Source organism: Aythya fuligula, chromosome Z (genome assembly GCF_009819795.1).
Source record: "Aythya fuligula isolate bAytFul2 chromosome Z, bAytFul2.pri, whole genome shotgun sequence".
Classification (NCBI taxonomy): Eukaryota; Metazoa; Chordata; class Aves; order Anseriformes; family Anatidae; genus Aythya; species Aythya fuligula.
Genome location: NC_045593.1, coordinates 8,761,183 through 8,832,485, shown reverse-complemented (window position 1 = coordinate 8,832,485; position 71,303 = coordinate 8,761,183). Strand labels below are relative to the sequence as shown.

The 71,303-nt window shown below is 46.2% G+C and overlaps 2 protein-coding genes across 3 annotated transcripts in view; one reads left to right on the top strand and one right to left on the bottom strand.

Annotated features, from left to right (window-relative positions):
* The window catches only part of UBAP2 (ubiquitin associated protein 2), a 130,749-nt gene extending 121,971 nt beyond the window's left edge, over window positions 1-8,778 (top strand). For both annotated transcript variants that reach the window (XM_032205330.1, XM_032205329.1), the window contains exons 22-28: window positions 2,475-2,553; window positions 4,035-4,249; window positions 5,016-5,115; window positions 5,199-5,306; window positions 6,774-6,841; window positions 7,871-8,062; window positions 8,637-8,778. In XM_032205330.1, the coding sequence (XP_032061221.1) occupies window positions 2,475-2,553; window positions 4,035-4,249; window positions 5,016-5,115; window positions 5,199-5,306; window positions 6,774-6,841; window positions 7,871-8,062; window positions 8,637-8,732 (858 nt within the window). In that variant the 3' untranslated portion in view covers window positions 8,733-8,778. The remainder of the gene's footprint in view (window positions 1-2,474; window positions 2,554-4,034; window positions 4,250-5,015; window positions 5,116-5,198; window positions 5,307-6,773; window positions 6,842-7,870; window positions 8,063-8,636) is intronic.
* A 3,972-nt stretch (window positions 8,779-12,750) lies between these two features.
* Window positions 12,751-63,684, bottom strand: UBE2R2 (ubiquitin conjugating enzyme E2 R2). The gene is made up of 5 exons (XM_032206256.1): window positions 63,502-63,684; window positions 24,049-24,135; window positions 19,586-19,683; window positions 14,740-14,874; window positions 12,751-13,465 (listed from the first exon to the last, which is right to left on the bottom strand). The coding sequence occupies exons 1-5, from the start codon at window positions 63,676-63,678 to the stop codon at window positions 13,246-13,248; spliced, it is 717 nt and encodes a 238-aa protein (XP_032062147.1). The 5' UTR covers window positions 63,679-63,684; the 3' UTR covers window positions 12,751-13,245.
* Between the last annotated feature and the right edge of the window lie 7,619 nt (window positions 63,685-71,303).

Sequence of the window (71,303 nt, the reverse complement as noted above, 5' to 3'; positions counted from 1 at the left end):
GTTTGAATCTATTCCTGATACTTCCATTTTGATTTTGAGCATGTTGTTTCATGCGCATTCTGTAGTGCAGGAAATACTTACGTTTGAAGAACAGAGCATCTTTTCTGATTTTTTTTTTGGGGTGGGCATGAATTTCAAATGTAACTAGATTTTACTCCCATTTTTCTATGACTTCTGTGTGTGTCTGCATGCATGGGTGGAATAGGCATTTGTGGCCCTGACAGGATGACTGCTGCGCTTCCCTCCATCAATGAGGCAGTGGGAATAAGTGCAACCCTTAGACCGTCTTCTTGTGTGAATTTGATTATACTTTGTGCAATTTTTATAGGGAAAAATGCTAGCATGTCTGTTATTTGTGGCATTTTCCTTGGCAGGAGAAGGAAGTGCTATTGATCTGCTAAGACTTTCAACAGCTTTCAACAGGGAAGTGATTGTGTTTTGTTAAGAGACTCCTGCTGGAGTTGATAAGACAAAATTACTTGAGAAGGAAAGGATCACACACAGAATTTCTAGGTTGGAAGAGACCTCAAGATCATCAAGTCCAACCTCTGACCTAACACTAACAGTCCCCACTAAACCATATCCCTAAGCTCTACATCTAAACATCTTTTAAAGACCTGCAGGGATGGTGACTCCACCACTTCCCTGGGCAGCCTGTTCCAATGCCTCACAACCCTTTCAGTGAAGAAGTTCTTCCTAACATCCAACCTAAAACTCCCCTGGCGCAACTTAAGCCCATTCCCCCTCGTCCTGTCACCAGGCACGTGGGAGAACAGACCAACCCCCACCTCACTACAGCCTCCTTTGAGGTACCTATAGAGAGCGATAAGGTTGCCCCTGAGCCTCCTCTTCTCCAGGCTGAACAAACCCAGCTCCCTCAGCCGCTCCTCGTAGGACTTGTTCTCCAGGCCCCTCACCAGCTTCGTCGCCCTTCTCTGGACTCGCTCGAGCACCTCCATGTCCTTCTTGTAGCAAGGGGCCCAAAACTGAACACAGTACTCGAGGTGCGGCCTCACCAGAGCTGAGTCCAGGGGGACGATCACTTCCCTAGCCCTGCTGGTCACACTGTTTCTTATGCAAGCCAGGAAGCTGTTGGCCTTCTTGGCCAGCTGAGCACACTGCTGGCTCATATTCAGCTGACTATCAACCATCACTCCCAGGTCCTTCTCTGCCTGGCAGCTTTCCATGATGAAATGATGGAGATGGATGATGAAATACGGCATGGTTTCGAGTTACACAAAGTCCCCACAATCTTAAGTCTTTGCCAGGTTATTTCATGTTGGGTGATGGAGTATGATGTGTAAAAAACAGGGCAGTGAGATGCAGAATTGCAGCAAGGTGGAAGGTGCAATTAAATCAGAGAAAGCATTTGAGGTGTCAGGGAATTTGCAGAGATGAGTGTGGAGGAGGAGGATACTTTTCAAGTGTTGGAGCATGTATGGAAATGGAGAAAGGAGTGGTGAAGGCATTAACTAGCTCTGGATAGTGAGGAGTAAGTGAACATCAAGAGGAAAACTGCTTGGTGGAATACCAGCCCCACAGGTGGAGCTCACCCAGAGAGGGAAGGGCAACTTCTTCACCCCAACAGAAAATGAAATGTTGCTTTGTTTTTGCTGGTGTGTTCTGTTACCTCAGAGTGCAAGGCTGCCAGGGTAAGGACCATCTTTCTGTAGAAGACCTAGAAGAACATAGTCTAAGGTAGTGTTCTCCACCTCTTTTGATCATGTACCCCTCTCACTTTGGGAAGGGTGTGAGGGGTTGATCACCCAGCCCCTTCATTTTTTTATTTAATGTTATTAATGGTACCAAAAAAAAATCTTCATACACCCCACTGGATTGTCTTGGGCACCACACTTTGCAGTCAACTGATCTATATGGTCTTCTGTGACATAGTTTAAATAATCTTCTCTGTCATCAGGTAGCAACTCTTTTGCCCCAGTTTTCTTTCAAGTTTGTTCCCTTTTTCTAGGTAATGCTTTTTATTTTAGAGAACAGGGCATGGTACAAGACCTTTAGACTACATCCACGTTATTTTCATGGCCCTGTCCTGACTCCAAGTCTCTGGCACCCTGCAGGGTCTGTTGTTCTTCCAGGTGCAGTCTTGCTGGAAGATGACAGCTCTAAGCTGAGGGTTGGGTGAGAAGAGCTTTTAGTCATTTCCTTTGAGCAGAGGTGGATGCTCAGTGGGAACTGACCTTCTTCTACACCCTTAGATGTATCAGCAGGCGAAGCAGAAGCTGCCATTCCAACATAAAGTGATTGCAGACGATATTAAGTGTCCATAAAGTAGGTTTAGTTTGAAATTGAGGATCCTGGTAAATCTTGAGCTCTGTTGGAAGCTTGGGCAGAAGCTGACCTTAGTAGCTTCCGTTGTTCCTTGCTTTTAAAATTCTTGTTTTTATAAATCAGGTATAAGAGCTGTTCAGCTCTGTTATGGTTACAACTGTTAATAAATGATGTCATCTCTGTTTAAGGATTACTACGGAATTACATTCCCTGCTCCTGCAACCTTGACAGGCAGAGATGGGAGCCTTGCTAACAACCCGTACTCAGGTGAGTGCTATTTAAAGACAAGGACGGTAAGTGAGATGTGTTGGTTTCTAAAGGCAGGTCATCCTGCTGTTACTGATAGAGAGAGCAGTCTTTTTTCCCTTCTGTAGGCAATTTAAATCCACCAATCTGAAAATAAGTAAATAAAAACAAGCTTCTCCCTATCAACTTTGACATGAATTTTTATTCATGGTTTTGATTGGGAATATGACCTCTTCTGGGATTAAGCTGGATAGTCTTTGAGAACAAGTGCAAAATTGTTAAAAATGTAAATCTTAGTGTCATGTAGTGCTTTTCCCAAGCACATACAGGTGCTTAGAAGATAGCTGATAGTTTAATTGGTCTTTTCCTTGAAATTCACCTGGCTGGCTTTCCTTTTTGGCACTGGAATAAACCCTTTTAAGACCCTTTTAGAGCCCCTTCAGCAGCAACCCATGTTTTGTTATTGCTATTTTAGCACTTGTATATTCCCACCAGGAGCTGCCTCTAGCAGGTTTTCCCCTGCCCTCCTCAGGTCTAATGGACTTCGCTCCTAAAAAGCACGTGGTCTAAGAAACTCTTCCTCATTCTTGTTCTTCAGTTATCAATGTGCAAAGACGACAGTAATGCCATCCAACATATTCAACAAAAGCTTTTCTTCCACTGCCATCTGATTACAGCTTAAAACTGTAGCCATAAATTATGATCCCTATAATGCAGTTACCAAATGTTGTCACTCCTCTTGGCAACCGACAAAGAGGAGTACTGGTCAGGAATGAGATAGATGTGATGTGTTACCTCCTTTAAAATAAAAAAATTAAAAAACAAACAAACCAACACATATGAACAAGCTGCTCTGTAGGCTGCCAGAAAAATGCAAGTGTTTTGGAGTTTTCTGCTTCATAGTCACTTCTCTTGGGAGGCTGATTTTGGGTTAATAACCAATTTCCCTTCCTACTTCTTCAATAAGGTGGTCCACGATGCAAGCCTTGCTTTCCTGGCCTTCAGCTACTGTCTCCAGAACTTTGGTGGTGTGAGGAACCGGACATCTAACTAGTCATGCTTCACAAATAAACAGACATTGACAAAAATATGCCCATCACTGCCTGTAAATCTTAACTTGCTCTCAGCCCATGAAGCTTGGCTAATCAGTTTAACCTCCAGGAGAGTCACATTTTAACCCAACAACCATTTGCACTTTGGCTAATTACCATAGTTCTGCTTTTAGCATATTTTATTGCAATGGTTTGATAGTAATCAATCTGCTTGGTGTGCATGAGATGGGTAAGTATCGGCATCTCCATTCTGTCAATGGATTAGCCGTGGCACAGAGCTCTGTGCCATGAGCAATATCCCTGTGGCCCTCAGGAATAGAGACCAGGAGAGTTGTCATGAAAACCCGCAGCCTTCCAAGTGCAGGGTGTGCTCTTTGTTAGTTCGTGTGTACTCAGAGGATCCTTGTGGAGAAGCTTGGATCCCTTCCTGATCAGTCTTTTCCTTCCCAGGTGACGTAACAAAATTTGGCCGTGGGGATTCCGCCTCCCCTGCTCCTGCTACCACGCTCGCCCAGCCGCAGCAGAACCAGACACAGACTCACCACACGACTCAGCAGCCCTTCCTCAACCCGACCCTGCCGCCGGGATACAGCTACACCGGGCTCCCTTACTACGCCGGGGTGCCAGGTGTACCCAGCGCATTCCAGTACGGGCCAACCATGTTTGTAAGTGTGACAGCTTCAACTGTAACCCTTGCTTCGTGCTCCTCTGATTTTGCTCTCTCCACAAAACCTGGCCTACGTCTTCCCCATCCTGCAGAGGATCTCATTGTGCAAGCCTGAGAAAATACCTCTGCTGTCCCTTCCACAAGAGGGAAATGTGAAAGGCCAGAACTCATGGGCACAGGTTACTGTAAATGGGCTGCAGCTCATGGATTTGTAGTGTTCCTGAAAGCCCTTAGGAGCTTCTGCAGAGTCAAAGGGAGACCCAAAGCTGAGTTGGCAAGGTGACCCCAAGAAGCTGTAGAGCAGCACTGGTAGTCTCAGCAGAAGGTTATTTGGGAACGGGTGATGCTCCTGGCCAGAAGGGTAGATAAGTCTGTTTTAGGGCACTGTAGGGACTACGTTTTATGAAACAGCCTCAGGCAGGAGCTGGTTTTGTTTGATTCTGGGGTTGCACTGGGGTTGCTTGCTTTTGGTTTAAGGCAAAGAACTTGCTTTTTGCAGTCAGTATGAAAGAAAAAGGCAGCCTGAGATGTGATTGCATTGCAGTGGGAAAAAAGGCCACATGAAAGGGCAGCTCTAGCAGGAAACCTGTGGCTTGCACAGAGCTGTGAGTGCCACCTCCCCTGCGATCCCAGTGCTCCCAGCTCCCAGTTATTTCCCGTGTGAGCTGGAGGTGCCTTCCCCACTAGATGGCAGAGGGACCTTGCTTTTTGTGCGCTGCTCCCTGGTTAACAGGGGCTTTTGTTATCCATCCTCCTTTGTCCAGGTACCTCCGGCATCTGCTAAGCAGCACGGAGTCAATCTGAACACTGCGTCCACTCCTTTCCAGCAGGCGAGTGGCTATGGGCAGCACGGCTATGGAGCAGGTATGCTCGTCACTGTGCTTTTCACTGGAGTGTCTGCAGAGCTGCTTGCACACTGTAACACCTTGTCTTGTACACACCGGCAGGCTATGATGACTTAACGCAGGGAACGGCAGCTGGAGATTACAGCAAAGGAGGCTACAGTGGGTCATCTCAAGCACAAAACAAATCTGCTGGCACTGGACCTGGGAAAGGTAACACATGAGACTTGAGGTTTACTCCTGAGAGGGATTCAGCAGGGCAAACTCCCAGCATTGCCAGTGCTGTGCAGTCAACACAGCAGCCAGCTGTAAACAGGGTCAAGATCCAAGCTGTTTCTCCATCTCCCGTATACAAAATGCTTTTTTTAATGGCCCAAGTGTTCCCTCTAAACCTAACGGCTGAACATCGCGTAAGGGTTTGTGTGGCTGATGTGCAGTTTTGTCCTCGATTACACGTGGGAGAAGTAGTGAGCTGTTTTCCCTGCCAGAGTTGGCTTGGGTGAAGAGTAAGTGGGTCTTGAAGCAGTGGGACGCTACTGCCGAAATGGTCCTCTGCCAAACGCTGACTGGATTTTGAGTGGTAGGCCCCTGAGATAGCCGTGCATTCAGAGCAAGCAGGGCAGTTCATGTGTCTCAGGGCTGTTGTTGCAGCTGCTGTCGCCACGCTCTGTAACTCGTGTTGGTTTGTGCCTGGAAATGTTTCCTCTGTGACTGTGAAGGCTAGGGAATGTACATGGCTCGTGTGAAAGCTTTATTCTGCACATGCTGGTTAGACCTGAGAAATGTATACTGAACTGCTTAGCACTAACTAGCTCATCCTTGGGCTTAAGCAAATACCAAGCATTTGTTGTGTGTTTGAAACGCCCCCAGGACAAGTCAGGATGTCAGTCTTCAACCAGGAGCTTATCATGCTCTCCTCTGTGGCCTGGAAAAAGGAGACATCTCCTGGGAAGGATAAAATCAACTAGGAAGGGTACAGCCTTAGAGCAGTGCAAACCCAGTGAGTCCAGGCACCTGATTCAGTGGCCAAAGGAACCACTGCTTTTAACCTGATCCAAGTGTTCAGATCCAGTCCTTGTAAGCCTACAAATGAGTGGCTAATTGAGAGTGCCTTTGCTGGTAAGTGGCTGTTTCTGGGCCTTTTGTGGCACCAGCTGATCCAGGTGGAAGCCAGCCTGAGCCAGTGATACTAATTCTGCAGGGGCGGAGGAGCAGTGCAGGCCTCACCCTGCTGCATGATGCGAAAGGACAAGGGCACAAGCATGTAGCAGCTGCTGAGGCTCATTGCTCAGCACACTACTGGAAAGCTCTTGAATGCTGTGATAGAGCCAAATGCATCCCTAATCCTGGGGGAAAGCTGGCTTTCTGCAAGCCTAAAGCGTTCAGCGCAGCCAGCTGCTGCCCAATGAGGTGCATTTGAATCCCAGCCATAATCTGTGCACAGTGGACACGAGTGATTTATCCCAGTGGGCTGGTTGCCTGCTCTGCAGCAGGAGCAGGGAGCTGAGCCCTTCCTCCTGCTCCTGGCTGGAGTGCTGTGGGTCTGAGAGCACCGAGCAGGAGGGCACATGGGGCAGTGGCTGCAGGTGCCTCCACTGAGGCACCAGGAGCAAAGCAAGCGCAGGGTTCGAGCTGGTTGCTGCTTGGCTTTCTCATTGTCAGTACTTTTTTGTTTTCCAGGTGTTTCTGTGACCTCAAGTAACACAGGTGTGCCTGATATCAGTGGCTCAGTCTATAACAAGACTCAGGTGAGGAACGCTGGACCCTCCTCCCTGGTGGCTCCCTGCTTATGGGTGGCTTGGTGGGACTCTGCCAGAGCCCTGGCAGCTGGGGACAGTTCCCAGGCAGCTTGGTCTCGGGATCGGCAGGCTTTGGCATTTCTTATGCTGGCTCTGCTTGCTGGAGAGGACTCTCGCCCTCTGTCCTGCTGCCTCTGCCATGTCCACGCCTGGCCAAAGCTGCTGGCACAGACACAGAGCTCCCTGCACTGTCACACGCTGCCTCAAGCGTGCTGTGGGTGCAAGTAAAACAGGATAGCACAGTCAAAATTGCCACCAAAGCAGACGAGTGAAGAGGATGTTAGCTTTTCTCAGAGACGTCAGCCAGCAGTGCCCACCCCTGTACCTGAGGGTCTCTCCCGTGGGTGCCAGCACCACTCTGCTCCACCTCTGGCTCTTGCCCTGCGTACAGGTTCCCAGGGAGGGCAGGAAGCACTTGATGAGCTGTGCAGTGGGGTGACAGCCTGCTCCTTTCCCCATCCTTGTATCCTCCCTCTGTCAGGGCAGTCAGACCCAGCGTGTGTCAAGCTGTGCCCCGTACCCAGGAGTAGGACACCAGCCCTTGAATATGTGCGTAATATTAGGGGCAGAGCTTTGGTTGAGGGGAACAAAACCTTAGTGCAGCTTCTTCCTGCATTTTTGTTGGGGTGCCTAGAGTAGGTCAAACAATTCAGCCTGAACCCCTGAGAGGTCTGATGGACTGATTTCAGGCAGCTGCTGCCACCCTATGTCCCACTAAGCAAAAAGAGGTCAGAGGAAGAAAAAAGGAACACAGTAGCCACAGAAATTAAATTAAAAAGTCTCAGGCATTAGTGCAGAAATGAGGGTGAGGAGTTGAACTCAATCTGAAGTGCCCCCAGGTATTTGGTCTGACTTGGCTTGCTCACGGGGCTGATGAGAGGTGCAGGGATCTGTGTTCAGGCCACTCTTGTTCTTGTTTGGTCACCGTGGGGCTGCTCCTGCTGGCCTCTGACACTGTCCCCGTTGCCTCTCGTGCAGACGTTTGACAAGCAGGGATTCCACGCTGGCACACCGCCTCCTTTCAGCCTGCCCTCTGCTCTTGGATCTACTGGGCCCCTGAACCCTGGTGCTGCCCCGGGTTATGCTCCAGCCCCTTTTCTCCACATCCTGCCTGCACATCAGCAGCCTCATTCCCAGATGCTGCATCACCATCTTCAGCAAGATGGGCAGGTGAGTCGGCCCCTGCCGAAACGTTCCCTGGAAAAGCAGCGTTCTGCTTTGGAGTCCAGAAATAGGCAATGACTGCTGCCTCTGAACGCTTGACATCCTTGGCTGCTGCAGTCTCCGTTCACCTTGAGAATGCTCCTCCACTTCCCACGGCCCTGCTGTTCTCCTCGCGGCCTCCTGCCTTTGAGGTTTTACAGTGCAGAGACACTGATGCTGAGGGAGAGGAAACATTTTTGGGGGGGGCAGCAGGTGTTGTTGCTTCCCAGCTCTGTCACCTCCTTGTGTTCCCACTCCAGCCCTCAGCTATCAGCCTCTGCAGTGAGGGGGTGACAGCATCGGGGTGGTGGCACCTGGCTGGGACCTTGAGGGCTGGGTGGGATGAATGGTGTGTGCCTGCGCTCCTGCTTTGTGTTGTGGCTGTTGGGGTGCAAGCCGTGGAGATGTTGGGGCTCGGAGTTGTTGGGGCACAGCAGAAATGGATCCACTGTGCTGTGTCTGTGGGCTCCCCTCCAGATGATGTACCCCTGGGGGCACGCATGCACTGCTGACTGCTGTCTCTTCCTGTTCTGATTTCTAGGGTGGATCTGGTCAGCGCAACCAGCCCAGCACCATGCAGCAAAAGTCTCAGGCTACCAAAACCGCCTATGGCACTTCTCCATACTGGACAAACTAAATCCGAAACCGGGGAGGGGGGAGAGAATGAAAGGAGAGGAGAGGAAAAAAAAAAAAAAAAGAAAGAAAGAAAAACAGAAAAGCCGAAGCCCATTCCTGGAATTATTAGGAGAAGTAACTGCTCAGCCAAACGTCTGTGCGGGGAGAACTGCAGCCAGCCAGCCATCCTCTGTGTGACTCGCCCGCTTCCTCTTTGAGTTGCTGTTGTATGTAATATATTTATGTATGTATTTGTAAATGTAATAGAGCCTAAATGTGGTTTTCTGCATCTTGCAGCCTGTTTTATTTTCTTTGTAGGAAAACTAATTATTCATTTCCCATCTGTACCCGGGCATCCTTCCTTTTTTAAGCTCTATGGGCTTTATAACTCTGTCAAAGACAAACTGCGTCATTTTTTTTCGGAGCTAGAACCCATTTACTTAACGCAGTTCTGAATTCAGGCAAAGAAGGAGGCCTAGCCCCCCCCAAAAAAGAATCAAGATGTCCTGATGATTTGATTTCTGCCCCCACCCCCAGTATAGCTGTTACTTTAAAGGAAAAAAAAAATGAAAAAATAATGTTTTGTGGGCCTTCCCCTTTCTTTCATCTCCCCCTCTTCCTCCTGCTGTGGAAGATGAACTCATGGGCAGTTTGGTCAGTGTGGCCCTGAGCTGCAGCCTCACCTTTTTATTTTCCAATTTTTAAATAAATAATAAATAAAAAAACAGACAGGGTTTTTTTGTTTTGGTTTTGTTTCTCAAGGAAGAGACTGTGGATGGCTCAGTGTGTCCTGGAACCTCTTTTTGCATCATTAGAGGCAAAAAAAACAACAACTGTGTAGCGGTTTAAATAAAAATATAAGCTGTGTCTCGTACCTCTTTTTGCCCTGAGCCACCCTGCCCAGGATCGCCAGAGCTGACGGATGGAAACTTCACCTGTCCCTCCCCCCCCCTTTTTTTAAAACCAAGACCAGGGCGGCAACTCCTGGTTCTTCTCGTCCTCCACCAGTGCGGTGAATGTTTTAGGAGTTTCATTTCTTTTTAGCCCTTCCTCCACGTAATAAAGGTCTGAGCATATCACTGGTGTTTGTCTGCATTTTCAAAGGCTCCAGGAGCAGTTCTGCTTTTACGGCCTGTCCTTTTCCCCCTGCAGCGAAGGAAGCAAAGCTTACAGCGGGAGGCACTGAATAATGCAGCAAGGGTGGGTGAGAGAGGGATCTGCGGCATGGGGTGGGTCAGGAGGGGGCACAGCTTTGCCCCGTGCTTTGCCCGTGAGGCAGAGCTGCTGCCGTGTGCGAGCACTGCAAGGTCAGGGCTGAGGGCTCCCGAGGGACAGCTCCTGCCCCCTGCTTGTCCTTCAGCGCCTGGTACGGTTCCTGGCAGCGGCGTAGGCAGTGACTGCGAAGCTGTATTTGGCCACGGAGTGTTTTTGCACTGCTGCCCTGGTGATGGTTGAAGACAAACAAGGAAAAAAAAAAAAAACACTTTTTCCTATGATAACCACTTTTCCTTCCTTAGAGCCACACTTCTGCCAGCTGCCAGGCCCTGCAGCACCCTGTTGTATTGGAAGCAGTCAGTTTGCACACCCAGCCCTTCACGTACTGCTAGCAGCGTGCCAAGAACGGCACGGGAAGCCTTCTGCCTGCCCTGGGCTTTACAACAGCGGCCTCCCCCTTGCCGCCTGCTGCTGCAAATGCTACTGGGGACTGTGGCCTTGCTCTCAGCCTGGGCTCATCCCCACCACCTTCCACAGCCTTGCCTCCTTCACATCATTACTGCATGGGTGGCACTGGTTTTTCTGTCCCTACAGCCCTCCATGACACTTGAGACCATCACAGAACAGCTCAGGAGCTGTTATTCATAACTCCAAACAACCCAGGCAAATAAAACAGCTCCATTACCAGGGACATAACAGTACAGGGATATTTTCATTTCACATTTTTTTTTATTAGTAGACAGATGTGCAGAAAAGACAAAATATAACTACTGAAGGGGAAGACAACACAAAAAAAAATGCATCAGTTAATTCTTTCTGGTAAATTATACTGAAGAAAAAAGGAAAACATCTGGGATATTAGCTAAGAAAACTACTAAGAAATCTAGTGTACCCTGCTGGTTTCAGAATGGTTGAAAACTGCATTTGAAGGAGGCTGTAGTTGCAAATGTAAACGCTAATATTGGCTGAGAGAGTGGCGAGGGGGTTAAGAAAAACCAGAATACACAGATCAGGTAAACATTTTTTTTCCTCAATCTCTTAAATAGTTTCAAAAACCTCAAACTTCAGTTTGTATCTCAGAAAAAGGAAACCAGCAAGTCAACAAGCAATGACACTGCAAGGAGCAGTGGGGAAGAGAAATTAGTCTGGTTAATGTAGGAGCTCTCAAAATAGGTCGCCTTTTTTTTTTTTTTTTTTTTTTTTTATTTTTTCTTTTTTGTCTTTAGAAAAGGGTAACAGAAGAGTCATGATAACGCATCTTACAACACCAAGCTTGAAAATACAAGTCACTGGAGAGTATACAGTGAAAACGGTCAAAAGTACACGGGAGATCCTGAAAGATGCAGTATCCTCATTTCAAACCAGGTCATCAGCAGGGCCCTGGCCACACCGCTCCCTGTCCCGCACCGCCGGCTGCCTTCCCTGCAAGACGCAAGCAGCCGGGGCCGGGGGCAGCCCCCAGACCACCACGGCGCTGTCAGTGGGATGGGGAGGACGAGCAGCGGCCTCACTAAAGTATCCCCCAGCACGGGGCAGGAGAGGTCCCACTGCCCCAGTAACACGCAAGCAGGACACCCAGGGAGCACTAAGGGATGAGGAGCCACCACTGGGGCTGCCTTTTGTCCCCCCAGCGGGGAGGGACGTGGAGCAGAGCCCACCCTGGAGGCACCCAGGTGCTGGTGGCTAGCCTCCCCTCCCTGCTCGCTCTCAGCCTGCTCTGGGGCCACATCCCCAAATCCCACAGCCCCCAGGCCTCCGTTTCCTCCCTCCTCCCCCCTCCAGCTGGTGCCGTACCATGAAAACCCCTGAGATACACGAAGTGGGGGCACTATTAAGTGCCCAAGCCAGCAGCTCTCATCAGGGTGACTTCCTCTGTACCGCCGGGAGGGGAGGGCCTCACCCCACAGGGCCAGCAGCTCCTGGCAGCCCCAGGGCTCAGCGGGCGAAGGCAGGGCTGGCTGCTGCTCGAAATCCCATCCTAAAGGTGAATTCAGGCCACTGCACCACAGCCAAACAAGAAGAGCACATTGCAAAGGGGTCAGGGAGCTGAGGAAGAGAGTTCTGCAGAAGAGAGCATGCAGGATGCCCCTGCCCGCGAGGGAGGGCTGCGAGCTCTGCCAAGAGCAACCAAGAACATGCAGGTGCACCGGCTGAAGCATGCTGCTGAGAAGCCTGGCAAACCCTGGAGGATTTTTGCTGCACTTCTGGGGCTCCCAGGGAGGCAGGGGGGAGAGCCGTGCATCCCCAATTCCCCTCTGCCCACTGCCACAACCACAGCAGCCTCTGCAGGCACCAGGACAGCTTACCCACACCTGACCTACACAAGCACGAGAAAAAAAGCTCAGGCTAGCACTGGACTGGGGACACAGGAAGCACAGGCTGCTCGCAAGCACTGGGGCAGGAGGCTATCAGTCTTTCCCCACACCAAAGACAAGTTTGGGATGAGCGCTGGCCGCAGCAGCTGGCCACAGGGGCAGCAGGACAGACGTCCGCCCTCCCTCTGGAGAGGGGCAGCTGTCAGCAGCACAGCTAACCTGGACTGCTTCAACCCCAACTTAGCCTGAAAAAAAAAAATAAATAGCAACCCAGGGCTCAGTTGCACAGACGTGAAGTGTTACGTGTTTATTTTAGGGTTCATATCACAAGCCTTTTTCAGAGACAAAGCTGATTGTGCCCGCTGGGGCTCCAGGGGCCAGCTATTTCCTAACTTGAGCAGGCTGAAAAGGAATACTGTACCTTTCAGTAACATCCCATCAAGCTCAACACACAGTAGCTTTACACTCTCCGCCCCACACCTTAAAAAGGAAAAGCCACCACCACAAGGCTAAACGAATGTACACACGCTATTATTGTAAATGGAGCAGCTAAACCTTGGCAATTTGCTTTGTGTGGATTTTTTTTTCTTCCCAGTAAATGCAGCACTTGAGCTCCCAAAAACCCAGCTTCCAATGGGTTTGTTCCAGCTTTAAATACATTAAACATCTCAATGCAAGACTGTATTGAATTCAAGAACCTAAACGCGAGCAAACCTGTTTCGCTGTGAGCGTTTCGTAGAGAAGTGAAAAGGGGAGTTTCTTTTTTAAAAAGAAATCATAATACAGTGATGAAAGGGTTAAGAATGCAAGAATTCAGACATTCTGTGGAGGGTCTCTAAGAGGTCCATAAAAAAGGAGCAAACAGATCCATACAACAGGAGACAGCAGGAGACAAAAGTTTTTTGATCCCCCCCCCACACTTTTTTTGCTGGACTGCTGCTAGGTTACCGCTGCTCCCTTCTGGCCTGAGTCGGCAGGGCAGTACAGGGGCATAGAGGGAGCAGGTCACGACTCCTCATTGCCAGAATCATCGTCATCGTAACAGTCGGCGTCCTCCTCCTCCTCGTCTTCGTCGTCAATGTCGTCATCGTACAAGTCGTCATAAAGCAAATCCGAACTGTTGTCATTGGAAGGCACTTTAGTTTTGATGCAGTACTCTGCCAGCGTAGTGGGGACCTTCACGCCATCCTTCTCTGCCTCGGCTTTGGTAGCCAAAACCTGTTTCCTGCGGGAGGACGACAGAGCAGTGTGACCGGGGCTCTCAGCCTCCCAAACCCTGCTCTCCCGGCAGCCTGGAGAGCTGTTTCAGCCACCGCCCACGTCTGGCTGAAGCACCACAAAGCAGCACCAGCAACAGATTTAGTTCCCGTAGCCCCAGGTTTGGGAGTACTCCAAGGTTGTTTGTGGCATCCACGCTGCCAGCGACATACGAAGTCGGTTATTGCACCAGGCCCTGCCAGGGCTCAGAGCAGGGTTTGTTATGTGAACCGCACAGGGGCTGTTCAGGGATTTCCCACAGCTACCTACCACCACCAAAGACCAGCCCGGCATGCCCCAGGCTGGCATTGCCCTGAGCATCTGGCACTGCTCAGTGCCCCCAGGGGAGCAGGCAGAGCTGTAACCCCGCTGCTGCCTGGGGCCGAAGGGACATGAGCACTCTGCAGCACCCCAGGGTGGGCTGCGAGCTGCCTCCTGCTCTGCTTTGGAGTAAGGCCAGCTCTGCTGAAGCCAGCCGAGCTGCCAGGGACAAAGATAACCTCCAGCAAGGCTCTTTGCCCAGCTCAGGTCAGCAACCACCCTGCTCAGCTCCACCCATGGCTCTGCTCCACGTGCCCAGCCAGCCGAGTCAATGCAGATGTAGTTGTTGTGGTTTTTTTTTGACAAGCGAGTGTGACGGCAGCCACTCTGAGGTGGAAGCTGCTCATTTGTGGTTCCAAGGCACCCTGGCTCAAGTTCATATCGTCTTCCAACAGCAACTGATGAACCATGAGATTCTGAGCAAGGGACCATCAAGACTGAGCAGTGCTCCCAGGTAATCAGACCCCAAGCTTTGCAAACACTTGCCAAATCCTGCTGATATTCCTTCAGATTGGAGGGACAAGATTATGATTCATGAGTGCATTAAGCACGGAATTAGTAGGATGCAGTCAGTTTGAATCACATCCCAAGCAATGCAAGCAGTGCTCAAAGGCAAGTGGGGACTTCAAGTGGGATTTACTAGCTGCCAATAGGTTTTGCAGAGCATCGTGCCAGATTAGTCTGAGAAAAGAACAATTCAAAGACATATCAGCCTGGCCCTTCTGCTCCAGAAGTCTGCACCAATTCTGTGCTGAAAAATCTAGAGACCAGAAACCTGGACTTGGAATAAATCTGTAGGATTCATTTCTAAAGAAGCAACCAGAGTGAGAGGCTGGTTTCAGCAAGTTCTGCAAGCAGTCTGTTTTGCAGGATTTGGAGAAAGAAGGCTGGTAGCACAGCCTCACACAGAACAGAACTTACCTTATGATTTCAGCATACTCCTTGTCTTTTCCTTTACTGTCCCTCCATTTCCTGAACATGACTGATGCATCCACATTGGCAGGAGAGAATGTGTTGGGCTCATTAAGCAGAGAGATTACACTCAGTAAGATAGTCCTGAAAAAGGTAACCACAACAGCATGGTTAGGGCTAAAGCATTCATGGGTCCTGGATGCTGACAGCTTTTTTTTTTTTTTTCTTTTTTTAATTAAGGCAAGGCATCAGAAAAGCATCAGAATGCATTGTTTAAAGTCAAAACCTAAGCTAAGCACAACCGACCAACATCTGGAGTGAAAGCAGGTATTTATGAACTTCAGTCCATGACTGGCAGTGTAGGGAAGTACAAACCTCAGGGACCTAACTACAGACAGCAACGTGCTCCAGAAAATCTAGAGGGGAGAAACTCTTTAGTACAAAGAAAGATATTCAGGTGGTCCCAGCACCTCCCCAGGCTGGGCTGTGGGACATTTCTGGCTTGGAAGTGGTTTTGCACCGATTCAGCACAGCGCAGAGATTGCTCCAGCTGCCTTGCCCAGGGGTTCCCACAGACTGACCTGCAGAGGCCTTTCCTTTGCTGCCTGACACGTGAGCTTGTGTTCTAGCTAGAAGAGAGAACAAGTGTGGGGAGGGAACACAGAGCCAGCAGCACTCTGGCACCTGGCCCACCACTGCTGCTCACGTCCCTGTGGCGGCGGTGGCTGGCAGAGCTCAGCTCAGACCGACTCAGCTCATCCACGCCTCCTGGGGATGGTGCAGGGTTGGAAACACGCCTGGTGAGACTGCTCCCCAGCAGAAAGCCGGCCTCTCTGCCTGTCCCGCTGGGGAGCAAAGGGGACTGCAGCGACCCAAGCCCTCTGATACCCAACAAGTGCAGAGGTTGGAGCCGTGGCCAGGTGTCACCTCTGCTCAGCTACCACAACAGCTGCACCCTCCTGGGGTGCAAAATGCTGGCAAAAGCTTTCAATGGAATTGGAAGGAAAGACCAGAGGCGAGTGATAGGTCCTGGAATACAGCTGTACACAGCCACTGCCCTGCAGAACTGATTAAAGGAGCCTACAGCCCCCTCTGCACTCACATTGATTTAGAGGTGCACTCAGAGCGGTGTGTGCTGAGCACATCTAACTGATCGCTTAACTGGGATACAGTGCCAGGAAATGCTCGGTCATTTGGATGCTTCGCTTCTTGAAAGGTTTTGAAATGAAATGCTTACGTCTGGCCAGCCTGCTCAGCACGGCTATCAGGAGAGCCTCCCACGATTTGCTTTCCAAAGGACATAATTCAGTAGGAAGAGAATGACAGCTCTGGAAAAAACTGCCTGGCCAGACTGGAATGATGGGCAGGAGAGTGCCCATCTTCCACTTCATCTCAAGGATTTATTCAAAGGCCTTTGATTCTTCCCAGCCAGGCTGCGAAGCCAAAAAGTTAGCTCCAGCAGCGCTGCAGCGATTTTGCTTAGAGCGAGCAAAACCTGGGGAAGGCCCAGGACAGGAATTAGTAGCCGGATTTAGCATCTGCTCTACCCATCTTCAAACAAAGTGAGAAAAGGAAGATTTCTGCTGGAGCCCGGGACACTGTAAAGTCAGTAAAAAGCCACTTAAGCACACCACCAAGGCCAGCGGCCACGAGCAGTGAGGCTGCGCTGATCATCCCCAGCTAGGGTGTTACATCAGCTCCGGGAGTTTTGGTACCTCTGGAACTGCAAACTGCTTTGATTCAAACCCTGCTCTTGTGGGTACACAAGGTGCACTAACAAGAAGGGATCCCAGCGCACGGGACCCAATGCCACCGGCAAGTGACTCATGGGGACTGAAAGCACCCTCAGCACCAGATGCAAACTGCACCATCCTGGGTACAGACTGACCTTCTGCAGTGTTCCTGGGGATCTGTTTCTCAACCAGGCCACACTATATTCAAGCTGTTTGCATGAAGAGCAGGGATTTAAGCCTGCCTTGTGCTTTTGTGCATCCTTTCCTGCTCATTCTGGGAACAGCTACCTTGTCAGCCACTCCCTAGCAGCTGCCACACTACTTCTTTCAGTGTTTACAGTGCCATTGTCTTCACAAAGCAAGACCTTCCAGATCCCTTTATCATCAGAGGAGATAAGCCAACAGGGCTGATTCCTTGAGCTTCTGCTAGGTGCCTTTTTCTCTTCATGAATCAACAGAAGGTTCAGAAACAGGTGAATTGCATCTAAACCCAAGCAGACATCACACAGACTGGTTGGGAGCTCCAGCCAGTGCATCCTGTTACATACCTTATACTGAAAAGATATTTTTTTTTATTGCAGCTGCTATCCACATTATAGCTTCTCAAAGCCATTGTTAGAGGTAGGTGGAGATTTGTCCTAGCACATTTTTATTCTCCAATATCAAGGAAAAGGTTTACCATCAGTATAGCTGAAGTCAAATGTTAGATCTGAACAGTTTCTGTCAGCCAACTCAATACACTGCTGGCAGCTGCAAGAGCCAACAAAAGTCAGCATCCTCAGGAAGGAAAGCAGCAGTGAGGCCAGGCATCACCTCTCCTCACAAGGTATGGATGTAGCAGCACCTCAAACACTGTGCTGAGTGCACCTGCTGAATATTGCACACCTCAAAGGAGCCAGGGGAGATACGGAGAACAACAGCCAAAATGATCAAAGATCCTCAGCTCCTCAGACCTGCCACCAGTTCCTCAGCTTTATGGCCCTGGGGACACAAGGATAAGCAGCATTCTCTGCCACATGGAGCACAGACCATTCCTCCACATCTTGCTGGATATTTGCCATACTTACTTGTGGCTGACTCATTGTGCTCCGAGTGACAGGAAAGTCCATGTTAAAAAAAATAAAAACAAGGATGCTTGACACCTTTAGAGGTGGAAGCACAGGTGCTCTCCAAGCTGAATGATATCCCACCCTGCAGACACTTCAGCCATGGTCAGCTGCAGTGAATTGCCAACACTCAGCAGGAGTTACAAAATTCAGCAGCTGAAGAGGTTACACATGCAGCTCGTTACAACCATGCTCCCCTCATGCACCGTCAGTCCCGCTGCCTCCAATCTGACAAACTCTGGAGCCTTGCAAAGCCAGATGGGACCCCAGCAGGAAGCATTTCTGTGAGACACTTAGCCCGATGGGTGGTGCTGGCAGTGGGCTAACATTTAAGGACAAGCTTTGTAGCCACTTGCCAATGCATCCGAGGAATGTTTTCTCCCCAGATGTCACCCCTAAGCCCAAAACATTCCAGGAGAGTAAGCACCAAAAACTGCATCGTGGTAAGGAAAAGCAGCAACCATAGTTGGCAAGATGAATTTCACATCAAGCTTTCAGTGCTGTGTACAATGAAACGGTCAGAATGTGAATGTGATCTAAGTAATTAATGCCCTAAGCTGCTTCTAAACTCTGTTTAACTTGCTTGACATGTAGTCCTAACAACTGGAGGAGATATATTGTTTTTTCATACATTTGATATGGTTAATAACCATGTGAGCAAAGGGACAACTCAACACAGTTCAGCAGTACATAGTTTAAAATACTATTTAAGTTCATTAAAAAATTAAAAGCCAGTCTGGACTAGAACTTCAGAGAGCTTCATGCTCACTTCTGCTTGGGACAGATGGATTGGATAACATTTAGCTTAAGCTTTTAAGGTAAGACTCTCAACTCTCACCTTAACGTCACACAACTTTTATAACTTCACACAACTCAGACCATTTCTCTTGAGCCTTTTTAACCTTGAAGTAGCATGCTCCAGGAGGGAGCTTCAGTTATAATTTGCTGACTGCTACAAATCCTAGTTTGCTGCCACGTTAGTTCTAGTTCAGCACTTTGCAGTGTGTTACAATCCCATTCCAAGGGTCAAGAATCCAATAAACACCCCTTGCTAGATCTTTGCTTTGACAAAGGCTTTTTGCAAATTAATTTCATGAAGCCAAGTTAGATAAAAGCAGAGTGAAACCATCAGACTATCCTCTTCATATCTCTACATTCCCTCATAGGGATTGAGAACCCTGGCTGGATCCACCCTGGATCTACCAGTGGAAAAGAGATTTAAACTAAGGAACCAATATCTAATAAATCATTCTGAAAAAAAACACATAATTTTTATATGATGTGCTAAAAATATAAGGTCAGTTATTTTAACTTTGTTTGCATAATGAATCACATTAAGTAGTTAGAACAGAAGTACCTGAGTTCAAGGTCCCTTCCCTATGTCACTCATGCCGCACAGGTCAGTGGTCAGTGATTTGCTATTTGATGTTTGTTTTGTGAGTTCTTTATTGGCAGCGTCTTGAAATTAGAATGAAATCCAGCTGATGTTTCAAAAAAGGACATATCAGCCTTGAATGTCTCTACTGCTTAATGATCATTTGGTTTTGGCAGCAAAAGAACTACGTAGCTAAGTGCTAGACACCACACTACAGGGCAGGAGATAGGGACAAGTATTAGAAGGTAAACTGCAGGTAGCACTATGCATAACATTACTCCTATGGGACCTGAATACTCAGAGATGTCCTTTTCCAATAGTTGGTATCTTTGAAGAGTTTGGATAACCAAAGTGTGGGGTAACATGGCTTAGGAAAGATTAAAACATCTGAGATTGCTTTAAAAACATGAAAACCTGTGAACATGGCAGAAGGCTCTACATCATTAACCCACTATCAGGACACACAGCACACCCCAGTATCTTCAGACAGCTTGGTGAGTTCAGTTCCTGCCTGATTCAAGCTCTAAAACCCCCTAAGGTCTTTAATTCCCTTCCAAACCTTTTCCCAACACAGGCTTTAGTCTAGGAAAGATGACAGACCTCTGAGGTCAGCTTTGTACACCAGTGTTTCACACTGTTACCTGACGTTTTGGGTAGGATTCCACCTCTCAGATGGCAGCTCTCCACTTTGCGGGTCATCTACAGGCGGGTGAAGAATTGAAATACATACATCTCCATTCTGAAAGACAGAAAGCAGAGTTGAGAACAGCCCGGCTCAAGGTAAAGGTCTGAAAACTCAATTCCATCTCTGGCTATGTTTGAGCAGCTTTGCCTTGTTGATATGAACACCCGTAAGTGCCAGTAAAAGCGAACAAGAACTGGAAACAGTTCTCAGTCCTTCCTAGCTCTACCATATTAATATGTTCAAAAGGTTCCCTTAGTCTGCAAATTGATATAAAACAATCTCAGGCCAAGATATTTCAGAGAATGTATCAAAGCAACCAACAATAGTAGTAAAGTCACATAAAACTAAATCAGTCTCTAGGCAGCACATACGGCCATTGTGACAGAGATGAGCTTTAGTCACACAAGACCTAAAGTAGGGTTAATTCTTTTCTTCCCCAGTGTTAACTGAGTTAGCTACAAGAATCTCTAAATTCAGGGATTTAGCACTCTATCCTAGCTCAGGTATCAAAACAATGCTTCTCCTGGGATGTGCAGAGGTTGAACAGATGGTGCAAGGCAGGCTGAGGCTGCTCCCTGAAGACGTAGCTGTTTGAAATATCAGGTGAAAGAAGCAGGAGATGCTCCCTGAAGGTTTCACAGGAAGTCCCTTCCAGCATGCAAGGGAAAGAATATTTTGGCAGCATATGGAAGCCATACAGCTACATAATCCTCAAGCTGTGTTTTACTCACCAGCGTTATAGCCTGAATATAGATCCAAAGTTTCATAATACCTACCACTTCTAAACACTAAGAGAATTGCTTTTACAGGTTTCTATCAGCAACAATACCCTGACACGATTACCCCAGAGGGGTACTGTAGCAATGTTCACCACAGCTGATGTCCTCCAGCAAAGCAGACCCGAGGGGCTTGTGGGGTCCCAGTGCCACCACGCAGGATGGAGTGAATGACAAGGCTGTCACTTGTCACCTTGATCTAAGGTACGGGTTGCTCAGAAGAACAAGACAAACTGAGGATCAGCTTTGTAGGAAGGAGGCTGCAAACAGGCAGCTCCCCAAGCACTAGGTCTCGGCTACGTACTGAGGACCCTCCAACACTCTCTGCCCCTGGCAGCTGGAGCACAAAGCAGCGCTGCTCTCAGCCATAGCATCCGTGCCTTTGAGCCCCAGGCAGCAATCCCAGCTACAGAGAGCAGCAGCTCACCTGAGGAGCCTCCCAAACGTTTCAGCTCACTATGATTAACAATGACATTTGTTTTACAGTCAAATGAGATCCTACTTCAACGGTGGAGGCTTGTGATCGGTATCCAGAATTCGGCTATGCACTGAACCTGCCAGGTATGCTAATTTAGCAAGCCGATGTCATTTTGAAGCAGCTTTTTGTAAAGAACGTAACTATGAAAAGCAAAGTAGCACCTGGAGCTGCTGAATAGCCAGGCATACACTTCTGTTGCTGGAACAGTTTGTCATAACAACGCAGTTTCTTTTTCAGGACTCCAAGAGACTTGCGCAATCCATAAATATTTTTAATATAATTTTAAGGTGAAATTAACCTTACTAGTGCTAAATTATGTCTATGGCCTATTCTGGATTTATTCACAATTTCCCCTAGCCTACACAGTTTCTCCATTAAACGTCTCCCAGGAAAACCTAGTACTGACCAAAAGAAAGCATCGTAGCACACTGGGGAAGTCCCTCATGTCACAAAGAAAGCAGCACATGGACCAAGAAATATTTTGTAATGTGAAAATGAAGAGGGAAGTGAGGATGTTAGGTTTCCTTTTTGCAACAATTAATGTTACATCATTGATAATTCCAATAGGGCAGCACTGTGTTAATCTGGAAGAGCACAAGCATCACGGGGCTTAAGATCAGCATGAGATTTTAGGGATCGGTGCAGGCAAGGGGAGAGCTCATCCTACGTACATTTTTTGAAAGATAAGAACAAGGAGGATGATGTATTTATCTGCCAGAGGAAGAAAAAGTGCAGGAACTAGCCCATACTTTATTATGACAGAACCAAAACTCCTGTTACCTCAACAATAAAAACCCCAGTACTAAATGCAGTGTTACCAAAATCCAGCCAGATGACCCAAGCAAACTGGAGATAAGAAACACACAAGCTCCTCGAGTCTCTGCTCAGAACTGGAACGTCAGCCTCAACCTCTCCATCTGGTCTCACCAGCAGATTCTGCAAACTGCTACTTTCTTTCATCTTCATTACACTGAAAGATATTTTTTCCCTCCTGACAAACCCTCAAACCTCAAGCCCTTTGCTGATTTATTCTCAGTTTCATTTGGAGTTATCCCAGTGCCTCATCTTCAATGCTTAAGTGTTGTTTCCAAAACAGCCTGCAAGCTGCTTCAGATTCCCTCAGCTCCAAGAAATACTGCTATGAACACAAAGTACAAAGCTGAGAGCTGGAGTATTTGAACAGTAACCCCAAAATACACCCATCAGGTTTTGGGTTACTTTCTCCTCCTACCTTCAGTTGTTCCTAGAGCCAATTTTTCATCTTTCCACTGGGACTGGGCCTTTCCAAGATTCGGTTTGTACATACCACTTTGATAACCATTTCCCACTCACCTCCTGCATGAGAATTTCTGGATTCAGAAACAACCTCTACAGCATGGATCTGCAGTAATATGCAGGTCCTGAGATTTTCTTTATTTATAGACCAAGCTCTCATGTAACTGAAGGAGAGCCTTGAAGAGAAACACCATCTTTGGCTACACATTAGATTTGATGTCAAGTCCAAAACTCAAGCCAGGAGACTGTCAGATGGCTGATTTTAGGAAGTCCCTGGGCATAACAAGGCAATCCTCCCAGGCATCCAGGAATTAGAACAGATTACTACCCTGCTCTGCACTGAAGTTTGGACAGGCTTCTGGTCATTTCTGCCTAAAACATCAGTGCAGTTTAGTGTGACATGAAGTGGACTCATTCTGGTTGGACATCCAGCAGCAGCTTGTTAGAAAAGGGGCTTCCGAGCCCAAGGCATCAAGTGAAGCCATCGCTTGTTCACAGTGAGGAAGTGACATTCCTGTTTTGAACTGGACCCAAAGGAAGCCTTCAGAAACTCAGAGACCTGTGACAAGGTGACAGAGCTGTACTAACAGGAACACTTGTGAAAAAATTTTTAGCCTCTCAAACTACTCCAAGCAGCAGTCCTAGCAGGCTGACACGTGGTTAGAATATTCTAAAGTGTAACAGGAACTTGACTGGCCTCCACTAAAAGCTTAAGTCAAATTTTACTCCAAAACGGGCCTTCAACTTTCAAATAGGACTCATTGAAATTGGGTAGTTTTGAGCTGATTGCACTAAGATTAGAAGCAACATCGCACCCACAAAACAAAACGCTCCTTCTCGGTGTCTTTGCACTGTTGAAGTCTGTCTTGAGCTGCTGCTCTGTAACACGACAGCTCAGCTCAGCCATGCTGACAAGCTAAAGATCACTTGATACACGAAAGCCCAACAACAAAACACAGCCTAGCCTATTTGTGGCACACGCAGGGCCATTTTGCTACGCCCAGGCAGTGGCACGGGAGCACAGCTTGGCCCCACCAGCCCCCATGCTCACACAGTGCCAGGATGCACCAGGCGTCCTCAGCAGAGCACCTCCCAGTGCTCTGCTCCACGCTGCTTTCACCCTGAGCCTCTCCAAGCAGCCTGTTCTCAGCATCAGAGATGATGTTTTCAAGCTAGGGCGTGCTGCTTTCTGAAGAGCATTTGTATACAAATGTTCCCCTTCAGGAGCTGCTACGTACTGGTACCAGGATCCAATTACAGATGCAACAGCTCACAGGTGTTACCCTTTGAACATGACCCACACACACTGAACTAAGGGCTGCTCCAAGCTGGCCTGTGGACATTTAGCCCAGAGCTATCTGTTCAGTCTTCTCTGAAGAGCAACCAGGCTGCACAGGACTCCTGAAGCTGGACTCCAGCCCAGCTCTGGTTCTTCTGCAGTCAGAGTGCCCTGAGACCAAACCCCTTCATTCGCAGAAGATTGTTTCTTGTTTCCCTGTTATATCTTGTTGCATCACACAAAACAGTGGGATAAGCCTTGAACTGTGTACAAACAACCACCAGTTGCTTAAGTATCAAAGTAGGGTAAGACACCAAAGACCAAACCAGATTTCATCCAAAAAGCCCTTAAAATTGCCAGCACTTGCAGTACAGTGCTTCAGCTGGGGCTGCAGGCTGCAACTGCAGGTAGGAGAAATCCCTGCTTGCAAGAACAGCTTTTCCTACAAGTTTTACGATTAACTGTTGCTGAAGCACAAACCTGACATTTAATACAAACAGCTTACCACTTTAGTTATGGCTAGAGATATTTAATACCATCCGTATTCCATAAATTTAAGGACCTAAAAAGCCTTCTCACACATCTAGGAAAACTTCTTTCAAAAGCCTTACCTCATAAATGTTGGGGTGCCACATTTTGGTCAGGAATCTGAAGGTAGGTGGTGAATACGGATAATCAATAGGAAACTTAATGTGAGCCTGGAAAAATAAAAAAAATATTTTAATTAGGAGACAGCACAACAGGAGATCAGCAAGCTACCATGACAATGAAAAAGTGGAAAATGCACATTCAAGTCAGGCCATTGAGCAGATCATTTCACATACCAGTGCCCATGTGGAGCCACAATACAACCCTAACGTTTCTTATAAGCAGAACAGTAACTAAACAAGAAAACAAAAACCTAAATACCTGAGCCTTTCCAGCCCAGGTCAGTCCTGAGAACAAGCCAAAACTTATTTTCCACATCCTGATTCATGCAGCACTATCCAGCAACTGTTGCTCAACAGGGCAAAATAGATGTGAAAAGACAAAGATATTGTTTGCTTGCTGGGTTCAGAAGGAGGCTAAAGCCATTTGCCATGATGAGAAGCCCTGTTTTACGTGTGCCAGTGCAAAAATTTTAATTTATTCTTTCCAGAGGGAAGATTTGTTAAACGCTTGCTTAACTGACACCCAGGGCTTTTTGCCTTTCTTGTGAGAATAAAACTGGTCCATCTACCTGGGTTCTTGACATCACACTTCTTGCCACAACAAACAAGCCTGAGTGCTGTTTGTGTCTGTTTAATAAATCCGTGCAACCCGATGAACCAAACACCAATGGGACAGGACGGTGAGCGCTGCCCTTCCATACACATGAGGTCGGCAGACGGCGGTGGGGCAAGACTGAGCTGAATCAGTTGTGCAGAGGCTGCAGAGATCCCAGTGCTGGGTATGACTGCTGGATATGACTGTTGTGCTGCCCTGCCACTTGCAGCAGCTGGAAAAGCCAGCCAAGTAGGGAAAAAGGGCTGAACCTGGACAGGTTAAGAAGCACCCAGCCCAGGAGGTGGTCGCTGACCTTGTTCACAGGACAAGGTATGGGAAGGTTTTGTCCCAAGTCCCAGAAACGTAAGCAGGCAGGCAAACAAATTCAATCACGAGCAATTAAGCAGCTGGCTACAGTTTTACTTACAGACTGGCATACGCCTTTGCATTGTAACCCAGCTTTTATCGGGCCAAAGTGCCTGGGAGCCAAGAACAGAAGGTTTTCTGTTCAACTTTATGAAACAAGCTGAGCAGCTCACATGGCTTTACGTGCTGCATGTCTGCTGGTGCTACTGGCGGCACGTGGGTCTGTTACGGCAGCATCAAGTCCTTCCACCACAGGAATTTGCCCCAGCATGCTCACAAGCAAACGATTCAGGATTTGCTTAAACAATCCTAGCCCTCGGTTTAAGGTCAGTTACGTGAATGGCACTGCTCCAAGAGAGCAGGCAAACGCCTGTTATCACCACACCACTGCAGAAATAAGCAGCTGCTGCAGTGAGACAATGCCTGGCTCCAAAATGTGCTGCCCAGGACTGGGAGCAAAGCAGAGATTTACCAAGGGCAGGGGAGCTTTACTTCACCTCAAGAGCTGCATCTCGTAGCTGCAGACTTCTCGGGACCACTGGGGTTTTCCCAAGCCCATTCCTGTGCTTACATGCAGTTTCAGGAGATCTGAGGCTTGAAACAGCCCAAGGACTGAGATTAAAAATACAAGAAACAACAGAACTCAGGATGGGGCTAGCTACAAGATCTCTTGGCAGGAGCTACATGCGTGTCTTCTACACAGGTATAGTTACTAGGCAGCTAAAAAACCTTGCCAGCAGCTTATCAGCATCATCTTCACACCCCGTATACAAGGCTGGGGGCTGAGGAAGCAGGTCCCACCCCTCCCCACACAGCCCCTCTGCTCCCACATCCCACATCCTGGGATGAAGCCCTCAGGGCTGGGTGAAGACCTCTGGGAAAGCTGAGCCATCCAGCACCCATGGGCTCTGTGCATGACGGCCATGCAGACATTATATGCTCTAGCAGATGGTTTCCAACTTCTAGATCCTGTTCTGTAGCCACAGCTCCGCAATAGAAAAGGGCAATCTGCCTGCCTGCAACAGCAAATATTAGAGAACTAACGAAAGTTGGTGTTTTGCCATGGGAAGGATGCCTCCTGAGCTCTGGCACCAGAAAAATGCAACTGGAGAGAAATTAAAGGAGTCTTTTCTGCTCATGCAGAAGCAGCCGAGAGCCAAGCTTGCCTGTAGCCACTCGCATGTTCGGGGCACTCACAGGGGCACGCTATCTGTCAGTGACAGTAGCTAGCCTGTGTGTTTAGCACGTCGAGATGCTGTGCTGGAGCACAAAGCACACGGAGCCTCTGTACAAAGCCTGATTTCAGAGCCACAAGCCCCTGAATTCAGAAACCCCACATTACAAGCAGGAATTTTCTAAAAAGCGCCACTTTCAGGTCCCTGCACTGAGATCATTCAGAAGCTGAAAAGTGAAACCAACAGCTTTCCCAGAGCATTATAAATAGGTCCCGGAGGTTTACTCTGTCTCTTCTGCAACACAGGCTATCACAGGAAGTTACGTAGAGCTACTCTGCACTCGCTGAATGCTGTTTGAGTTTCTGGAGGGTTAAGTTAGCCAAGAAATTCCAAAACAAACTGCAAGACTGCTTGCACAGACACAACAGCCACGGTTACAAGTCAGGTTTCTTCCCCCCCACTAAAAGCCCAATTCTAAACATATTAAGAGGCAAAAAAGGAACTGAAGTAGGCAATAACCACATTTTCTTTTTAATAAAGCAGTAGCAGTTTCACCAATCTAAAGCCAGTTCAGCTCCGAGCTGCTTCCCACAGCTGGCAAGCTCAGCCAGGGGCTGCCACACACCCAGTGTCAGAGCTGCAGGGCAGCTCGCTCCCAGCCTGCTTACAGCCAGGTGAATTTAGGACCCCGGATTTGTTGCCATCCACACACACCTTCAAGCACCCAGCTGTTACTGCATTTACCTGTTTGACTCCTCCAGCTGAGCTTAAACTAGCCAGCAATAACCCTGATTTCAGCTGCCATCTCACCATAGCTCTTTGACACCACAAAATGCATTTGATGTGGGGATGGTGGACTCATCACCCAACCCATTCCCCTTTCCCCAACTTATAACTGGTCATACGTATGGTCCCTAAAAAAAAATAAGTTAGAAACCATTTTCCCAAGCTACTGCAATGAGAACTGCAACCCTCAAGTCGCAGCTTTTAAGGTTACTGGGACACCACACTCATTTCAGCTGTTTTCATATTTCACTGCCTTGCTCCTTAGCATTGCCAATGGTGATCACACTTCAAATTTCAGTTTCCTTCAGTCTCCAGCTTTGGTAAGGCACAGGCACAGTGAAATCCATATATGCTGGAAAAATAAAATCCTACTTGATATCCATGTTATCAGCCTGAAAATGGAAACCTAGTGTTTCTGCCAACCACTGGATTAAGCCCTGATAGCCATTATGAATAATTACTGCAGCGATTCTGAGTTTCCAGAGGTCTTGCCATGTACTTGAAGCAACACTTATGAATTAATACCATCTCCCTCTTGCTGGGAAACACTAACACGAGCAGGATTCCTGCCTAAATTCAGCTGTCTAGAAATTCAGTATTTATTCCAGCTTACAAAATATGACATTTTGTAGTCTGACACTGACTTATCCTACTCCTCTCATGCTGGAAAAACCCAGATGCCTTGTTTTTAAGGCAGCGATGGTAGGAACAGTGAATCCATCCTATCTGTCCTCTGCAGAAAGGTGACGGGAGGGGGATAAAACAGGGGGAGCACCCATTTCCTGGAAAGCCACCAGCGTCACAACAACTGACCTGATTTGGGGATATCAGGGGAACCAGCAGCTTGTTACAGCAGCCAATGGAAACTGCAGCTGCTCGATGTTTCTGACAGGGCCTGGCAAAGATAGTTTTTATTTTATAACATCGCCAGCTTAGCGCAAGCCTTATGAACACCCACAACAGCAACAGGAGCGAGCACCCTCTGAAAACCCAACAAACTGAGATATAAAGGAAGAGTTGGATTATTTTTTTTTTGTGCTTTTTGGTAATGTTTTTGTGATGGTCTGCTCCAGCCAGCCCAGAGCCAAGCTCCTGCAGGCGGTGTGCAGCTCTTACCTCCTGCAGATCACCCCCGTGCCCAGGCAAGAGCTGCAGCCCTTGCAGGCAGCACAAGGTCTTCGCATTGTCCCTTGCCCACAGGCAGAGCCAGGCTCCTCGCTGCACACATCACGGCTTTCCGTAGCTGCACTCCTAATGAACATCTACTGCCAGCACAGCACTACCCACACCATGCATTTAACACAGGGGAAAGGCAGCATGAGCAGGAACTACAGACTGCTACTGGGTTAAGTGTTAATATCTAATCCCACAAAACGCCCTTTATTGCTCCTAGCACATCGAGCGTTTATACAATTCATCTAATGGATTTTCTTCTTCCATATTAAGCCTGGATTACTGCATGCAGTATTAAATACCATGTGCCGGAAAACACGTTTAGTGGAGGTCAGCAGTAAGTCCCACCAGCCTGTTTCAAACATCAGTGAGGTTTCAAGCACCCTGCAATTGGTTCAGCTTCAGAACTGGAAAGGCAGCACTGACGCCAGCTGCATTACATGATCAGTTATTAGACCAGGGAACAGCGACCGGAGGAGCAAAGCTGCTATTTCAGCTCCAGATCCTGTGACTTAGGACCCAAGTAGTTCCCTGTGGTAGAGCCGGGTGCTACCCTGGTGCTTTAGTCCTCGTTGGCATGACTTCCCTGCAGTGCCATATTGCTGTGTTGACATTCATTGTGCTTTTAGAGAATTAGGACCACATCTCTGACCTAAGTTAGGAGGTCATAGACCAGGTGAATTAAGACTTTCAGTCCTGAAAGCTCCCTTGTTGCTGCAATGGCCATATGGACATTAACAGCAGATACTTTATATTCTGTATTACCTGAACTGTTTCACAGGGAATTTAAAATGCAAAAGACCTGACTGTGAAGAGTGAGCTGGAGCTCACAAAAAGGATATTAAGCTCCTAAACAAACAAACAAAAAAAATTAGAGCCACAAGTCAGTATGCCAAAGATGAGTCGAAGTGAGGTTAACTCAGACAGGTTTGACAGGCAGAGGAGCCCATCCTTGTTTCATACAAGTCGTACCTTATATGTAGTTCCTAATGTAGTTATCTAAGGCATTACCAAGAGCTTTCAGTGAACGATTGCTCAGACACAAAACAGATTTTCTTTTACCAAAACTTCTTGTAACAGTAAAATGTTACTGATAAATCCCTGTAGTTGCATCCTCATGAAGCTGAGACTGAGTCACACAACTCAGAGCAAAGCAGCCAGCCTGGCCCACGGTCCAAATAACAATCACACCTTTAAACAGGGGCTTTGAGCCACATATTGGTCTTTCACTCCCTGGACCTGAAACCAGAGAACTAATCATAGACATGATGCTGGGGTTGAGCTGAATGGCAGTGGGGGGGCTCCCCACAGCCCTGTTCAGCTGGTTTACATCCAAGCTCCTGTGATCTCACACATCCACACTCTGCTGTCTGGGGCATCCCAAGGGACCTGAGTAAATAAAACTGCTCTAAACAATGAAGTCAGTCAGAACAAGCAGTGCCTGGAAAACAGACCATTTTCTTCTAGCGTTACTCAAAAGACATAAAAGCTCCCCCCCTCCTTTTTTTTTTTTTTTTTTTTTTTTAAATATTGTCTGTTTGATATCCTAGAAATTCAGCCTGGAGACTTTAGCCTCCATGGTGGTAACTCCTCCTGACAGCTGCTACTCATTCAGGGATTGAGTTAGAGTTAGCCTGCACAAGTCAGCTGCACTTAGGATCTCGAGCAGTTCAGAGAATATATTTCCTTCCTGCAGGAGTCAATACTGCAAGGATAGTCCATGATATTGCCCCGCTAATTGAGACAGCCACTTTGGCTCCTGCCAAAAAATACTCCTTGTCCTCCCGGGCTCGGGAACATCCAGCTGCAGACAGGGCAGCTGTTAGCACTCGCGTTCTGGAGAGCTTGCAGGGGGACAGAAAGACAGGGCCGGGCTGAGAGCTGAGTAATAGTTTCCCTTGGCAGCAGGCCACCCGCACGCTTGTGGAGCTGTCCCCCCAGTCACACAGCCTTGCCAGCGAGGGGACAGCAGGCCCACCACCGCCTGCATACAAGTCAGATCTGCCATGCCCCACCTCTCAGGCAGAGAGGTTTTTCCTGCCCCAGCTCCATGCCCCAGGAGAGTAATGGCCAAGCCAGTGTCTCAGAGCAAGTCAGGCTTCTGATCTCCTTGGTACATGTGCCTAAGAGTGTGTTACTTTGACATTTTTTGCCCCAAACTGCTGGCCATTTTCCCCAGAGCTCAGGCAAATGAGCAGGTACCAGCAGCAGCATAACAGTGAAGTGCCCTCCCATTACTGTTCTTGTCCTTTTGATTTCACATGGTGCTACAAAACCCACCAGGCTTTGTAGGTACCATCCAGAAGATATGCTGAGTTGGAACAGAAGAACCATCAAAGTATTTCTCTAACCTGTCCATTTTCCACTTGGTCTTTGCATTTGTCTGCCAGCTCAGCACAGAAAAGGCAGCTACCAGCAGCTATATAGGACAAAAGCAAACAGAACAGCTCAGTCCTCTTCTGTACTGCTAGCTGCCAGCCCAACAGCTTTGCTGAACTTCCCCCACATAGCTGAGTGCTACAGCAATTTCGTATTCCCACCCGAGAAAGAGAATGCCATAATGAGGTTTCTGTATTTTCCTGGGAATTTCCGTGCTGAAATATTACTTCATTCTGCCTCTAATTCAGCCTTCACGACAGGAGCAGGCCTGATTAAGAGTGACAAGACTGAAAAGATCAGAAATTCTGACGGGCCAGATGTGAAAGCTTTTGTGATTGCTGAAGTCCTCACGCTGAGACTCTGCTCCTGGGTCTGATGACTCCGCCACTTTCCCTGCAGACTGTACACAAGCTGCATGGCATGAAGTCAGGTTCACTGGGTGTGCATTATGCAGAGAGGCTGCTCTGTGTGACTATTTTCTGGGCAGAAACAGTTGACTCAGTTCTTACTTATATCTGTACTAAAATACTGACTTCCCCATTAGGACAGGATAGGAAGAATAAATCCTAGTGTGTGAAGCTGGAGTCTCTCTCTGGTATCTAAGTCTCACTGAGGGAGCTAAAGATACTCGATGCTGCTGTACCTGTTGGGTGCTTCCTGTTGTACATCTCCACCTAGGTCTCTGCTTTAAAGAGAAGCTGTCCCTTGAAGGAGTCCTGCTGTAGGTGTACCTGGTACCTGACCTGCTCAGGGTTGACACTAGCTGAGCTGTTCTAGAAATGGTTTGTGTCCACTCCAGGGAAAAAGACAAACATCACCACAATTTTCTAACTCTATTAGCAGAAGTAATAGAGTTTTGCTGGAGCAGTGGCAGGAATATTTGAGGCTGCTTATTCAAAGTATCATGCTACGTTGCTGGCATCTCCGGCAGCATGTGTGGAAGCCCTCCAGTTAAGCGTGCATGAGGTTGACATTCTGGGCATCTGCCTCCCCTTGCCAGGCCTCAGGGCCCAGCAGATTGTCTCATTATGAGCTGCATTAGCCTACAACATATTCAGCATCCCGTTCAATCTCACGTTTTGAACTTCCATGATCTGGGTAAATAACTTCCTGTAAGCAGATTTATACACAGACACTCCGTGCACCCATGGAGTGGCTGAACAGGAGGCAGTACGATGTACTTGGGACTTACCCTGGCAACTGCTACAGCTTCGTTTGTTCATATTCAGGCGATCAGGAGCAAACCAGACTGCTCTCACAGCCTTTTGCATCAGGCTTGACAGAGTTTCTATGAGCTCAACTATTTGTTCCATTTTGGCAGCTCACACGCTCACTAAAACGCAGCAGATTGCTTTATTCTTCCGTGAGGCAGGCCATACAGTTTGCTTCTGCTGAGCAAAAAGATGATGTCCAAACTAGCTTGATACACAAACACCATTTGCTCCAGCCTGTTTAACTATTTTTAGACAGTTCTTTAAACAAACACCAGCCTAACCATTCATGAGTCAGTCAGTGACTAATTGCCTTGATTCTCTTCATATGCAATCCAGGCTGCATGCGAGAGGAGAGCATTCCTCAAGGGAAACCAATCACATGCTCTGCTAAAAACTCAGGGCAGGCCTCGATGCAGTCACCTCTTTCATAAGCAGCAAGGGGAAGGGAATATTTATAGCATTGCAAGTGTAAACCAAAGCACGGTGCTGCAGTGTTACACAACTTCGCATTTCTCATCACGGCAGGCAGGCAGTTCTTCAAGAGGCTTCTCAAGCTGGCACACCAGCTTTTATTTAAACAAGAGAGATGTTTGTAACAACTGAACTAAGGAGATGCAGTCCTCTAAGAAACTTACCTATGCTGGCTGCCACAGAGAAGCCAGCTAAGCACTCATGCAGCCATGCCTCTTGCCTTTCAGGTGCTACACTGCCAGCTGTGAACCCTCCTGCTGGGAGCTGGTGCCAGGCAGCAAGTCCAGGCAGAGGCAGCTCGCACTTACTCAGCGGCAGCAAGCACGTCTGCTGGGCTCTGCCACTTCCAACCCAGAGCGCTAAGTACAGCAGCACCGTCTCCTAGAAAGGAGACATGGTCAGGATTGCATTAATTTAGATTTATAAGCCTGTATAAATGTAACTGTATGATGCACCTGCCTGCCAAGCGTCCACAATCTCCTCTGAGTCAGCAAGGTCTGATGCACCCCTGCAAACTGCCCCCTGCCCAGAGCCTCCCAGCTCCCTGCAGGAACTAGTGCCGTGTCAGGAGGCGTTCACCAGTGGGAAGCCTGTGTCCAAGATACAAAGGGGTATTTTCACATTATTGCATAATGATGTGCCTGTCACCTCCATTACCACAGGCTGCTTCAAGCAGATCAAGTTTAAGTTTAAGCTAAAATAAGTGCATTAGCTGATACATACCCGACCTTGCTTCCAGGCTATTGTCTCTAGGGTAACAGCGTGTCTTTTTTGTTAGTGAAGAGTCAAATTCAAGAAGCATTCAGTTTTGTGCCATTCTCTACCTCTTTTCACCCCTGCCTCATGTTTTCAGTGATTTGGAGCTCACAGCATAACAATCAGTGTGGGTTAACTCATTAGCAGCAATGACTTGGGCTTCCAGCAAACAGCACGGTGAGGGATGAGAATTAATGAGATGAACCCTCACATTTAGTCTTTTTTTTTTTTTTTAAATAATAAAGAAACAAAACTCAAGTCCCAGAACATTAAAGTGCATGCATCTTGATTTGAGCTTCAGCCTGCTAAGGAAAGGGAGAGTGGCTGGAATCATATTTAATTCATTTCATGATTTCAAAGCAGACACCCACCTTACGTCAATACCAAAACATGACTTGGCAGCTCACCCAGGCCTCACGGCAGAAAGCTGCTACTCCTCACTCTGAGCAGCAGTCCTGCCCCCAGCCCAAAGCACGGGCTGGACAGAAACCACCGTGGTATCAGCTCCTGCAAGCCTACGTGCAACAACTGCCTTAAAGCAGGCAGAGGACCCCCTTCAGCTCTTACACTGAATAAAAGCGGGTGCTGTGCTCACAACAAAACACTGCTGCTGCAGTCACAAGGACGAGGCATTCACCTGCTCCAGTGGCTCTGAAGTATTACTGTTATCTGAACCACATCTTGAGTGCTTTCTGCTCGGCACCATGCAGACCTCACACTTGCAGCGTGGGCCTAAGGAAATGGTTACTGATGAGAAATCAGCTCACGTGCAGTCCTCACCTTCTGCAGAGCACTGCAAGTCACCTCCCTGTTGTAATGATCACGCCTCATTTAAAATCTAATTACAAGTGGCTAGACAAAAAGGCATCTACAAAATGGTTGTTCTTATTAATAGATGAATGCTTGAAAAGACATCTTTCAGGCCAGATGGATATACAAGAGAACACACAATGAAGTGAGAGCTAGCATTGATACTCATACCTATGTTCCAACAAGTTACTGTGTAAATGACTAATATGACATCTAGATAGAGCCAGAATCCTTACTTCCCTGAAATAACTCCCAAAAGAGCCAGCAAAAAGGTGCAAAGCAGGCTGTTTCCTCTGCAGTGCAGTACAGATGCTTAAGGTACCCTTTACGCTTCCGACAAAAACAGAACTAGTACAAAGGAGTTGAGTTTGCAGACAGCCTTGAAATTCAGCTTTCATGTAATCATAAACATTCACATTAAACTGGAAGGCATACCTGGTAAGAGTAGCAGCCAGGAAGAACCACTTCAGACTACTGCAGGTCAAGAGGTGCTCAAGGTCACAACAAAGAAATGGAAGGGGATAGGCAAGACGAAAACACGTCAGGAGATCCGATCGTTTGGGCAGAGAAAGCTGGACTGCAGCAACAGAGCAAACTTCTGCAGTAGTGCAAGTAACAATGACTCTTAAACAGCACTAGTAACACTACTGCCTACCAGTACAGAGAAAGGAACTGGGATGAAATTAAAAGTTAAACAAGCTTTAGATATCTAAGCATACGTTGCCGATATGATGCTTGATTTAAAGTGGCAGATTGAATTAACTTTGAAAGATGCTTGAGTGACAGATAAGCAATCATCCAGAAGTGTCATACCAGGATAGGGAAGGGAAGCTCTATCATAGACTGGATGAAGAAAAGCCTTCAAACAATACCATGGAAAAAAAGAAAAAGAAAAAAACAACAAAACAAACAAACAAAAAAAAAAACAAACAAACAAACAAAAAAAAACCACACAACCAAAACAGAACAATCCAAGTTGAGCAGCAAGATTAAATGGCAGAGGTAGATTCACAGGAAGAGAGTTCTTGCAAGCGATGCTACAACTATGGCTATGGACATTTGTAGGAACAGCTGATGCCTGAAGAAAAAGATTTTTAGAAAACTTAGAGCAAGTTCTCTATTGTGAAATACTGCTTTCTGTTTAGAGCCTTCTGGTGAAATCTCCGAGACTTTTTTCAGGTTCACCCTTCCTTTAAGGTTTTAAAGTTTAAGGACACTAACTGAATGCCAGAAGGACAGATGATAAAACCCAGTCTTCCCAGAAGGGAAGCGTCCCCAGAAACAAGTCACACTGCTTTCCTGCAAAGACTCCTCTGAACACTCTTCCATTGATTAAACGCCATGACCAGCACACATAAATACCTGTGACTGCATAGACCTCCACAAGTGTGCACTCTGTCTTCAACAGCTCCAGCAGAGTGCTCCAGCACACTGCCACACTCAAAAGCTGTGGCATCCACGTGGACTGTTTGGGAATTTTAACACCTCTTCATTCAGAGGAAAGTTATACCTGCACATCTACAAAACCCAAGACCTGAGTGCAGGACTTGCTGGTTTGTACATGGAATAAACTGGGGATGTCAAAAACCAACAAAAGACAGTACAGAAAATTCACCCTTATTTATATGTTAGCCTTGAGACCATAAGGATATTCTTCTCCAGCTTACAAGAGTATTTTTTTGAAAACATAGTCCCAATGTTGTTCAGTTGTTGGATCCAAGCCTGAACCTCAGTTATGTGGCACCTGAGTTGAGATGCCTGCATCCCACCAAATTACAATGCAATAACAACCACTTTGCAGCAGAAGCTTAGTGTTTTTAAGAACACAAGTATAAATACAGCCCTGTCATGGGAAACCTACCACAGATGTGCATGGAAGTGTCTGAATCCTAAAGTTACCCATGTGGGTAATAACAGCCTCATCTATACTGGAATAAAATACATTGATGTTAAATGAAAATTACTTACCCACACTCACATTACATATACTGTCACACTAGTTTCTGGTTAATAGTAAGCATTGCTCCAAGATTCTACTCAACATCACTTTAAAGTTCATGAGCAGTTAATGGTCTGTAAATATTTCAGATTGATGAGTCAGGTTCAGCTATACCATCAGAGTGAATGATTATTTTGATTAAAAATCAATTCATTGCTTGTGAAGAGGTGTTACGCTGACAGATTCAGACATCCGCATCCTACTTAAAGGATGAGGTGCTCCGTCACACAAACAAGTCCAAAGCAAGACTTGGAGGAGCCTCTAGTGGTGATAAAGCAGATGTGATTATGAATTAACAGATACTCGACTGTACGGGAACAACCTCGCTGACATATGTGCTGGCCCACAGATGCGTTGCTTCTAGTCAGATTACCAGCAATCAGTGTCTGAAAGCCACAAAAACACGTGGTACCAAGCAAGTTGATTTAAATCTTGCTCTGTCTACTGATTTTACATTACCTTGATTACAGTAAGGAGGATTCTTGTCCTCCTTAGGCTGCAGATAGCATTTAGCATACAAACTGAATAAAGAATTCCAAAAGCTTCCTAGAACATGGAGCAGTGTTCATACCTGATTTATGCAGTCCCACACTGACAGGCTAACTACTGTTTTTAATTAAATTGTGTCTATGCACAGAGAAAGTAAGGATATTTAAAATCTGCACTGCAGAAACAAATCCTTTGAGTGATTTTACACCAACTTCAGGGCAGTATGTTCCATATGTGCCGAGACAATTCAGTGCTTCGCTTTAGAAGACAACTTTTCCAGAGCATGCACTCTGTTGACAGTATCAACTGCAAAATCTCCTGTTTGCACTCCATTTGGCAAGCCTGTGAACAGATCTCAGCGGCTACACAGCTTCTCAAGTCACAGAATCAGTAAGGTTGGAAAAGACCTCCAAGATCACCTGCTCCAACCATCCCTCCCTCCCCAGTATCCCCCACTAGACCCTGTCCCTAAGCACCACGTCCAACCTTTCCTTGAACACCCCCAGGGATGGTGATGCCACCACCTCCCTGGGCACCCCTTCCAATGCCTGATGGCTCTTTCTGAGGAGAAACGTCTCCTCATTTCCAACCTGAATCTCTCCTGTCACAACTTGAGGCCATTCCCTCTTGCCCTGTCGCTAGTTATCTGCCAGAAGAGGCTGACCGCCAGCTCCCCATGACTCCTGCAGCCCAAGTGCAAAGGCATACTGATGTGCTGTATAGCAAAAAGTGGAGAGCTAGTTTCACTCCCTCAGGAAGTTTGGAAATGTTACACTTTTTGGTAATCACCAATATTGACATAATGTTTTCTTCAGCCTAGCACAAGAAGCCAAGTCCAAAATAATTTGGAGATCTGCTTGCATCCACCCACATGCCATGTAGTTTCCAGTAAGAGCCCTTAAAGAACTGGAGGACGTGCAGCATCAGCTGGCATCAGGCACTGAGCAAAGCAGCCAGCTTCTGCTAAAAGGTTCAGATGTCGAAAAGGTTAATGCTGTTTCAGCACTTTGCAATGGTAGCTACAAGCTGGGTGCTGTTAAAGTACTTCAGAGAGGTTTGGCTTTCAGCAGCTGAAAGATTTGTTTCACAAGAAGCTATAGATCTCCGTTTCATGACTGCGCTTGATATGCAAACTAAAATTTCTCTAAAAAATCATTAACGGAACTGAAGTTGAATTATTTTTCAGATAGTACCAGAAATTACACAGCTGCACGCAGACCAACTGAAAGCCCACATGATCAGCGTGCTTACAGCAATTGCCACTTGACAGGGCTTGCTTTGGAAGACCTGGATATACTAAAACAGAAACTATAGCCCTCAAGGCATTCCCTGCCTAATAAATAATATATAAAAAAAGCTAAGCATCATCATATATTATTTAAATTATAAATATAATAAACCCTGCTGCTGTGTTAGATTTCTGGATGAGAATTACACTGCAAATTGACTGGAAGTCAAATACAATTTTTTTCCCCTTAAGTAGTCTGCAAAGCTATAGTTTCAGCTAGTTACAATTATGTTCCTGTAAGAAATCTATTTCCTGAAAAAAAAAAAAAAAAACACAACAGAATAACTGAGTTGCTACCATGGAGCACACATGCAACAGCTCTGTATATCTTGGCAGAGTCAGGAGATCAGCACGCTATTTACTGGGATGGGAGAACCATGCAAAGTGACCAACAGTTGTGAACTCCTTTCCTCCAGCTGCTTTATTCTGTGTCTTCCTCAGTTGTGCTTTTGTACAGGAGCAGCCATGTGCTGGAAATTTTGGGCTAGGAAAAGCCCAGTGCTACACATATGGTTTTAGTTTAAGCAGCATCTAGCCATGCAAGGGCAGTCATGGAACACAGTCAGCTCACAAAACCACCTCTGATTATGCACTGCCGTATTGCAAAGAGTTTTGAGGAACAAGTGGTGGAAATACCTGCACTATAACAGCAGTAGCATGGGGGGCTGTTGCAGGAACTGATTCCAAGCACTTTCCCCATTAGAAAAGCCACACACAATCACCTTTGCTCCCTTTCTTGACAACTCAACATTACTGACGATAACCACTCTCAATCTCTCCTACCCCACCTCGTCCCAGTTTTCGTGGCCTCCACAGAAAAGCATTTTGAGCCATGCAAAATGACTTCCATCAGAGGCAGCGACAGCAGTAACCTTGGCTGGCACTGAAGGCAGCCTGGGAAGCTGAGGATGAGATCCGAGAGCGCCTGTTCCTGCACCAAAAGGCATAGCATTTCACGGATCAGCAGTCTGCCTCCACATCCCTCCTGCCCCGAATGGCCCTGTGAAATAAAGATGATGCATGTCCTAGGAACAGCCCCAGCAATACCCAAAGGGTATGCCAAGACAGGATTTTGGGTGACCAGTGCGAAAGATATTTGTGTATACTGCAGAGAAGGATCAAGTGCCAGGGAACCCGGCCATGCCACAACTCTCATTGCGCATCAGGCACACAAACAGCCCAACCAAGCATTACTCTGCCCCTAAGAACTGCCGCGTAGCTGATCCTTACAATTATTATCCATCCACGGATTGTACTGATTCACATCCAGCAATGCTAGCTTTAATGCAATACAGCACATCACACAGTACCTCCAGAACCTGGCCTTTGATTGTCTCACTGGAAACAAGTTTACACCAACAATCAAAACCTGAAAGCACTTTTTTTTTTTTTTAATTATGCCAAACAAGTTGAACTCAACAACTCTCAGACTTTAAAGGACAAAGTGCTTCAACAAAATGGCACATAGTAAGTCACCTCTTCCGCTGTGCACCAGGCTTATTGACAAGGATAGTCACAGAACTGTTAAGGTTGGAAAAGCCCTCCAAGATCTTCTGGTCCAAACATCCCCCTACCACCAATGTCACCCACTAAACCATGTCTCTAAGCACCATGTCCACCCATTCCTTAAACATAAGAGAGTAAGGTCACTTGCATTGGTTTTAACATTCACACAAGCACTACCATCTTGAACTTGTTAATTTCAGAGACATTGGCACACTGCTGCTATCAATGGATACATTCCGTTACCAAAAAAAAAAAAAAGTAATTTATTGGAAGCACAAAAGTAAAAACGCTATCTTTTTTGTTTTTTAAACACCACATTTTGGTGCACCTGAACACACCCAGAGGCAATGCTTATACTGGAATATGAGCATCTCCTTACTACAAGATGCTTTGCAGTAACAGATGAGCTCTCCTCCCCTGCACGGCAATAGCTAAGCAATCACACAGAGATAAGAGAATCCCTTTTAACTCCCACTTTTCACCCACCTATTAGTACAGTCATGAATACTTACTCTAATAGGACTGCCTTCAGAGCTTTTTAGAAAGCTTAATTATCACCCTTGGCATCAATTAGGTCAGCAGAAGCTGGTGCTTTCTGAAAGCTGCTGGAGAACAAGACAGCTCACTTACCACTGGTATGTGAATTTACGAGGGAATCAAAGCCATTACTATCACAGGAAGCAGCAGAAGCCACATACAGTATTGACAACATCCATTATATATGCTTTTGTTTCAAGTCAAATTTAGAACCTGCCAAAACGAAAAAAGATTTCTCAACAAGGACTTCCCCCTCCCAAACAGGGCACCTGCCTTCTCAGCAACAGATTTCTTGATGCTCAGTCTCCACATCTTGGCCACACTGCTGCTGATATGGACTTTAAAGTTAACAACAGACTGGAGTTAATACACATCACCAACGTTCAATATACGTTCAAATCAAGCTAGGTTTTAGCAGTGGGGTAAGGATTAGTCGGTTTTTTTTTGTTTTGTTTTGTTTTGTTTTAAGAGTCTAATTCAAGACACATCCAGTTTCAGATTAGCATGCTATGCTTTGAAGTTTGGAAAAGTTGTCACTCCCCTCCCCAGCCACCACAAATGGCAAGAGATTTCCTACACATTCCTGCCTGGTTGCTTACAGCAAGTATCCCAGGTTCACTCTGAAGGTTATTGTGCAGTATCCACTATGTGAGAGGCTAAAAAAAACAAACAAAAAAACTCATTTGGATATCAAAAAAAAATCAGAATCCTTGGGTAGTTAATTACCCTATGTCATGCTAAAAGGGACATTTGCACTAATATCAGGAATTCTTAACCTTCCTCACAGGATACTTGGGAGTTACACAAGCCATAATCCACATCTACCACAGGAAATACAACAAGGGGTAGAGATATCTGCCATCACCACTTTTTAACCTCAGGTGCTAACAAAGTAAGTGGCGCCTTATTGATTTGCTAATTCTTTCCAAATACTGCATGCTTCAAACAGCCCTGCGATGTAAGTTGACTAGACAATAGTTGATGTGTCCAGCAGCACAAGGGGAACAACATTTCATCTGCTCACGGCTCTTGCTCCAGTATCCCAGGAAACCAGCTGCAGCTGCTTGGTTCGAGTTGTGTACTATGGCAAAAATGCCCGCAATTCAGCTCTAATAACCAGCATTTCTTCAACTGCTAAGCGGTGTTTATAAGGCAGAGCAGCAGCTCCTCCATAGAATCTGGAGCATGAGCTGTGCTGCAAACGCCCGGTATGTCTGTGAAGTCAGGGCACTCCCATCGCAGAAATATTTCAGCTAGGTCATCAGCTGAGTAGCACCAGACACTTATATGGCATTTGCAGGGGCATCGGTACAAAGCCTGATGAAGCATAGGAAGTGTAGGAGCTCGGGATGCCAGGCTGTCAGAAGCTAAACAGCCACCCAGACTGCTTGCTTGGAATGGCTCCCTGTGACCCCTAACTCAAGGAAACTTCCTTAACCTCACTGAACACCTTTAGCCCTGCCACAACACATAAGCAAAAAGCTTCAACTGGAAGGTTTTCTACCTGGCAATATTTAATCTGAAATTTCCGTGTCCTAACAGCTCTGATCCCTTCCCACTGAACTGCTAGGTCATTCGGTTCTGAAGTATTTTGAATACTCCATAATAGCCTAAAAATTAAAGTGATTCAAAAGTAGGATATGTGCCATTTTGGTCTGCCTCTTTCCAGCCTGTGTTTGCCTTGGATCTTCCCAGTACAGACAGGTAAATACCAGACGATACACTCCAGAAGTCAGCATGTGGACTTTCAAATCCTTCTTAGAAGATGCTTTCAGAAAGCCATTTTTAGTCCAGTATTATTTTCAGTGCATTACACAGTTCAAGTAGTGCTTACCAAACAGTTATAATGTGAAGTTAAAAAGCAGGTACACGGAATAATTCAGATTTACAAGGTTAACAGAGATATTCAATGAATTATCCTTCTGCTAACTTGAAGGAGCAGGACTGGGTTGCACTGTGCCATTCTCAATCAAAACACTTTGCAGAGAGCCCAAGTGAGCCTCAGGTGTCCATCTCTGGAGGAGAGACTGCCACTCTACATATAAGCAGCAGATGCAGATGGGACATTTAAAGTAGCTGCATACACAAATGCCTATAACCATTTACAAAAGGTGACCAAACCATACTTAAAGCTTTTTTTCCCCCCCTATAAAAAAAAAAAAAGTCTCTTTTGTTGCTCTGTTCCTCTTCACCAAAATATGCAACTAAATGCAAGCTTAGCTGCATTACATTCTAATAAACAGATGAGGCAATATCAGCAACAAGACACTGGACTGAGCAGACATAAGCAATTTTGATTTATTGCATAAATCAGTATCTGGAAGGACAAAAATTAAAATGACGGCTTGATTCTAGTGTCAACTGTTTAGAAGGAACTGCATATTAGTGCCAAAAACAGATCGGGAGATTCTTTCAAGCTTACTTTCCATGCAGTCAGCTTCACTGTTCTGTAGCATGAAGAGCCTGTCAACAGCAAGGAGGCATTTTAAAATAACAGAAAGTGTTACAGTGAACTCATTAAAGCTCTCAGGAAACTCAAGGGGTAGTGGATGGTGAACGCAGATGGAAACTAGTTTTAGAAGGAGATAAATTCACATCTTTAATCTGAAAGTTAAAGAGATCCCAGTTCTAAGAACGTATAGGAAAGAGAAACCAGTGTGCTTTTATTGTTAAAGCTGTCCAGAAGAAGTGATGGCAGGAAGTCTACACACTACTATCTGATAATTACCTACTGAAATAAGGTCAAATTTTCTTTAGAAGCCTGAACTTCTGTATATATTTTCCCCATTAGCAACGACAGGTCCTCCTTCTCCATCTGTCTTTGGGGAACATCACTACCATCTTGGCACCAAGCTTGCTCATATACCTTCTTTCCACCGTGGTGGATGTTTAAAGCAGCTGTATGTGTAAATGTCGTAGTAGCTGCTGTGCTGGTGCACAAACAGGGTGCACACTGCTAGGGGTAACAGCAGAGCACTGAAGCTACAATACCAAAACAGTCCTCAAGCTTGTTTATCTTTACAGCTTTCAAATGAGTGAGGACTAACAGGTACCACAAGAGCAGCTGACCAGCTGGATGCTGAGCAGGACAGCTCAGGATCCCAGTCCAGCAAACGAGCAGCACGTTGTGTGTGGTTTGTCACACCAGGACACAAGCAGCAATCAGAATTACTACACCAAAACAGATTATTAGAAGCTGGATGGATAATGACATAGCATGGGTGGCATTAATTGGTACAGGCATGTGAACCCCCACCCATCCCAAACAGAAAGGCATAAACTGTTGTTTCCTGCTCCTCACACTGAGCTATGTGTTCTTGTAAATCCTCAGTAATATATCTTTAAAAAAAATTGTTGCGTCCAAACACTGAGCCCTGAGCAAGAGTACAGTAAGTCAGCACAGGTCACAGCAGAGGTCCTTCCCCCCACCAGCGCTGGCACTACTGTTTGTGCAGCCAGGTAACAAACCAGAAAGTCCCTCATTTTAATCTAATTGGTTTCTTTTGGAAAAAAATGAACACTTACGGCTTTATTTTTCTAGTTAGGTGTCAAGACTTCAGGCAAGAGGACCAAGTGGACATTTTTTTCTTTCCAGCAAATGTGGAACTGCACACACAGGAAGAGTCCAGCCTGGACTCTACCTACTATTGAAATCCTGCACAAATATTTGTTCTTTTCCCTGCTATAAAACTCATGACATGGAACAGTTTTGTAAGCTGTCTTAAAAAAAAAAAAAAAAAAAAGTATTTTTAGGCGTTACCAATACTCTGCAAGTTGCATTTGTACATGTATATTCTCTCTATTAGTACTTTTTTGCTCTGGGAAGAACAGGCATAGCCACAGACTTCCTTCTTCCACGAACTTCTACACCTACCTTCTTCCATGGTAGGTGCAGTACAGGGGGGTGGCAGCAGGGAGAAGTAATTTACATCAGTGACCAGCTTGCTTATGTAAGGCTAGATAGCCGGGCCAGCAATTCCAACCAGCTTCAGTGATCACCTCATTTACAATGTAGATTTTAAAATTATGGCTTCAGCAGCACATGTACCTCTATACAGCATGTCATTAACTTGCCATGCTTAACTTTTTGGAGGAGATGAAGTACTTGCCAGAAGCCAGCTCTTACATCGCCTAGTTATAGCAGAAAAATCACTTGTCACCACCCTTCAGAATAGGCTGGCTTTCAAAGAGCTCTAATTTAATTGTATTTGCATGCCACAAGCTGTGCAGCAACCATCATTTTCGCAGTTCATTACTAGCCACAAAGCCCTTACTGCATTGTGGGCTGGGATATTTAACGTCAGAGATTTGGGAGCACACTGGACATGACACAAACAGCAAAGCACATCTCAACCCTAAGATACACCAACTGCAACCACTGCCTCCTGTAACAGGGACAAATTTCAAAATACACTTTGTTATGCAGAGAAGAGCCTTAGTAGCACATAGTTTTCTGCTGACTGAAGTGCCAGAGTTACTCTGCAGTATTTTCAGTTCAAATAATCCTATTGGGAAGAGGATAAGCGAGCATCAATGGGGGAAAGCAAGGTAAGAAGAATGATGCTGAAACTAACACAGGACCACTAGTTAAAGTCAGCTCCATACTTCTTAAAAAGAATGAAAAACAAAACCCATCAAACCAACAAAAACATGGAGTTAATTTGGGCTTTGTTCCTGAAAAAAATATCACTGGAATAGGACAAAGAGGCAGGAGTGTCAGCACTAACCTCATCGGACTTCTGTTGCACTTTCAGGCTGCAAAAAGAATAATGCCTCTGGCACACTAGCCCTACTTCTGCAATATACCTTTAGCCATGGCATGGTGGTAGCAGTAAGCTGCATGGCTCTTGGTGATAACCCCTGAACTGCGAGGCGTGATGCAATTTTTTCTCGTAGGAAACTGCTGGCAAGATAGCTTGTGCTAAAGGCAAGCGTACTGGCAGCTTTGCTGCAGATCCAGAGTATTTTATGGCTTCAAAGTGTTTATCTCAAAACAAGTATCTGGAAGACATCTACATAATTAACTATTGTTTAGAGTAGCTCAGTGAAGGCACGTCATCTTCTCACGATAAAGCCTGCAGAGATAAAAAGGGTGAGCACAGTGGCTGTTTACAGCCCACAGTAACAGCAAGTGAAACAGCATTTTCAGGCATCTACAGTCCAGATCTTCCTCAAAGGGAAAACCGAGGGGTCAGATGTTGGGGAAGTGACCTCAGGACTATCCAAGCAATAGCATATGCACAACAAACTCCTTCGTGTTTGCTAGAACACTGCCCAGCCTTTGAGTAGCACATGTGTGGACAGCAGATTGTGGTTTGTGTAGGACCATGTTACTGGACACAGCCAGCAGGATTAAAATGCTGTCACTGTGCTATCAGCAGAGGACAAAAAAAAAATATCAGCAAATCCAAAGCAGGGTAACCCACACTGTTACCTAAGCTGTATGTGCTGTAGAGCTTGTATCCATTGTACATTCACTTCTTTCTGCACTGGGCATTGCTGGCTGTATCCTAGGGTTTTTTGTGCTTCTGTTATAATCTCCAAAATAAACATACAAGGCAGGATATCTAATTATACCTAAGGTAACACATAGCTCATTTGTTTTTTCACTGCAAACAGCTAGCTTTAAACACAGCTAGCACAACATCAGATTAATGATCATGGAAGTCTGCATCAGTAGTTCATTATCCTTACAGTTCAGTTGTTTAACACAGACACAACAACACGATTTTTAATGTGCAAATTAAACACTGACTGATCTGACATTCTTGTACATGCTATCACAGGACATTAAAGTTACTTCCAGTGAGAAAAGATTTCTTTTAAAGTTAGAACTTCATCCAACAGACAACCGACTGCAGCAAGCCAATGAGAAAATTTCATTGAAAAAAATAATGTGCAAAGTAATCAGCCACAGGGAACATTCATAAGAGATAACAATAAAATTAGAAAAAAAAAAAATCAATGTGTTTGTAAGGATATTTTTAAAGTCATCTTCCTTTTTCAAAAGAAGATTTTTCCCCCGTGAATACATGACTAGGCACTGAGCACAGAACAGGAACTGGCTGAGGCTACTGCCTTACTCCATATGTAAGAAGTGTCCTGCAAAAAGATAAACACGGACATTTAAACAGATAAAAAGGATCCTGTACTCTCCAAAAGAGACTATTAGTTAATAGCTGTTTACAAGTAGTTCATCCTTTGATTTTCTCAGTGTCAGAACAGGAAAGACACAACAAACATCGCAAAGATGAGTGCCATGAGTCTGGAGCTTGTGAAGTGCATCTGAGGAGCAAGTGCTGACCATACCAGGAAACTTCCTGCCTAAAATCAGGATTATCTGCATATCCCTCCTCGGTAATGCTTGGTGAACTGCCCAATAGCTGCAACAGAAAGGGAAATGCCTTAAAGCATCCTGAAGGCTGAACTCAGTGAACTTAATGCTAAACTCAAGGTTACCAGCAGGTATTTGTGCAGGGCTGACTCAGAGCCTGAAGTCCCGTACATGGCCAGCCTTACCACACATTTGGTTCAGATGATTGGCCTATTTCCTCAAAAAGAAAAAAGCTGCTAAATTGGGACACCTTATTCAGCCAGCTAGCGCTGGGGCAGCGGCCCAAATGCACTTTAACTTGCATCCTCCACCTTCTGGGAGGATGCCCTGCCCTGGAGGGCACCAAGCACGATGCTCGCCAGCCTTCCCCTTGGCATCAGGCCACTGGCCAGGCAGGAACGTAGAAGTCCAAGCCAGAAGACAAGAGGAGTCTGCCTGCTCGGAGCACAGAGCTTGGAAAATGCTGTCAGGATTATAAATATTTCACACTGGAAAGTGAGCTGATAAACAGGAGCAATCCCTCCTTCCAGCTGAGCACCTTTGGCTGCAGAGGCACATCTCCTCCGTGCTGGCTTGGCTTCGGTCGCACCCCACTGTGAGCCAGGGCACAGAAGGTAAAGTTTCAACAAGGGGAAAGGGAATGAAGGATTTCATTCCTGCATCAACTAACAGCCTGATGGCTACATTACACATGCAGAAAACAAGAATGGGCTTAGTCTCTTCAAGATGAGGACAAAACTGAACCTCTCCCTAAGCAATAGCCCACTATTTTTGGTGGAAAGTCACTTACTAAATTCCTTGCGCAAACCAAAGCCATGAGGAGAGCAGGGTTGTCCCCAGACAAGTGATGACAGAGCCCTTTCAAGTCCCACTGCAAAGCTGAACACTTGAAGAAAAATGGGCTGGCCTTTACCACCTTGTTCCAGTACTGAACTTGTTCACAGTCCATGCACCTCTGTACAATTTTAGGTCTTTATCCTACTTACCAGAGATTGCTCTAAAAAGTGTGATAGAGTTGCAAGGAATAAAAATATTGCAACAAGCATAGCAGGGATTATGTAAAAGTTATTCCTTATCTTTAAGTAGGACTTTGACCCTGAACAACCCAACTTGCCTAGCAGCAAAAGCTTTTGAGAAAGGAAGAAGCAGGAATCAAGAACACAAAATGAAGACCAGTTCAATATCCTAGCAAAACCAAAGATTCTCCAGATCAGACATACAGAGTGTCCAAATGCCAGCTACTATTCCTTCTTTGTCATAGCCATGAGTAAAAAGCAACCTTTGGCTTAACCTCGAAGTCAAACTGGAAGTAGCAGAACAGGATCCAGCTAGGCAGCTCACAAGTTTGCACAAAAATGGACGCAGATGCTTTGTGTTTCGTGCATCTGAAGCTTCTACAAAACACTTCCTAGTTTAGGAAGGATGCTATCAAGCACTCCCGTGTCAAGTGGGAACACAACACAACAGCTTTGAAGACAAGCTTAAAGGATCCAAGCACAGGGCTGGCAATCAGGCTGATGTGAGCATCAGTCTGAACGTGTTACCCCTCATTGTTCAGCAGAGATAGTGAAATATTACCAACATAGGTGTAACAGGTCAGCACAAAAAATTCAAAGCTTTGATCAACTGTTAAACACCACAAAGCACCTGTATTTTGCTAATTATTGCTAAGCAACATTAAGGCCAACAGTTTAGCAGAATTCAAAAGAGATTAGACATTATATGGGCAATAAGAACATCCACAATTACATTAGCTAGGATAAAACAGTTTATAGAAGGATTAAAGGAATACCAAGCTTTGTGGCATGAGTCAGCCACTATATCACTGTTAAATTGTTCTTTCTGATTGTTTTGCTTAGTGTAGAGCAGTAGAGACAGTGTTCATTGTTCTAGGAACTGTTTGTTAATCATACCAAGGATCAGCACACAAAAAACAGAAGCAAACTAGATGTCACTTGCTCAGGTGCAAACTTCTTTAGTGAGCTTTTTCAACTGATATCACTTTTGTCTTGGAATAAAAGCAATTCAGGCTAAACTTAACCTGATTTACATTCATGAATACTTGCAACAGAGCAAACTAGAGTTGAGACAAGCATTTAACTCACACAGGCTGATGGACTGACTCAAAGTCAGATCATCAGAATACACCCAGACCATCACAATGAAACACTCAAGGAAGCAATTCTACGCTCATTTTGGTAACCAGATAATACTTGAACCTAGATGGGGGAAAAAACAAAAGATCTCTAAAAATGTTTGCCTTGTCCTGCCTTAAAACATCAGCTACAGAACAGATGATCCTTCTCCATTCAGAAGGAAGCTTATCACCAGCAGAACTACTTATTTCAGAAGAGTTCAAACACTTTGAACCCATACCTCAGGCTCCCAGGTTTCAGCCCAGTACAAGTCTGATGAAATAACTGAAGACATGCAGAAACCAAATATTTTTAGCAGCATGCCTCCCCTTGCATATACAAAGAGCAGCTTAATTTGCTGTTAGCCCCATGAAATGGCAAAGGAATTCTGACAAAGGAGCTATAATTACCAAGTCATCTCCAGCTGAAGTGTCAGCTACCATATGCTCTTTTCAGAAAACCCAGACTACTCATGTGCATAGTTTATCAAGCTCCCTATATCAAGCTTCGTTTTGACAAGAGGGTGGTTTTGATTGTACCAGGCCTTTTTGGAACCTTCAGCTGTTAAAATAGTCAAAGTAGACACAAAAAAGAATAGCGGATCCAAACAGCTGAGCAGCTCACTATTAGCGCAGAATTCAAAGAGTTCACATCAGGTTACCCAGATTTCATCCTGTACTCTGACAGTGACTTTATCCCTTAAATTATTCTTTGCCCACAATAGGGAATTTTTGGCAAACGCAGCACTGTTTTCAGGGGTGATTTCTGAACCTTAATCACAGTGCAAGATGAACTTTCAGACACCTCAAGTCCTGTACCTGTTATTAGCACTTCTCCAGCATAAGAACACCTTGAAGGGTCAGAGGAACATGTGAGAGAGGTTAAAAACTTATAAGCCAAAACAAGGTGGGGGGGGGGGAGGGGAGGGAAATAAGTATTTTTGCCATTGCTCCTCAGCAAAAGTTACTCACAATTAAAAATCCTGCCATAATTATCTGCATTATGCCAGGGACTGGAATTTTTACTTTAAAATTTCAGTACTGCAGAAGCTGATGTCACTTGCCAAGGAAAACTTCCCTCTAATTTGGCAAGGATACAGAAGTCCAATCAACTATAAATTGTAACAGTGGCTTACATTGCTAGTAGAGAAAGTTAGAAGAGACTTGGCTACATTTTTAGCACAGTCAAAGCAGCAATAGCTGGTCAAATGCTGGAAGCTTTGACTGAATTAACTGAAACACCAAGTGGGTGTGCATTACAGGAACCTGTCTAGTATCCTGAGCACAAATCGGTAAAGACAAGTAGCTTTTAGACATATAGATAAAAAATGCATATAAATGTGACTGTTCTTATTACTGCAAGCTAGGATTTTTCCCAGTAAAGAAAAAGAAAGGAAAAAAGGTGATAAGGAATTGATCCTACCACTAGTTTCCACCCCTTAGTACCCTTAGTTGTAAGTGTCAACTTCTGAGTTTCCATTTGCATTTGAAAGAAGTTTTTAACCATGATTTTTCACAAGTTACTACACCAAGAAGCTCAGAAACCAGCTATTAGATGAGAGGCAGAAAATGTATACTTAGTCTTCTGTAACTTTTCCTAACACCTGGTGTTCTGCTTAAGTTTCAGTGCCTGTAGAAATACCTGTCATAGTTGGCAGTTACAAATACGCTTGTGGCAGCAGGAAACAATTGGCTCAAACCCTGCTCGTTTTATTCAGTCAGCCTTTCTCTGGGGTTTGTTTTTTGTGCCAATATAAAAGAGAATTAAGTGCTCCATAAGGAAAGGAAAAGATTAAAACTCACCAGTTCTACCTACAGAACCACAAAACAGCATGTGCAATCATGATTAACAAAACATACATAAGATGTCTCAATTTCTCAAGACGATAAGCATTGTGAAAGCCTAAAACAATCCCTAACAGTTACGGCTTCTGCAATTTAACTCTGATAATAAAATACAATTCATGTCTTTTCTTTTCCCCATACAGAGTTTGTCTTGCACCAGTTTTTGCTGCAGTATTTGTTCAACTATGTTGAACAGCGGGACTACAGAATGAAGCACTCCAGTAGCAGCATAATTCCCACCACATCCATCTCCCATTATTATATGGGCATGAATATATCTAGAGAAGTCTGCGTTCTTGCTTCATGCAGCAAGAGAGTAGCCAGACACACCATGGTTACACAGCAATCATCAGCATGGCATTGCTGAATGATCCCACCACTGAAAACAGCAACTTGCTATCGTAGTCAAGTTTATTCCTTCTGTAAATCTCAAGTTGCTCGTTGCTCTGGGTGCTTCCGTCAACCATTGCCATTTCCCAATCTTAAATTTTGCTGGTTATTTTCCTAGAGATATTTAAGTGACTGCAGTTGCCAAGACAACTGCTTTATCAACACCAGCACCTCAGCTCATCTATCTTGGGCTTCCCTTCAGTTCACCATGACTTCTAGGAAATCAGCTGCCAGAAGCAGTTGTTTTGAAGTTTGTCTTTTTCTTTTTTAAGCTTTTATTAGCTTTTAAGATCTTCTGTCCTAAGAAACTCAACTTCCTTTAATAGGAACTTCTCTTCTGTAGAAAGAGATTTGTTTCAATTATACCCTCAGAAGAAAGGCTTCCTTTAAAGCTCGAAGTCTGATACCTTAAATTCCAGGGCACTGAGGTGATGAAGGAGAAGATATGATCACAGAGGTACACATCCAAACCAAGTTTATGCATGCCTGTGCTGTCACTTCCAATAATTTACTTAAGTCTCATTCTATTTTGTTTTCTGTTACCATGAGAAGCAGAGAGTGACTCAATATTTGTTAGAATACTTATCAAACTCAACTAGGCCTTTGAATCCACACACCCATATATGTGTATTTATACTTAAACATCACAGAACTTCCACCGTGAAACTAATAAGGGAGTTACAGGCACATTTTAACGAGGAAAGGCCTACACAGTCACTGCCGGCCTCTGGTCCCCAGGTAACCACGGAAGACTTTGGCCAGGTCTGCTGAGCTCAGCCTGCAGCCAAGGCCTCAGGAGACACCGCTCACTTCCTAAAAGCTTCACAAAAGTAAAAGTAGGGAAATAAGACCCTGAAGTACTCCACTTCCCCCAGTTCATCTGTGTTAGACATGAGAAAGAAAGTATCACTGGGTCACTTGCAGTATCTTATATCAGAATGCACATCTTGTAACACCAAAAGGATCAGCAGGAGCAGGTTAAGTTCTCCTGCCAACAAACCCACCAGCACTTTGGTACCACCACCACTCGGAGCAATACTAGGCAGCCTCTCGGCTTTACAAGGCCATCGTTGCTGCAATTCACACACAGATTTACAGCTGCAACTGAACGAGCCTCCCACCAGCGAGCCCGGACACCGGTGGCTGTTTAGCCATGGCAACGTGGGATTAGGCACGGGCTGCAAAACCAACTCATAAGCTGGGTCACTTCACAACTGGTATTAAATATCGAGCTGTCGCTACCAGACCACTGCGGTGCTTGAGACGGGTTGAATATGCCGTTGCTGCAATGCAGACGTACTTAAACGCTATAAAATGATCTCAACGGTTTAATACTGTAAGCCCTGGTTATTTGCCATGGTTGAAACAGTGTTAATGGAGAAAGCACCACGCTTTTCCTTTCACCTATTAATATAAAATTAACAAAATTAGAACAGGAAAGTACTTTATACTCTGCCCGAACCTCAAGCTCCACTGCAATCACATTAAGCTACAGTCAAACATTATTTTGGTGAATACGTGTAATAAGACAGCACTTATCAATACATTCAAAATTAAAGTGAAGAAGCCTTTAGCAGTTAGAAACACCAGCTTTCTTTATAAAAGGAAAGGTACCTGCAGGTCAGTTGTGCTGTAGTTTTCTATTTAAAGTGCTTACTAAGTGTAGAATTTGGCTTTCTGCCCATGTGTTTTAAGCTCAGTGTTGTGGCATAGCCTGGGTAATTGCACTTTGGGTGACAAGCATAACAGAACTCAGAGGCATGTCAATAATACACTTTAAACCTTGTCTTAACTTACTAGAACCAAATCTTGCTCTGCAAACACACCAGGTCCACAAAGCAAAGCACCAAGCTGCTCCCCTGGCCGTGCTACAGAGCCGTGAGCTGCTTCACACTTCCACACTTGACACAAATCCTGCGTGCCGGTTTCACTATGCTGAGAGGCTTTATTTTGAACCTAATCTTCAAAGCACAGGAGAGAAGACCTGGGGTGGTTGTAGTAGAAGAGCACAGGAGCTGGAACAATTAAGACAGTACAAGACAGAAATCCCAGAGGTGGGAAATGAAAAAGCTGGGTAGCTCTGAAATCAGTGCAGATCCCTCTGACATTTGAAGCGACGAGGCAGCCAAGGAATAGCTGTGTCTCCTCCAACATTCAGAAGTTTACCCAGATTATCTCCCGATACACTGTTTCTGAGAATTATTTGTGAAGCCTGCATAGCATAAGTCTCCCCCAGCAAGCCTACATGCCCAGGCCTTGACGGCTTTCTCTTCAACACCAGGAATGTCCCCCTCCTCCCCCAGGTTAAGTTACACAACCCCAGCTTTATTTTTGCTCTTAGAGAATTGCTACAGCTGCCTCATGGACAAAGTCTGTGCAGAGGAGTGTGACTTGTCAGTACATCAGGATCTGTGCTGGGGCGCTTCAGAAAACTGCTCAGTTTTTTTTTTTTTTTAATTCTTTTTTTAAACCAGGAATAAGTTCTTATTCCAAAAATCCCTTTGCTTTTGTGCTTAAGTAGCCTGAAAGCTATTTACTTGACAATTTCTTCAGCTATTCCAAATTTAAATACTGTACTTGTAAACATACAAGTTGAATTTGTTTTGGAAGAAAGCTTTCCCATGTGCTATTTATAAAAAGCAAAACGCTTTCTACCTACAGATTTAGTCAACTATGCTATTATAAGATATAACCATTTTATATAAAAATGCTAATTTACCCAGGATCATGCATACAAACCCATTACAGATAAGAGACTTGGTCCATATTCTATTCACTAAATTATACTGCCTCTTACTGTTGTCAAGGAACACTTTGGCCCTACCTTACAAAGCTACACAGAACCCCAACACTTCTAAATAACTCTTCCAGTCCTAGCCCCACAGCCTTCAGAAGAGCACTCCTTACAGTCCTCAACAGATCTAAACTAAGCATTGTATCGTCTCTTTCATCCTGTTTGTGCAGTACCCACAGACTGTTCTCGACAAGTGCCATGCTTCACCCACACAAAAGGCCTAACAGAGGATGAATTCTGGACTGTGCATCTCTTTCACCCAGTCCGACACCAGATTGTTGCCATTCACATTCAGAGTTAAGTGTGATACAGCAGTATTTAATAGCTGTACTAAAAAAAGGCTCCACACGACAGGTACTGAAGAAGGCCTGCTGACTGCTACCTAGCAGAAGACAATGCTTGGATGGCCATAGGAGCATCTAGTAACAGACACAAAGCCTTCCCAAAAGGAAGCAGCTCATCTCCCACAACTTTTTTATTTCAAGTTGGCATCTAGTCATCATTAATATAGCAAATTATGATCTAACCATGGATTAACAGTAGGCTTTAGGCTCCGCCTAAATTTTCTCGTCCTCAGTTTGACTGCATTACCACAGCTGCACAAGTAAGGTATTGCAACCAAGTAGTTTAACATAACTGAAGTCCTTTCCAATCATAAGGATTCTTCTTCTCAGTGCCACATCTATGCTCTTCTGCCATAGAATATTCTTATATATATATGTATATATTTATATATATATATGTATATATATATATATATATATATATATAAACAAATATATATGTATATATTTGTATGGAGAGGTAAGTTAAAATTACAAAAATAGACAGAAATGCTATCTACTCCGAGTTTGATCCAAGAAAGAAACAGTTAACTATTGCTCTTTCTAGAGTACAGAAGGCATTGATTTATACTCAAGTAAAGGAAAGGAAGAAAAACTCTAAAACTTATCAATACTCCCACCTATAATTCCTGCTGAACAATACAGCTAGATCACAAATAAACCTGTGCATGCAGGAGTCTGAGATATAATCGATGCAAATTCTAACACCTGAAGAGTTTTGTCCTGTCCACCAACCTCCACTCAGAACTCTGCTAGACTTACTGAAGTATTGCACACAGGTTCCCCCTAACATCACCAGCAAACTTGTTTTTGTTTTAATAGCAGAAATTAGCCACCTTTGAAGTCTTGATTAGAGTAGGCAGGTCAAAAATACTTCACTGCTCTCTTGGAAATAGGTGAAAGTCATCCACGTTCTTAAAGCTGATAGCTGCAGAGGGAAAGATGAAACAGAACAAGGCTAGGACACCAGGAGCTCTAATCAGGTCACACGTGGTGGCCTTATGTCAGCTCTCAGTCATGCCCCGAAGTTTAGCCAGCCCAGTACAGGGAATGAGACGAAGGAGGAGGGAGACACTTGGGATAGGCCTGGATCCCCAAATACCCCAAGACAGATAAAAATCAGCCTGACAGCATCATAATGATAAGTCTTTTGTAGCCAAGCACACCCAGATGCCTCTGCCATTGAGCATCTGACATATTAACACAGCGTTTCCTACCTGGACAGCAAGGAAGACTTCAAGCATATACCAAAAACTGTTGAGAAAATCCTTATGTGATGTTTCATTGCATCCCTGTCAGGCCTGAGAACAGGCAATGCCATGCTCTGGGATGGTTACAAACAGCCCTGAGCCCAACCTGGCCTGCCTCACCGCTCAGCAACATGCCTGCACCAGCCTGCTTAGCTGCAGCCTCTCCATGGATGTTCCTATTAAGCAGCACAGCTTTGCTGACTGCCAGCATGCTACTGATTTATTCCTTGAAGGCCAAATATGGTCCCCAGTTGAAAAGCCCCAGCAGAAGCATATTGCTCACAACACAGAAATGAACTGAACATCTACATACTTAGTAGGCACCGGATAATCTTACAACTTGGAGGAAAAGTTCAGTTTGAACAAGCTGAACATTAAGCAGTCTGCTTCAAATCAGTGAAATCCGAATATTACCTCTAACAGCACTAGAAGCCAGACTTATTCCATAACATCCAGGAGAAAGTGGCCAAGACCAGCAACCTATTGATCTCATCTCTCATCAGTAGTAGCCAATACAACTACAACCTCTTTCCAGCTGGAGAATAGCCATAGGTATACAGGTCCAAGACGCAAACTGTGCTGTTACTGACACTCGAAATGGAGCTCCAGAGTGACTTTCTGCAATGACCCCGAATAGGCTGGTGTTTAGCTCCTGACAAGCTTACCCATAATCCTCTGAGGATCAAAACAAACTTTATTAATGAATTTTGAAAAAGAATCCAGCCCATTTCACAGTGTAAAAGCCAGATGTTTGGTCTGAAGTCTATCTTACCTATCCAGCTTCCCCTAGTAGTGCCACTATCACCATAATTCAGGCCAAAGGCAGACAAGCTTCTTCCATAGAAATGGAAGACTGCTCCCAGCAGGAAAAAAAAAAAATAAAAAAAAAAAATCAGTTAAACTTCACAGAAAGCATATTAGTCAAATTTTGAAGCACATAAGCCTTCAGGTTTCTGGCAGTCATTGAAAAATGGAAATCATTCCATATGTTGGTCTCAAAGCTTTCATTTTTATATGCTTCATACAGCAATATAAAATGCCTAATTTCATTTAGAAGTTCACTAGTCTTTCATAAGGGAAGTGACAACAGGTCCTCTATAGAGGATTGTTTAAACATGACTGGGGTTGACTCAAGAAACAGCTACTTGACACTTACAGAATTATACAGGAGAAGAAATGTTACTGTCATTCACAGAATTTTAACACGTAAGCTTTCAAGAAGAGTTGAGCCTCAATGCCTTTTTCGCTTAGCATTTTGAATAACTTATGGCCACAATATGCATTACTGCCAGAAAGCCATAAAAAGGCAGATCCAACAAAAGTGGCAATATCACAAAGAACAGACAAGACTTCCTAACTTAACTAAGAAGCACCACGCATCTGAAACATTTGGGCATTTTGTTACTGCATGAATGAAAAATTAGAAGGGATTTAGATAATAGCTACAAGACACCTCAAAGGTCCAGAAGAGATGTTAACCTCTCAAGTTATCCTGCTTAGTGCACTACCAAAAGGCATTCAGCTACTAAGTGGGGGTATGGTTACTATTCTGCAAGAGAAATAATCAGGAGCATCAGGATGAAATTCAGTTTCCTTCAATACACTCTGAGAAGCTTTTTCTTTTAATAAAAGGTGTGTGCTTTTAGAGATGGTTATTCTAGCCAAGATAAGCAACAGTGTAGTTTACATCCGTGAATTAGAAGCATAGGTCAGCGGACTTGACACAAGAACAAATGCACCCACTCTGAACATGCTACGAGCGGCAGCTATGCCACTGCACAGCTCTGTTTTGACAAGGCCAAAGAGTGTGCTGCAAAAGAGAATCTCACTTCAGCCTCTGCCAGTTCTGATGGCGAAAGGCCTCCAGTTGTAGAAGAATATAAGAATAATTTAAAACCAAGAATCTTTGCATAGTGAGCATCTATCACAAAAGAATTGACCCAACAGCCAGTTAAACACCGGTCTTTCCACTATTCCAATACCCTGCTGGCAAAGAGTTTTTCAACTTAACCTTTCCAAAAATTTTGCTACAGTTACCATGAAAATGCACATTTTAAATTCTTTAACCAGGATATGTATCTTAGCTAGGATAAGTCACATGGTATCGCTAACATCTCTCCACTGCTATGATTTCAAAGTTGCATCTCTGCAGTAAGAGCCCTTCACTTGAAGCTCTAAATGACCTGTATGAGAACAAAATAGACCATTGGGAATATCACGTCATGCTTTCAGTACTAACACCTTAAGGAGTAAGGCAGCCTGCCTGCCAGCTCTCTTTGTTAATCACAATGATATCTGAAAGCATGATTCACTTACAATAGCCCCTGCATGATCCCCTTGTTCCCCCATGTGATATCCTCAACTTAAAAAAAAAAAAAAAAAAAAAAAAGTAAGTTTCAGAAAGTCCTGGTTACGTTACAACTCAAGCAGAGATCCCAAAGTATCCTACTCATAACCTAATTCAGTAGCTTTACCATTTTCCTCCATTTTGGTCAAATCCAAATGCATTTCAATTATTTTAGAAAGTCAGGCTCGTTATTGCTGCTACTGCTGCTTCAGGGGAAGGCACACAAGGTCACTGTTAGGACCACTGAACTGGTCTGGTTGGACTGGACATTCTCAGTAAGCAGCTACTGCTAAAGCTTAGTGAGATTAACAGCAATTCCTCTGACTGATATTGCTGGACAAAAACGAAGTACTAGAACTGTGGAAGCAGCAAGCTAATTTTGTGAATACTCATATGTCTGTGCATGTACATCTGATCACACATAGCCCAAATTATACATAATAAAGCCTCTTGTCCATCCACAACACCGTCCATCTGTAACTTGGTTATACTTCCATATGCAAGTCAGTCGCATTCAAGTTCATCAGCAAGCCTCCACCATTTAGTCCACACCATTCATTATCATGAATACCTGAGGACAGCCAAAAACCACAGAGCCAAACTGCATGTCAAAAACGCCTGAGTTAGGGTTCAACAAACAGTTTTTTCTGGCATTTCCTACTTTCCAGATAGGAAATGAGCATCATGCAGTAGGTTTAAAATGCTACTAAAAAGGAGATAATCCGTGTGAATCTATCTCCCTGTAAGATAGTGGGCAGCGTAAGCGTGACTTAGAAACAGCAAGGTAAGAACATGCTTGAGCTTTGGAGAGTTACAGAAGTTGTCTCACACTCAAACACCCATCACACAGTGTCACTGCATACTGGAGAACTTAAGGGTTTAACAGCTGAACAAAAAATTAAGACTACACTTAACACTATAAAATCAAGAACTTCCACTAATTCCCAGAATATTAACCAAACCTAAAAGTACCTATATGCTTTTAATTACTCCCTTGAACAGACTGGCAAGAACTTTTCAGAGGCACAGTTCTTTGAACTGCTACCCAAGAAAAAGATCATGTTGTATTTTACCTTGTCTGAGGATCACTCTGTGCAAACTCATGGAAATAGAGCCAAACAATGGAAAAAAATTGCAAGCCAACAGTACTCAATCTTTCCAAGTGGAAAGCTTTCCATTTTCAGTCTAATGGCAGAGGTGGGCTGTGCCACAGCTTTTCCTCTTGCCATACAGCAGTGCCTAATTGCACGTATGCCTGTATTTTCAGGTAGCAAGAGATTGGCAAATCATTATCTGCCTTCAGAGCATACACAAGAATCCCACCTGGCTGAGAAAAGCCCTAGGGGAAGAACTAGGAGCTGGCTGCCATCATTACCTTGCCTGCTGCCTCCTGAGGAGAGGCAGCTGCCCTGAAGAAAGTGGTCTGGAGGGGTCTGTGCAGCCCACAGGTGTAGCCTGCCAAAAATCTACATGCAACAGCACAGCAAGAGTCAGTCAGGCACTTCTTAGGCCTTTGAGCCAGAGATCATAACTGTGCTTAGTGTCAGTGAACCAGCATCAGGAGCAGCATCTTCCCTCCCTGTTTGCAGATAGCTTAGCTGTTCTTCCACTTCGGGGACCGCCAGCTCCACATGGGAGCTCTTGAGACCTGCAGCAGCAGTTCCACGTTCTGTTTGTAAGCAGTTCCTTGCCCCTTAGTTGCAAACCTCTGCTTATTAGCATCAATGATACCTAAAGGCAACAAAAATTGAAAATTAAGTGCATGGCGAGAAATTCTCTAGGATCTTGCAATTCAGAGGCTTGTAGAAGTCAGCTTTTGTGCAGACAGTACCACACATTTTTTTCTTGGCATCAAGTAATATTTTTGTGAAGTTAGAATTATGTAACTGGTAGAACATTTAAATGATCAAGAAATTTCTATTTGCTTAATTTCAAGCTTTCTGGGCACTGGCCTACAGTACCAAATTTTTAAACATGGCACTCATTCTTGCTATCAGACAGGTGAGAGAAAGTTCTGTATTGATCTCCTGCTCTGAAAAAAATTATTCCCACATATTGCAAATTGCTTTGAATTCAAGCAAATCCCTTGGAAGAAGCTGAGATCCAACAATACAGAACTCAGCACATGGTGAAAGACTTACAAAAACCATGGAAAACAATGCCTCAGCCCCCAAATTACTTGAGAAAACTGAGCATAATGCTTGCTTTCCCCCCACACCAGCTTATGTGTCAAGACTTGCTCATTCAAGTAGCAAAAATACCTTCTGAAATAATTTGCCTTAAGAAAAGAACTATCAAACAGCAACTCTAACAATACAGCTAATTTTGCTTGTTTCCTTTCATGTGAGGTATACTCATTTTCATCTACCCAGCCCAAATCACCTCTGAAGGAGCTTTTAATATTGACTCTTGCTCTACATTAAACATGCCTCTCGACACAGCATACTTGGTCAAACTGTGCTTTTAGGCAGTGCTACGTGATTAATAGGAAATTTTACAAACAGGAACTTTGTTACCTGCACATTCACCGAGGGGTTTGCTCACGGCCTAAGCAGAACACTATTCAACTATGAAATGAGAAAACTTGCATTTCTAAAAGACAGAAGTTGTGCTGCACAGGTACAACTGCAGCAAACGTACAAAGCTTTAAGTAAGCCACCAGGAAGCATGTCCTAATAGTCCTGCTACTGTCCTGAGAGCATCACTTTACTAAAACACTCAGCAGTTTCAGTCCCCAGGCTTTGAAGGCTCAAGCATTAAAGTATGACATTGATTTCAAAGCAGACTGAGGGACACATTACCCAGAGACCAACTGGCAATTGATATGGCAAAAGTTTCACCATACAGAAGCCTCAGCCACTGATATCTATCACAACTAGCACCTATCACCACCAGACTGCAGCTTAATAATTTCTGTTGTACTGCTTAAATGCAGCAGATGTGGAAAAAAAGTGACTTGAGGTGGCACAAACAAACTGTTTACACACAGTTCTGCAGACTACAGTGCAATCTGCTCCTCCACTACACAGTTATTGTCTGCAAAGCCAGAGGAACATATTCTCATAATTTCAAGAGCAATTCACATCTAGTGCATAGCTCAAGAGCCTGATACAGAGATCTGTTCCATCACACCACGTTCTCCCCAGCTGAAGAAACAACTCCATCTATGACCTGGCAGGAAATGTTTTATTCTGAGAAGTCTTCCCTTTGTCATTCAAAAAAAACTCAACAGCTGAGTCAGCTGTGAGGAAATCATACCTTAAATACCCTAGGTCTACCCACCTCTCTCCTTTAAGCAAGTTCTGGATAAGTCATGGACCAAAAATTAAGTTCACCTATTGCAATCAAGTACCTGTAGCCCAATACAATCAACTTAGGCCAGAATGCTGGCAGAAACTTTGGTCAGACAACTGACAGGCAACTCCTTGCTGACAGGAACTGCTGGACAGATATTTGCTCTCATCCTGGGACCTCTTTGCAGGACTTAACATCACTAACTACGTGATGCTGTTGTCTCCCCAGCAGGGAACGAGAGGTAACCGGTGCACAAGACAGCTTAACTCCTTCCTCAAGGGTGGTAATCTGGAATTCAAGCAAAGGGTTGCCCAAAATGTTATTCCCAGTCAGTAGCCACAGAAAGTCACTAAATAAGCCAGAGAGTGATGAGGAGAAGATAGCCATGTAGACATGCCTGGACTCATGACACAGCCTCTGCCGCAGATGTGCGCCTTCAGCTAACTGCATAATGGGGACAAGAGGTTCAGGACTACTCTGTCCCACGCCAAGCTCCATCTGAAACAGTCGTTTCCAAAAGCTCCTACCCTACTCCTCCAGCCGAGAGGTCCTGAACTACAAAGATCTGCAGCAGAACTAAGCAGGATAGGGTAGTTGATGATATAAGCTTAGCAAAGATAGGTTGTTGAAGTTTTCAGAAGTCACTGGTTTTATTATGGCCTGCACTAAGGTACTGGTATTTTAAAAGCACTAAGCAGGGCATGTTTTCTCCTCAAATTTATCAAATGATACAGTTGCTGGATAGACAACTGAAACCAGAGTCGGTTGAAATGTTAGACCAGCTTTGAACAGCAGTAGCTCCTCTCAAAGAGGTGCAGAGAGAGCACTTCGCTCATTTCAGTGTATTCAGCTAGTTCAACAATCCATAGAGAAAGGTCGTATTTCTCCAAGAATAAATGAGGTGCCAAAAGCTGATGTTACCAGTTCTGAAAGCTTCATGACCATGAATCAAGCATTTGTATTCCCAATCAAGCATCGCTAACACTTCCTTTATTAAAGTCACTTTAAATGCAGGTGTTCCTCAAAATATCTGCACTTAACCAAAATATTTTGTACTTTTCTTCCAGCCCCCGGCCTCGAACTACACCTCAAGCAAGTGGAAGAAAATTGTCAAACCCTCACTGCCATGGAATTCTACGCAATTACACAATGTAAGTTTTTATTTTTACTATTATTTCAAATTCTACTTACCTAATCTTAGAAAACTAAAAATGTAGAACAGGATAAAGTAAGATATTTAATTTATCAAGCCAAGAAGCCTTAAAGATAGATCAGATACTGATTCGAAGTAGCATTCACCTCAAATATATGAGTATGTCATGAAGTTAACCCTACCAAACAAAGTTTCAGTCTTACCAGTCTTATCTCTAAAATGTTCACTAAGCCAAGCCTAACATATCCTAAGGTTTACCTTAAAGGCTCAATACCAAGAAAAGTCAGGAACTTCACAATCAGGACAACAGGAGTCCTTCTCTCTTGGGAGAAAATATGGGTCTAAAGACTGCTTTTTGAGGAACTGAGAATTTAGGATGTTACCAAAACAAAACAACCAGGCATGGTTCCTCATAGAGAAGACATCAGGAACTCCATAGGACAGGCTCTGGTCACACTGCCTGAAGGGAATTCTCTGCTGCAGAGGGGATGGAGGCATCATGAGACCTCCTACTCTCAAATAGGAGAATAATTTAGAGGAAGGGCCCTACATACAGATCAGGGACACCAAACAGCAGAAGAGCCATCGCAGTCACAGTTCTGGGGTAAGATAACACCAGCACTCATGCCAAGATCTGCACGTGCTAGAGGCACATCCTCAAGACATTTCACTGGCTGCTTCAGCTTTCTTTCCAAGAACAATTACAAACGCATGGACCAGGCGACTCCTAAACTATTTTGACGCCTTCGTGATGTCTCTGAAAAAAATGATGACTAATCCAAGTGCAGGAAGAGGTGGCCAGTCCATTCCGATGTAGAAATGGCCCAGTTACCAATCCAGGACTGCAGGGACTTCCTGACAAAGTAATAATGGAGGTGAGTCTAAGAATATACATATCACACCTACATGAGTAAGCCAGCCAACTCATTACAAAAGGAAAGCCTCGTGCCAAAACCTTCCCTTCCTTCCAAACAATGAGGCCGAACTGAACGTGACTCAAATCCATTATTCCCCAAGCTACAGGTTATTTTGGTTTTGTGGGACAGAGTGCTTAAACCCTGGTCCAGAGAGGCCAAGAGGCACCGAAGATGCGTGTTAGCCAAGCAAAGAGATCCCCCGAGCTTTTGTTTGGTTTGACAGAAGCCAAAGGGCTCGCTGGCAGGACAGGGAAGATGTCAAAGGTACTGCTAAATCGGTAGCTCCTGGGAGATAGGACCTGAAGGTGACATGCTTTTGCCAGAGCCCAAGTGGCCACAAAGTGCAGAGAGATGCCCAGCACAACACATCCTCCGCTTCACCACAGGCTTTTGTTTCTTTTAAGGAAAACGTGCCGGCCTCCTTTAACTCCTGTTCCTCTCGGGCGAGGAGGTGCCAGATTTCTCGCCTTCTGCATTTACAAGAGGGGAAATGACAACCACCAAAGTTTTTTTGGGCTCACAGGAAGGTCGAGAGGAATTGAAAGCGGTTATCTACCTTCACCCACAGAGCGCTGCCGTGGCCCTCCGAGGGCCGGCCTCTGAAGTTTGGGGAGGGAAGGGCGGACAACCAGAGGGGACAAAACCACCCCAAAACCCCAAGGCAGAGCGCTGCAGCCACACCAAGCCCCGACAACAACAACACAGCCCGGCACCCCCAGCCCACCCCTACGGCGACCATGGTGGTGGTGGTGGGGGGGGGGGGGGGGCTTTAAGTAAAAACACAGCGAGTGGGTTAAAAATATTGGGGTGGAAAAAAAAAGCAGAAAATCAAGCAAAACAAGGCCGGGAGCTGCGGCTTCGCCCCAAACCACCCCCCCCCCCCCGGGGGCGAGGCCCCGGGCTCGGAGGGCTCCAAGTGACCGCCGGGGGGCGCGGCCCGGCGGGGGGAGGCCGGGACCCGCCGGCGGCGACAAAGAGGCCGGGGAGGGGAGGGGAGGGACGGGGAGGGCCGGGGCCGGGGCCGGGGCGGCGGTGCCCGAGGTGCCGGGGTCCGGTCGGGCGGCGTACCTTGAAGTACCCCCCCTCGTAGAGGGTGTTGGGCGGCCCGAAGATCGCCACCTCCCAGTTGTAGAGGTCGGACTCGTCCACCAGGGTGATGCGGAAGCCCTCGACCGGCTCCTCCTGCAGCGACTTCAGCTCCAGCATCAGCGCCTTCTGCGAGCTGCTCATCTGCTGCTGGGCCATGGCGCGGCCCCCGCCGCCTCCTCCTCCTCCTCCTCCTCCTCTTCCTCCTGCTGCTGCTGTTACTGCTGCTGCTGCTGCTCTGCCTCCTGCTGCTGCTGCTGCTCCTTCTCCTCCTGCTGCTGCCGCCCCTGCTGCTGCCGCCCCTGCCCCCGCTGCTCCTGCCCCGCCGCTGCCTCCCCGCTGCCCCCCGCCCCGCCCCGCGCTGCCGGCCCCCGCCGCCGCCACTTCCTTTTGTGACGGCGCCCGCTCGGCGCTGACCTCAGCGCGCCGCGACACGCCCCCTGCCCCGCGTGGCCACGCCCACCCCCCACGTGGCCACGCCCACTCCTCCCTTACAGCCACGCCGCGCTCCCCTCTAACCACGCCCACACCCCTCGTGTAACCACGCCCACATCGGTGTAACCACGCCCGTCAATGTGTAACCACGCCCGCTCCCCCGTGTAACCACGCCCACCCCCTGTGTAGCCACGCCCTCTCTCCTCATAGCCACCCCTTCCCGCGGCGCTCACGCCCGCTCCCCGCGTAGCCCCGCCCCGCTCCTTTAGCCACGCCCCCGCCCTCGTTCTTAAAGGGACAGCACCCCCCCCCCCCCCCCCCCCGCTCCTCTCGCCCCTGCTCCCCCCCCCTCCCAGCATGGCCGCCATGTTCTCGGTGGTGGCTGCTGGAGGGGGAGGGAGGAGCAGGAGCCGGGGTGGGGGTGGGGGGCGGGGAGGTGTTTTCCTACAGAGTCTGGTGTGCACAGAGGTTGTTTTGGGAAGCGGCCAAGTCTGTCCCAGCACCCCATAGCAATCCATAAACACCCAATGGTGATATCAGAGCCATGCTCCCATAGACATCAGTGCTGTTTACACAAAGCTCCACAGGTGCACGAGGTGCCACGGCCAGAAAGTAGCTGGGTTCCTTCCTCCCATCCTCCCCAGGAGCAAAGACACCCCCAGGGGCACGGCGGTGCACACCACAGCTCCACACGCAGTGCTGTGAACTCGAAGGTGAAGACCTCAGACGGTGCCTGCGAGCTCGTGTCCCTTAGCAAGCCTTTATGGAATCAGAGAACAAAGCGATGATCCAGAAGGAGGACAAGCAGCACAGCACCACTGCAGATGGCACGAGTCTGGGTCTTGCTTCTGGAAGCGTTAATGCACGCACCTGCCTGTCAGCATATGGGGCCACTCAGCTGCTTGCAGCGTGCCTGGCACGGGCGCACGTGTGAGCTGGAAGTCTTTCTCCGGCCAAGACAGGAGAAATAGTGAGGAGGTAACACGGCATCGACAGGGAAAAGTTGATGTGTATTACCTGATACGGAATTAAAGTGGTTCTAACGAGGATAATTTTAATAGTCAAATGCTATAATGAGTTCTGAATTACTTGTAATGTCCCCCAAAACATCAGAGTTACTAGAAGGCTATTTCTGTTCTTTGTGTACTTGTGGTTAAATAAAAACTGTGGATGAAGGAACGTAAAAATCGTATAATGATGTAAATGGGTGGCATTGGATTACGTGGAGTCTAGGGATTAAATGGTAAAGGACCTTGAGATGCTGCAATACAGAGAGAGATTGAGGAATGTTTACTTTAGAGATGAGATTAATTAAAAAGATCAAAGCAGTCACAGGAACCAAGAACAACAGGGCACTCAACAGGGACTGTCCAGAAAGTGGGAACTGATAAAGGGGAATAGTTAACTTCTCTGGACTGTGGGACTCTGTGCTGCAGGATGTTACTCTGTCCAGGACTCGGTCCTTAATCCATTTCTGCTAATCCATCATTCTGCACATGGCAGAGTTTCTTCACCTTGTGGTGGCCAAAGCTCCTTGGACAAACAGCCTAGAGAAGGTGTGCCTGACCACCCCTCCACCCCTGTGTAGCTTCACCCCCTCTGCCTTTCCTCCACCACCACTCGCTGCTTTCCTACCCTGAGGACAGCCCTAGGGGTAACCATTAGACCTGTAGTCCACCTTTTCCAGACCCATGGACTTTCTTGAATGTGTGGGATAGCTGTCACGGATCTGGTGGTGATCTGGGGCAGCCTGTGCTGCAGGTCGACTCTGAAGTCCCCTCCTGGCACTGGGAGCCATGTCTCACTTCCCAGACCGTGGCCCTGGGAGGAGGCAGCATGCTTGCTCCGTACACCAGCTGTTACCAGGACAAATTTGCCATTGTCCCTGTGGCAAGCACAGCTTGCTCCCTTCCCTCCTCCTGCCACTGCTCTCCTTGTACTCCACCACCTCTTCCAGCTCTCCCCAAGGAGGCCCCCATCACCTTCTCCAGAGATGCTCTGTAGCCAGCACTAGTGCCTGGTCCTGAGCCTGTGGCTGTAAAACACTGGCACAGGTTTGCAGAAAGCTGTTTAATTCTGTTCTCACGCCTTCAGCCTGTGGGCTGGACGTCTCGATCACAAACACTTCCACTTTGCTTGCGTGGCTGAGAAGCTGTTTGTTGGAGGAGCTCTGCAGAGGTCAGGCTGTGTCATGCTGGGAATATTTTCTGCCAGGAGCTCAGTCCCATATTATTTACATCTTGGGTTGATGGAGTTAACGTCTTGATGATACGGGATCAGGCTGACTGGCAGGACATGTGGGCCAGGAGCCGAGTGCTCCCTTGGTGGCAGGTGCTTCCATCACTGCTGGCTTTGGCTACCCTTCTTAGTGCCTCAACATCTGGGCCACATCTGGAAGGGCTGCAGGCACGGTGCTCTCAGCAGTGAGAGAAAGCATTTCAGCTCTGCCTGTCACGTCCCATCCATCTGCAACGAGTCTCTGGCTTCATCCCACTTCTTTCCAACCCAACAGCCCCCTCCCAGCTGCCTCATTACTGTTCCCTGCTCCTCAAACCCTATCAGCCCCATTTATGCCTCCGTCCCCACCTCCCAAATGTCCAGGTTTAATGTTATGGACAATATCGTTCTCAAATGACTCAGCGCCCATTTCCAGCCACCCCTCCACATGCCCTGCTCTCATTGCGGATGGGTCCAGGGAAGCACCCAACCTGGAGAGCCACACCGTGCCCTTTCCCACTGATGTTACAGTGCAAGGATTTTCGTGCGCTGCTTCGTTAACACCATTTCCCAGCTTCTGAACAAATGTGGCTTTGCCCAGAGGACAATATAGGGGTGATCTGAACAGCTGGAGCCAAACCCTTTTGGGATAGTGCTTGCCCCTATTTCTGTGGTAATTGAAAGAGATTTCCTTGCAGCCAGCCTCCAATGCAGGCTGAACCAACTCAATGGTGGGAAGGATGGGAGAAGCAGAGTTTGTCACCATTCAGGACTTATCTCCACCTGCTGCCTGTCTCGAATGTTAACGAAAGAGGTAATCATGCAAGGCAGAAAGTAAAGAAAACCCTGGTGTATTCAATAGGGCAGGCTGAAAAATTTCCATCAGGCCTGCTTTTAGAGGGAATACTGATTTTTTCTCCCATTTTTTTTTTTCTCTTTTACAAAAACATCCACTTATCACAGAAAATAGAACCAATCGAAGAAACGGAGTGTTGGGAAGCCTGGGCACTGCTCTCCCACAGACAGGCACTGCATGCCAGCGCATGGGGTTCTCTGTGTGGTATGCTCTGCCTCAAACTTGTTCTCTCTCCATTTTATTTATTTATTTATTTTTTCCTGAAGGAACAGCTTTGCTCTTTGGCCTCAGAAAAGGTGAAATAGGGTTTGGTGTAGGGATGTGTGGCTCCAGGAAGGAAGCCTCAGCAGCAGAGGAGAAGGCTACACGTGCCATTAATCCAGCTCCCAGACAAAGAGCTGGTCTCTGTAAACTGGACCTTGGATGCCACTGGTGCCTTAAGTAAATCTGAGATGAAAACTTCTCTTCAAGCCCTTTCTGCTTTGTTCTCATCATCTGTATTTAATATCTCTCTTCCTCTTCTCTTTCCTCCTTCCTAAGCGCCGCATTCATGAACAACGACAAACTGAGAGTTAACTCTGCTTAGCAACAGCAGAAGTCTGCCACGGGAGCTTTGGGAAGGTGAATGCTGCCTCGGTGTCACACTGGAGGGTTACTGCCCTGTGAGCTGGCAGAGAGAGGGGACAAGAGGTGGGAAAAGAGGGCAGGACCCCCCTACGCTGCTCAGATCCCAGGGTGCAATCAACTCGCATGATTTTCTACAGAGCTTTATCCCATTTATTTCCTGAGTGGCTCTGAGGATGAGACATCTGCGACTTCCTCCGGGGAACAGGACCAGACTAAGCTAAAACACGAAGCCATCTCCTCTACTGCTGCCTCCTCCCTGCTCTGCTCCTCTGCTTTGGCGAGGCACTGGCAGGGACCCAACTTGGGCTTGAATGCTGTCAGATGGATGCTGTTGTGATAGAGAAGGTCAGGCAGGGGTAGGAGCTCTGCTCTGCTGCCCTAAGAACCACTTGTCATCCCCAGGAGTACTTTGTACCTCAAACCAAGGACTCGAGGACTGTGGGACTTGGAAACAGTGCAGGATGCATGGAGGTCCACCTTGTTGCCTTCCTGCACCATGGCAGTATCCGCTTGTCCTAAGCAGGCCCAGACCAGTGCTTCCAACCAGTGCTTCCTATTTGCTCAACCTGCTCCTTCAAACTCCACAAATTGGGGATCAGCTTGCTTCTAGGCTTGCCTCACCTCCCAGTTATCTTTCTTGCTTTCTTTCTTGTTGTTTTTAGGTCTCCCCTACCCCAACTCGTACCTTGGTTCTTCCAGGTGACTGTGAGTACAAAGAAGACAGTGTGGGGACTAGATTATTTCCTCCATCTCCTCCTTGAAGTGCTGTCAGCTGGTGCAGGTCTCCAGCCGTGCTTCACAGAAAATTTTTCCCCATTAACTCCCCAAGCATCTTGTGAGAGGAATCAATGTGCAATCCTCACCTATATATGGCCTGGGTTCAGAAAACAGGCCGAAGTGCTCAGGGGAAGTGACTGTGAATCTCTGAGGATAAAAGTCTGTCCACAGTTCACCTTTTAGCTCTATTTCACCTAAAAATGGGGCAAACGGATCCTCAGGCAGAACTCATCACAGAGATGAAGAGATGTTTTCAATAGGCAGTCAGCGGCATCTGGGTTAACAGGAGCCTCATGCATCAAAGTAGCCACCAGCAGAGAAATGCAAAGTTTGAAAGATTCAGAACAAAGCAAAGGAAAAATGAAGGGAAGAGAAGGTCTTCAGTATTTTTTTTTATCCTATTTGATTTGCCCTTTCTCCTGCTTGTTTAAATTTGAATGGAATAAAGTTGTCTTTTTTTTTTTTTTTTTTTTTTTTTTTTCCCCTTTCTGGTCTAGTTTGTTCTTTTAAAATGGATGAAGTCCATCACAGGGGTTTGATAAAAGAGTGCCATGAAAATGCCTGCTGCTGCTCTCATTCAGCTGATGAATAAATTATAAGCACATTACAATGCTATTTCAGCTGTGATTCCCGGGCCTGGGGGTGGGTGCGTGTGTGACGGCTGTGACCTTATGCCTGTCAGACAGTGTTCTGCATTTCCAAAGAGTTTGTGTAACCCACTGTTTGGTCATCTTACACCTCCTGTTCTGGGCTTGGTGTGCAGAAATAACTGAGTCTGCTGGACCTTCTGGCTGTGCTGGCAAGTGTTGTGGTCCACAGAGTTCCCTGATCTGATTTCTGCTCTCCCAAGCAGCCATGTGAGGGGTGTGACACTTTGTTGATGGGAATGTAACTGAGGTGTCCATGCGGTTCAGTTTCTGTGCTGGGGGCTGGACTTTTAGGTTCCTTGAGGAAGGACTGACCTTTCCTCCAAGGTGGGTAGCCATCAGACCTGTCTATCCCTGGTCCTGGGGATAAGTGATCTGTGCTGGGAGAGGAGGGAAAGGGGCCAGAGCCCATGGGGTGGCTGCTTGGTGGGCTCCTGAGTCTGTCAAACCCGACTTCCACCTTCAGAACAGCATCAGTCCCGTGCCTGTGCTGCAGCATGGCAATGCACCCAGTAAGTGCTGGATTTCCCTGCAGTTAATGACCTCTGGTTTTCTTTGCATATATTGTAGCTTTTGCTTGGCCATCCACACTTTGTCAGACGGAGAGCTTGAAGCAAATGGCAGCTGCAGAAGCAGGAGGTGAGAGGGGTGGGTGTGAAGGCACAGAGGGGAAGATGGGGTCATCTTCTGACAGTAGCTCCATGAAAATGCAATGCTAGTCAGGCTTAGCTGAGGATGCACAGCTCAGGTCTTGCCCAGGACCTTTCGGCCTTTTCTTGACTGTTGCCACAATAAATATGAACAGATTCGGAAGAAGGAAAGCAAACTGCAGCATAAGCAACAAGCCCCAGGCACAAGCAGCAGTCTTGGGTGGCCAAATGTCTGAGAGACTCCCTTGGGCACGAAGGTCCAGAGACGGGTCAGGAGGTGTTCCCTTAGAGACTCCACCTCCTAATTCCTAAAATGAGAGGTTTCTCTAAAAAGTGTTTGCAGGGCTCATATGGCAGATGCAATATCTCACTGGTCTGCACCCATGAGCACACTGTGAGCTCTGGAAAACACTGTGGGGGGTGTGAAGTCCAGCTCAGAAGCATTGGGCTGGACATAGAGGAGGATCATTGCAATGGCCCTGCACGCTGTTCCATGCGTCCATGCGTGGCTGGGAGGAGGCTGAACATTCCCGCAAGAGCCTGAATCACCACCAAGGTAATTAATGCAAATTTCCCAAACAAGCGAACAAGTCTGGAGAAGCCTTGCTGCCTGGCCTGAATGCGCTGAACGGTGCAGTCATCTTCACCCCAGGGCCTGCAGTCCCTTGCAAATCTGGGAAGAGCTTCTAAGGGGTCTGGAAAAGAAATCAACCAGAAAACCACTGGTCTGATCTCACATGGACTAAACCCTCCAGTGCTGTCCACTTGGGAGAGCAGTGCTCATGCAGCCTGATGAGAAGGCCATGAAGGGACAGGGGCCTGATCACAAGCTTGCAAGGACAAGGGCTCAGGAGGCAACAGCTGGAGGTTGAACCCCTGGCCTCACCATCTCCCTTGCACCCCATGTGCCCTATGGTGGCTGGGATATGAGGTGTCTGCCCAACTTTCTCCACCAGCACCTTTGGCTCTTGCAGACCCTGGGGACACCCTTGTGATGTCCCTGCCCTGTTTGTCTGGATGTGGCTGGGGTGCTGAGTCCTACTAAGGACTGAGGACCCTCTCTAAGAGGGTCCTTGGGGGAGCAGTGTGTGGAGCAGAAGGTGGCTGTGCCCTGTAAGTGCATTGCTACCTCACTCCCCATCTACAGCTACCCCCAGGGGCAGGTAAATCTCCTCCAGACTTGTTTTCCTGCCAGGACATTTCCATGAATTACCACTGTGGTTCTCCATCCTACAGCAAACTCTTTGGCTACACCAACTCCAAGCTCTGGGTGCAGAGTGGGTTTTGCACATCCCATGTTCTTGGCCCACCTAGCACCTCTCAGCATCCTCAGGGTCCCCTGCCTGGCCTGCAGGATGGGTTCTTCTCCATCTCTGAACCTCTGCTGTGGATTCAAGGGCTGGCAGAGTGTGGAAGGAACCAGTGCCAGGATGCATGCCCAATCTGGGCGCTCACCAGGGCCGGTTCCCTCCACGGAAGGCAGAGAAGGCTCCGGTGCTGCCAAAACTATCAGGCTGAGTATTTTACCTCAGACAGCTTTGCTTTTATCTTTGCATGGGTGTCCCAAGGGTGTGG

What these genes read in the sequence shown, in the direction of transcription:
- UBE2R2 (XM_032206256.1), bottom strand. Translation starts at nt 63,678, where the DNA reads ATGGCCCAGCAGCAGATGAGCAGCTCGCAGAAGGCGCTGATGCTGGAG. An exon ending in AATCCTACCCAAAACGTCAG is followed by an intron (nt 14,875 to 19,585) that starts GTAACAGTGTGA and finishes TACCTTTTTCAG; the next exon opens with GACTATCTTACTGAGTGTAA. An exon ending in GAGTATGCTGAAATCATAAG is followed by an intron (nt 13,466 to 14,739) that starts GTAAGTTCTGTT and finishes GTCCTCCCGCAG; the next exon opens with GAAACAGGTTTTGGCTACCA.